This window comes from Dreissena polymorpha, chromosome 1, assembly GCF_020536995.1.
Source record: "Dreissena polymorpha isolate Duluth1 chromosome 1, UMN_Dpol_1.0, whole genome shotgun sequence".
Lineage (NCBI taxonomy): Eukaryota > Metazoa > Mollusca > Bivalvia > Myida > Dreissenidae > Dreissena > Dreissena polymorpha.
In genome coordinates, this window is record NC_068355.1 from 172,110,572 (window position 1) to 172,182,660 (window position 72,089).

At 34.1% G+C, this 72,089-nt stretch overlaps 2 protein-coding genes and 1 long non-coding RNA gene across 3 annotated transcripts in view; 2 read left to right on the forward strand and 1 right to left on the reverse strand.

Annotated features, from left to right (window-relative positions):
* LOC127861155 (uncharacterized) overlaps positions 1-4,353 on the forward strand; it is an 18,815-nt gene extending 14,462 nt beyond the window's left edge. Inside the window, exons 5-9 of the mRNA XM_052399535.1 lie at positions 206-462; positions 856-1,090; positions 1,409-1,546; positions 1,750-1,913; positions 3,122-4,353. Coding sequence (XP_052255495.1) covers positions 206-462; positions 856-1,090; positions 1,409-1,546; positions 1,750-1,913; positions 3,122-3,134 — 807 coding nt within the window. The 3' untranslated portion in view covers positions 3,135-4,353. The remainder of the gene's footprint in view (positions 1-205; positions 463-855; positions 1,091-1,408; positions 1,547-1,749; positions 1,914-3,121) is intronic.
* A 12,034-nt stretch (positions 4,354-16,387) lies between these two features.
* On the forward strand, positions 16,388-17,129 carry LOC127861222 (uncharacterized). Its single transcript, XR_008040135.1, has 2 exons — positions 16,388-16,449; positions 16,829-17,129. It is a non-coding gene; the product is annotated as an uncharacterized LOC127861222 (long non-coding RNA).
* A 12,223-nt stretch (positions 17,130-29,352) lies between these two features.
* Positions 29,353-30,606, reverse strand: LOC127861165 (uncharacterized). The gene is made up of 2 exons (XM_052399546.1): positions 29,475-30,606; positions 29,353-29,443 (listed from the first exon to the last, which is right to left on the reverse strand). The coding sequence occupies exons 1-2, from the start codon at positions 30,599-30,601 to the stop codon at positions 29,428-29,430; spliced, it is 1,143 nt and encodes a 380-aa protein (XP_052255506.1). The 5' UTR covers positions 30,602-30,606; the 3' UTR covers positions 29,353-29,427.
* Between the last annotated feature and the right edge of the window lie 41,483 nt (positions 30,607-72,089).

Consider the following 72,089-nt stretch of genomic DNA (forward strand, 5'->3'; position numbering starts at 1 on the left):
GATCTATTCTTTTAATGAAATAAAAGTGGAATCATTATAACGAGACACCATAAGTTGGATTCAATTATTGTATCGCTGAATAAAGTATTGAACAATTTATTGGTTGTGTGTAATAATCTAGGTCGAAAGCTTTTATCCGATAAGGGTCTTTTATAAACAAACTTATCATGTTAACAAAAATATGTGGTGATTTACTTATTTACAGCCCAATCTTAGCTACAACTACGCTGTGAAGCCTGTTTGTGGCCCGGATGCAGTTTTTCATCCCGGCTCGGTGGAATACTTTGACCTTGAGATCACCACTGAACGGGGCAAGGTCGCTGGTCCGATGATCATTGAAGTACCCATACCAGATAACCTGACAGAGCCCTTGCTGACGTTCGTTAATGCAAAGGTGGTCTCCAAAGGGAAAAACGTCGTCTGCACGGCTCTTGGGAATGTGTCAACAAAACTTTCAGACTGGTATGGGGCATTTTGCACGTTTAATCGTTTTTAAAATTTCATTTAACGAGATTAAACGAGATTTAAATGTACTCACCTGTTGTGCTTAAATTACTGTTACATGGTAGTGTTTATTTCTGTGCATTTAATTTCATGGCCGAGTACAACATTTCATTTGATTAATTCTTTTAACACGAATGCATATTAAAGTCTAGCATTTATTTAAACAGCCTTATCTTATACTCGACCACGAATAAAACTTGTTTTTTATTGAGCCTCACCTTCACACCAGAAAACAAAAGAAACTATCTAAATAAGACATCGTTACGTTGTTTATAAAACCATGCGTTTTGATAGTACGTTTTCTGCAGACATGTTGACACTGTAACCACGATACTTGCTTTTGGTGTTTAGGGTTTCCGGCTCAAATGAATCCGACCGGACAGTTATGAATCTTCCGATGGTGTGTAATGTACAAGAGAAAGACTCCGTCGACGAAGACAAGTTCACTGTGCGCATTGGTGTGCGTATCAAAGATCTACCGGCTGTCTTAGACGGAAACATGACTCAAGTGATTTTCAGTCTTGGTCTCACGGTCAGTGACCAGATCTGGGTGTACACAACAACGGCCAATGTCATCAATACAATGGTAAAATACACATTAATCTTGCCCCATTCACGTGTCTCTAAGGACACACACTTACAATGGGATAAAGTTTACTGTAGTTTTATATGTTATGCATTAGTTAAGCTGCGCGTTGGGCTTTTTTAATATTATTCTGTCACTGTCAGCCATAAATGAATGTACGTTTGATTTTTAATAAAACAAGTGTAAAGCACAAACAGTAGTTCAGTAAATTAAAACTGATATCACATATTTTAAACGTCAAGGTCACACAAATATTTGTGAAGAACGCTCTTAAAATGATAAAGTTGAACACGTGTTAGTTTTTTTTATTTATTAAAGCATCAGCTTACACCGGCCTCATCCGCTTTTGTGAAAGGAATTGTGATTCCAAACAACGAGGTGCCAGCTACGTGGCCGACTGGCTTTGACCTGGAATGGAGCCTAGATAATGGAAAGTTCTACCCAAGCGAGAGTTCGGTTGGTGACATACATTATTAATTCATTTAAAAATGGAACATAATTGTTCGAGTATTGTCAAACAAAGGAATGATTTGATGGATTGAATATTTCTTCAAAGAGCTCTTTTCATGATCACATAATACCAACTCATATTTTATTAATGTTCTGTTCAATGTTTACTATTCAACCACTTTGTCTGATGAAAACTTTTTACATTTCAGTGGTTTCAACAATCAGCTAGTACAAAACCCTTCACGTTTCAGTGGCTTCAACAATCAGTTCGTTCCGACTGGGAGCTTGAAGAAGGGCTCATGGGATACTGGTTTCGGCTTGTTAGCAAAGATGGAGGCTGTTTGCCTGCAAGCTATCAACTGAAGTCTGAAAGGTAAGTTGAGTCGATTGTTTATGTGTCTTCATGAAAGGTCCAGTTTTATCGAAGCAATAATTTTGCAACGAAATGTTTCTATAATGTTGCACTAGCTGTGTTTTTATACGTTGTGTTGACAAATAACTACACTTCACGTATGAATACTTTATACTACCGTGTCGAAAACAACACTCTTTGAAGTATACATATATCAACGTCATTTTAATTATTGATAATGTTAACATTTCGGATTACGGTTTAATGACAAAAACACGGTTAATATAAGATATTTAATACATATACATATTTACAAAATATTAAACTCAAAAGGTGGGTGATTTTATAAATCAAAAAGAAGTTATGTTCGCTAGATCACACTTGAGTCAAAGACAATTATGGTCAACTGTGCTTGACATTTGCATATTTAACAACGATAATCAATCAGCACTTCTTAAACGTATTTATAAGCATACACATCATATCCTGGTGCTCAATATACTTTAGCGGTTCAAATTAGACCATTATCACGTTGTTTTTACAACGGTCATTTAATATAATAATAATACCAAAGCGAAAACAGATTAAAAGAAACGAGCTTTTCCATATCATAGCATGGATATTTGGAACAGTATTCCAATTGGAATAAGAATGGCATGCTCTATCTCTGCTTTTTAAAGGCATAATAAAACACATCTATTTTTTAATCAATGATATGTCATGTTATTTTCTAATCAATGATATTTCATGTGTGTCTGTCTTAAAGGCAAATTGTGTGTTATGTATGGATGTAAGAAAATATTGTTTGAATGTTTCACTTGTTAAAGACCGATATGAGTATGTTTTTTTCAAGCAGGCCACATTGTAAAAAAGTTTTGATTCATCTGCATAATATGTATAATGTGTAGTTGTCTTTATGTGAAACCTTCTGTAAATAAAGCTTTTATTATTATTATTATTATTATTATTATTATTATTATTATTATTATTATTATTATTATTATTATTATTATTATTACTATTATTATTATATGGTGAACACGGTTAAAGTAACATAGATACTCAAAATCAACGAATATTTTGCAAAAAACGTTAGTAAAATAAAGTGAAAATCTGCGTTTCTTATAGCAATAGCCGAAATTTTAATGCTTGATGTTGAATGGTTACATAAATTTAAAGAATAGTATTTACGAAATACTTGCTAGTTTAATTTTGGTATTCTGTTGAAGGTGGCTCCCGTAAAGTCGGTAAACGCAAACATCTATGAAGGAAGGCGACCTCTGTAAGATCAGCACTCAGCAATCAGTAAGAACGCAGTACAAATGTGTCCACAAATGGGACTCGCACGACCTAATTTCTTGTAACATCTTCAGGACCATTCCCTAAGTTGAACGTCAAACGACACCACTATCGTCACAATGGAAGCGAAAATAGAACTTTATTTCAATAGCCCAATGCATTATACTGAAATATAGAACAAAAATGTGAAACAAACATATTCTACCCGTCACTATTTGAACTTTCTTACACTTAATAAACAGATGTAGCTTTATTGGTTTGCTGATATGGGATTCCGAACACAATTTCTGCACGGTGTATTTTTATATTATTCTAATGCACCCATATATGGACTTTTTTCAAATTTATTGTTTGCATTTTTACTATTTTACAAACATGACGTTATGTACAACTAACATTGCAATTCTTCTTCGACGTCTGGCTCGATTGTCTACAAACTGCTCATAACTGCCCATATATGTCATAAGTTGCCCTCACAATAATAATTTCATTTTTAAAGTTTGTATAATTGTTTTAATATAATTATTCACGATGGTGTTATAATTTGAAATCACAATGTTAAAGGCCAATATTAAACCACCAGCACAACATATGGCACCGAATTCTTAAATTATTCGAAAAATAATGATGCTGACGCAATTACAATATCTTTAACCATTAAAATATAATCTTCTTTCACAGGCTGTTCCCGAAAATTGATATTACCCAGTATTGATTTTTTTCCGAATGCTGGGCCCGTATTCACCAACCGATTCTTAGAATAAAAAATAGACTTAGAACCAAGAAAATGTGTTCAGTGTTTGAATATATACAGGCCTCCACTGGTGATTATGTCATTAACAAAATGTTCTATACGAAGAATAATATAAATAGAGATGTTTACTGCAAAGTTTGAATCAAAATTAAAGAAATTCTTGAATATACAAATTGAAAGAATTTTCTTTATTCTTAGACTTAAGTCTAAGATTTGTTTGGTGAATACGGGCCCTGATGTAAAACGTCGTCAGAAATTATGCATACCTGTTTTATAAACATCTCTTGTTAAACTATGGTCATTGTTAAATTTCACTCTGCTTTTCTTTGAATTTGAAGCTTAGATTATAATACAATTTGTGTTGCTGTAGAGTTTCAAATTACGTTTGAAATAAATTTTGTGTTGGAATATAGTGTTGTTTTGTATCATACCATGGCTATTATGATATGCTGATAAAACATTGTTAGTTTCATCATGATAAAGATGTTGCCTAAAAATGATTGACATTTGCTGATAAGTTTTATTAACAGTTTTCATAATTAAAAATGTTACCATTTATATGAAATGGATTTATTCAAAGAAGAAAAAAACACATTTAATTAAATCGACCTGGCAATATGTGCCAGTCCGTAGTAAAAACATATTTTTATAGTTACATCAATTTGGGATCTCAAGTTACTGATTTTCATCCAGAAACAATAAGTACATGAAACTGTCCAGCTAGTATTCGAACGACCATATATTATTGCAAACCCGTTGGGGGAAGTAAGTTTCAACTTGAACATACTATACACACATTAAACATACACTTTCATCAAATTAGAATAATCGATTTCTGAAATCTCACGCACAATAAACATTTCTTAAGAAACTTTAAGGAAAATTTGTAAACGAAAAGTCATAAAGTGGATAAACTGCATAATTGCAATTTTTATTTCCACAGATCTAGCGTTGTCAGAAACAGAAAGCAATAATAAAGATGTATTGCTATTCATTTAATGACAAAATATTCATGAACAATCATTTGACCAGCAATATGCCCATATCCACATTTAAACCATATATACAAGACATCAAATTCAGATTATAAGTGTGCGAGATCTAGCACGTAAACAAATTATTATTGTTAGCGCAAAAATTATACGAGACATCATCTGAGTTTTATGACGAGGCAATATGCGCATGACACCATATAAAGACAATACATGCATTTGAAATCCGATTATTAATTCATGTTATCGTTGGAATTATTATTGTCTTGGAAGTAAATGACAGAAGAAAGGACGGAGAGACATACATCAAGGCGGAGGCGAGTATCGGGTAAATTCGCTTCAAACCCTGCCAACTCAAGCCCATCAAAATTAGAATTCGAACGGTCGGACAAACCTGAACTTATTTGCTGCACCCTTTCTGGGATCCTAACAAATCTCGATAACAGTGGGCACGTAAAAAGAGTTGTTAAAGTATCCCAAATACTGAATACTTACTTAATGCACTTGTGAAAACTCCGAAATATAAACTACATATGGACAAAAAAAGAAAGCATAGCGATGACGGGACAATTCACATTTAATATATAAAAACATATATGTGTATGACTATTAAGCCGAATGTTACTACCACGTTTGTCTATCACTAACTGGATGATCGACCGCATCAATATTATTTTTTATTCGGGCCTCTTGGCAATCTATTTATTTCAATTAAACATTTTATTTTTTATAACCTAATGTTGTTTTATCGATCTTCATTATAATTATATATATTCAAACTTTACACAAATCTTCCTTTGCCAGTAACTTTAAGCTTTGTCGTTTTCTCTGTTTAAAATGACTTTGTTCAAATTTCCAAGCAGAATAAACAAGCTACTGTTACAAACGTGAAGATTTAATTATTCAAAAGATAATAATAACCATTCGAGAGGCAAAACACGTTACATCGTTCTCTTTCACTCGATGTGTGTCGTTTTCCTAATCAGCGATTTGAACAAATACACGAGCTCAAAATAAAGCGTTCAGTGATTATAAGGAATGGTTGGCTTTTTTTGTTACCTTCATCGATGTTTCCACACTATCATAACATCAAACGAAAAAGTTGGGTATCGCCCTGGTGTCATTAGTTATTCACTTTGAGAATAACGGTCAAACAGATATATCCACATACTGTGGTAGTCGCCATCATGAAGTAGTTACAAACGTTCGAAATTCACCGATGCCTCATGACAAGCATCTTTAACTACTGCATTAATAATGTTAAATCTATATTTGCAAGTATACATAAAACACAATTCCATTTTTTTAAAGGTGGGATTTGTTTCTGAATATTTCGGCATTAAACAAAGTTTCAAATATAAAAAATATGGCGGCCTCCACAATGTTCTTGTATTACTCAAATGACATTATACAATACCTATAGTAAATATGGTGAATTATAGATTAACTGAACAAAATTCAGTTCAAATATATATATATATCCTTCTATGTTTACAAATTTAATTATGATTCTGATAGTTATAGTATTGAACCATTTACGGGAATATTTAGTAGATTTTAAGAGCAAATCGTTATTATGATTGATTGATCTCAATAAAATACATAACACAAATTGGCAATATAAGCTTTTAAGCGGACAATGTTAAATAACGATCAATTTTAAATAATCATACATGATATTCAACAATCTTTTTATTGATGGATTACTCTTACATACGCAGTAAAAACCTTTTGATGTTTGTTTTTTCTCCAAGGCTCATTGAAATACTTTGACTTTGAGATAACTACTGAACGGGTCAAGGTCGCTGATCCGATGACCATCGAAGTATCCATACCAGATAACCCCGTGCTGACGTTCGTTAATGCACGCGTGGTATCCAAAGGGAAAAACGTCGTCTGCACGGCTCTTGGATTTGTGTCAACCATTCTCTCATACTGGTGTGGGGCATCCATTTTGCGCGTTTGATTTGTTAGTTTTAATTTCTAGTGACAGTATTATAATCTACTTAATGATTTCATTACTGTATCATGTAAACTGCTGTGCATTTTATTTCCTTGCCGTGTATGAAAATAAATGACAATTTTGTTTCAATACTAATAATGATCAAATCTACCATTTATATAAAGGGCCACATTTTATACTTGACCATTGGCTTGCTGAGTAAATGTTAACCGTTCAACCATTTCGATTACAACTTATTCATGTTTAAGTGGCTTCAACAATCAGCTCGTACCGACTGAAATCTGGCAGAAGGGCTTATGGGATACTGGTTTCGATTTGTGAGCCAAGAAGGATGTTGTATGCTTGCAAGCTATCAACTGCAGTATTTTACACGTGATTTGAGTCGCGGTTTGAACTGTTACCATGAAGCGTCGTAATGTTTTGATCATATTGCACTAGCTGTGTTATATACGTCGTGTTAACCAATAACTACACAGCACAAATCACAAATAGCATGTCATAGTGTCGAAAACAACACAGGTTGAAATTTACATACACCAATGCACATTGTGTCACATAACGGATAAGTTTTTATAATAAACAAACATCTGTTAATTCGTTTATAAAATCAAAACGATGTGTGAAAATGATATACTAATTTTTTCGACATATACTTATAACTCGGAAAGGAACATGCACTTTGGTCATGCAATTGGTATACAGATCGAGTCAATTGTTAACAAATTGTCAGTAAACGCATCCCTTTCTCTGATTGTTCCTTTTTCAGTCCGTCCAGTCTCAGAAACTAACACTGAAATTACTGTAAAATAACATAATGTATGATGATAATACTAGGTACACAATCTGATAAATAACACAGTTATGATATACGTTTAATATTAGAAATAACAAAAACTAATTGAAAAAACAAACTGCAGTGGAATTATTTTTGCTATGAAGGATATATAGGATCTTGCACGAGTTGTCATGTCATACCATATTTTATCAAACGAGTTCAGGAATTGTATCAGTAAGCGAGCCTATGGCGAGCTTACTAACGAATTTCCTGGACGGGTTTAATAAAATATGGTATGAAATGACAACGAGTGTCAGATCTTTTTATCACATGCTTTTAAATGAGAGAATTAAATAAATATTTACGCAAACATAATGATAAATCCCGAATGTTGTTTACTTTTCGAGACGTTATTTTACGTTGCAACAACATTTTAGCAAAATAAAAAAATGCGATTGGTCAATCGAACGAAAATAAGCCAATGAAAACGCTTAAGAAGTAAAGTACACATGTGTAAGATAAAAATATTCGTAATAGTTATATTACATGGAAAACAGGTTATGGCATGTGATAAAAAACATCTTGTGAATTCGGCTTTAATCCTTAGCTACATATATAACAGTTACACAACACACTGAATTAATATAAGTATTTAAAATTGAAACACAGTTTAAATCCATGCCATAAAGTAAAAGGACATGTATTTTATTATAAGGCGGACCGGTTTAAGAGATTCGAAAGTACATCAAGCAAACAAGCAAAATCTAAACTGTTTGATATTAGTAATACCCTGACCCGTGTTCCTTTTAGTGACATCAACTAGCTTAATTTGCACTGTGTTGAAGTTGGCATACCCAAAGTCGGTTTACAAATACATCCATGAAGGCAAGTCTGTATAAGATAACACATCAGCAGAACGCAGTACACATGTGTCCAACATAGGGACTTGTATGATCTCAGTTCCTGTTACGACTTTAACATCGTGATGCACCATTCCCCGTTTCAAAAGAATACATACATGTAGCGTATTACAACCTCTTAACCTTGGAGCAAAAAATTGAGTTAAAATAGTTTTATTTGTGAATGACCTAAAATACAATGCAAACAAATCTCTTATAAATTTATTTATACTTGTTGGTGTACTGTGTGATTGAACTTTTCAAAAAATAGTATTTAATAATTGTTCAGAAGTAACAACGTCAAATTGAGAACGTTTCGTCTTCAATAAACTTATGTAATGATAATTAACATATTAACATTGGCAGATTTACTGATTAAGATTTTAGTCTCAAATTTAATTCACCTTATTTTATTAATATTATTCTGAAGCCCCCATATATAGACGTGTTGCAAAATAATGGTTTTCTTTCTAAAACCAGTTTAAACCCCCAATGCTTTGCATTGACCGTTCCAAGGCGGTTACCCCAGCTTTATTCTTATATGTGTTTATGTTGTTTTGTATTGTGCTGTTGTGTGCTGTTTGTACTGTTTTGGCAAAAGGCCACTTGCCTGAAATAAAGGACCAACTAATTGTATATAATGAGAATTCAATACAGCTCCAGCAGCTGGAGTTTCACTTCTTTATATTGATAAAACAACGCTCTGTACAGCTAACATTGCATTTCTTATTCAACATCTGGCTCATTGTCCACTAGCTGACCACACTTAAATTTATAAATGCCCTTGCCAATAATGCTTTCATTTTTCATAAACTTGTATTATAGTATTTATATATGCATCCACAAAGGACATAGCATGTTCATACGAACTCATCGATTCTGTCTTTCTGTAATATCAGAAAAATAGAAATAGTTTAAGCAATAATGTAGAAATATCTCAATTGACGTCAGAGAATTAATGAAACTAGTCTTATTGAAGAACTGCAATTGCCTTCTCTTGTGAGGCTTTGCTAAGTAAAAGTGTTCGTTGCCGTTATATAACTTCGCGTTAACTGTTGCAAAAAATTCGTAGGAATATTGTCTTAAGACCGACATTAAGTGCTCGCCAAATGATCAAGTACTGAGTTTGGTATATTATATCAGCGACATAATCACTTATTGAATCCCCTACCTTCGAAGAAGCGGTGTATATTGCTTTGTAACTGTCCGTCGGTCGATTGGTAGGTCCGTCGGATGGTCGGATAGGCGGTCCATATATTATTTCAGTTCCTCAATGCGCTTTGATCATCATACAAAATGGTAGGCTGGTACTTTGGGAACAAAGAAAGACGCAAATAGGTTGTGATGTGATTATCTTACAGGGTAATGTTGCTTGGGTTTGTACTGGGTTTGTAAAAAGCTACAACTGCCATTTTAAGTACCGTAATTATCCATAGAAACATTCATTTTTAAGACTTCACTTGTGTAAAACCACCATCAGAACATTGGACGCTGAATTCCATCAGTATTCTATATATTATGGCAATGGCAGGAATACAATACGTTCATTCATGGAACTTTGATTCACTTGGATAGGGTGTATACAAAAAAACAAAACACTATATCCCGCTAGTCAATTTAACCATATATTTATTTTCTCTGCTAGCTGATGTATAACTTCATTACAAATTCATGAAAGTTGATGATGCATAGTTTCCGTTTAACAAACAACTATTGTTAAACTAGTTTGCTTGTAAAAATTCCTCTCCACTACTCTTTGATTTTGAAGCTTAGTTGATTACATAAGTTAAGTTGCTGTTTTTGATATAAATTATGTTCGACAGAAATTGTGTGCTGGAATGCAGTGTTGTTTTGTATCATACCATGCCAATATTTCTTACTTTGATCAAGAAACATATGTTTCAATTGTTCATGTCGCATAGTTCATTTTGCGAATATTTAAAGAATACTTTGCGCGTTGACTTATTTGAAGAACTAGCTGGCCGTTTATATTTGAAAAAAAGATATCACATAGACGTCATTATTCTACTTAGAAGCGGTGCATACGTTTAAAACAAACGAATAAATCACACAAGTAATACTTTGTCACTTGAATTCAAACAAGAGCACCGCATACTGGGTGACAACGCTTGGCTGCGGGTGCAGTTTTGAATAAATAAAAGCTTTTCAGAATATTTTTAGAGGTCACAGTGACCTTGATCTTTGACCTAATGACCCGTAAATGGGTGTGGCGTGTAGAACTCATCAAGGTGTATCTACATATGAAGTTTCAAAGTTTTAGGTGGAAGCACTTTGATTTTAGAGCAAAATGTCAAGGTTTTAGCACGACGCCTACGGCGGACGGCGGACGGCGGACGACACGACGAGCTGGCTATGACAATACCTCGGGTTTTCTCCGAAAACGACCCAGCTAACAACGCCATAGGCAGAAATGCTCCGCGATAAAACGCTTCGTTATGTATGAGTGAATTGAAAGTTTGGGATCAATACAATCAACAACAAGAGAATCTTTTTAAAATTGAAGATCAATAAATCACAACAATGTAACAATATGCCCATGACATGATGGTTGGGAAGCTGTTTGAAATGCAAATTAAAATTCGCTAATAAGTTAAAAAAAATATTGAATTATACCCGCATTGTTTACCTTATGTTTGCTAAATATTAATAATAATTTATGAATTATGCACGTATTGTGTTATACATGCTGTGTATTTATACTTATTTATGACTTATACCCGCATTGTTTACCTTATGTATGCTTAGTATTAATAATAATTTATGAATTATACCCGCAATTTTTACTTTATGCATACTTAGAATTTGTATTTAGTTATAACTTATACTCACTTTATGTATCTTATGTATGTTTCGTTTTAACTTATGTTCAACTTTTACCCGCATTGTTTACCTCATGTATGCATAGTATGCATACTAATTTATGACTGATTACCGCATTGTAACCTTATATATGCTTAATTGTTGTGTCACGTTATCTTTAAAAAAATGATTAACTTGAGAAAAATGTGTGATTATTCTGAATAGTGAGTCCATTTTTATTCTGTCTGTGAACTGAAATTTGATAAGTGTTATGTACGCTCCTACAGCCTCCAATCCATTGTGTTGAAAATGATTGTACTTATTGACATACATTAAATTGTATAAAAACTCAACACAATTGGAGTGTTTCCATAAAAACCATTTTTCTCTAAAATACATACCATGTCTTGCTGACTTATTATAATATAGTGAAACTACTGAAAAAGGTTATAGAATTATGACAAGACTTGTGATATGCAACGATTCGGAAAAAAGCATGTAATTTCTGTAAAGGCAATCACATGAGCAGCGGGTGTGATAGTTCGGACCAAAACATGCATTTAGAGTACGTGCGTCAAGTATATTGGCTTGTAAAACAAAAAAGCAAAGCATCTGTAAAAAAAATATATCTCACACTGATGTTTACATTTGCTTTAATTTCTGTCTTTGATATGCCGTTAATATATGATGAATATATAAAAACGCTATTCTTTCGTGTCCATGACCACCAAAATTAATGTACATGCATCTTGAAGTGTTGTACTATAAATAAAAGCCTTTGTGGGGAGTATTTAAATAAAAAAAAAGGTAATACATATATACAGAAAATCATAAACTCAATTTATTTCATCAAATGTGCGAAATCGGTGTTAAGATCTTGATAAAAAAGGTCAAGACGTCATCAATACATTTATAAGGAATTAAACGCTATGTTTAGGAGTTAATCTATAAAATGCGATTTAAATGAAAATATATCTCTTTAAGTGTCCGTACAAGTGGTAAGATAAATAACGATATATCTCATTATGTGAGCAATCTTTTGAGAAACAAATGAGTGACGAAACAAACAGATACTGATACCAACACTTTGTTAACCCTAACCCTGTAATTAATAAATGTCAGACTTGATTTGCTCTTGAGTTCGAGCTAAGTTCAACTAAAATATTCCAAGAATATTTCCTAATTTAAGTCACTTATTTTACTCTCTTAGAGGCCAATCGCGTGTGTATCTTGCGTTATGAGATATCGAAAGTGTGAAAGATATATCGAGTTAATTTAAAGTTGAGTTAAGACGCTCACTTCCTTATTATAAACATAAAACCAATAAAACACATAATTATTTGTAATGTTAAGTAGTTTTAATTAAATGCACAATTGCACACAGTATCAATTACAATAATTAATCCACACATGGGCCACCATCTCTGAGCTGTAATTTTTACAACGATTCATAGTTAGGTTGCTTGTGAAAATATAATTTGGACATTATTGTCGGCGTAGCTCTCGGCAAATAAATTTTATGATTCGTGTGAAGGACTTTAATAACAACGCAGAACAATATATCAAAGATATACAATGTTTATGTTCTGGCGGTCACGTGGCAAATGCTTACATTAATCACCATTATTACACAACAATTGCAGTGATAACATGTATAAAAACATGGCAATAGTGTTATATAATAAATGCAATAAATAACTCACGTTGCATTTAATTAGAAAAGAGATTATAACAATATAAAGGTTAAAGTTTATATATTGATTTACCGCTTACTTGTAATAACAACGCAGAACAATTTATCAAATATATACGATGTTTATCTTCTGGCGGCCAAGTGATAAATGCGCGGTTACTTCTGCTTGTCACTTTACAAACGCCGCGCACCAGTCATTTGTGTAATAGGTTTAGGTGATAAAAACTGGTAAGGTTGTTAACTAAACTGTAGTAACTGTATGGAAAGAATTAAAGTTAATAGTAAAATAGATAGATATTGATTTCGTATGATTAGATTGTGTAAAAAAAATAAGGATTTGTTCATTTACTCTATGACATACTTCCCCTGCTCATACAATAGGTCTTCTGACTTACACTTAAACGCAACGCTTATGTGTCAATACATCAAGCTTAAATATTATTTATTTATGTTTTTAAATAATCATACATGCATAATAACATAACGTTGTGTGCATCAAAACGGCTGCGGAATGCACGGATAAGAAAGTATCTTTCGTGCTTATATCCTAGATATTACGAACGCACGCGAGCTTTGGGCATTGATTACTGCATGACAGTTTAACTGCAACTTCTATTAGAATTCTAATATTTGAATAACCTAACGATTACAAAGGGTATGCACTATAGCTTCCAATACAGTCTTAACAATAGTAGTAACAATTATATGTTGTTTGACTATAGATGAGTAAATACTGTGAATATCTCTGTACACATGAATACATCATTATAAATGAAGTCGATGAATACAGTGCTAAACTAAATACACAGCTAATATATAGAAATAGTAATAATAAAATGATTGATTGTTATCCATACATAACAACATAAGAACCATACTGACAAGTGAATGAGTCCCAATAATGTTTAAAATGATCAAATTGCAGTAAAAACTAAAAAGTTTGTTCAAATATCATTTCGACTTCAGTTATGCCACAAAGTTACCTGTCGTCATCCATAGCGGCTTCGTCCGTTTCCGCTGTGGTCTGGCAGCCGTCTCTTCTTCGACATCAGTGTCTGAACCGGTCGCTTCTAGTGTTGACGGCGCCTGTTGTTCTTTTTGGCACGGTCTCGATGGCTGTGATATACTATCGTTTACTGTCATAAACGGTTGTAACAGATTACGGTGTAGCCTTTTAGGTTTAGTAAATCTTTCTCTTTCCCGTTTAATCTCATAGACAGGAGTGTCTAGGTTGGGCTGCGTAACAATTACGTATGATTGGTGTTCCCATCGATCTACCAACTTCTGCTTTCCTCGGAGAGCAACATTACGCACAAGAACACTATCGCTAGGTCAAAGTTGCGTAGATCAAGCTGAGTTGTCGTAGTGCTTCTTGTTCAACAGCCCCGATGACCTAGCATTCTTGCGCGCCCTATCATAAGACTCGCTAGAAGTTTTATCTAGATGATCTCTACGTTTGAACATTGGCCATGCCGGTCCAAAAAACTAGGTCACGTTTGAACATTGGCCATGCCGGTCCAAAAAACTAGGTCATGGGATCACTTAGTGCGTTTAACACATTCAGCAAGGTGTCCGCTCTCTAATTCAAGTAGTTTTCATCCGATCTTCACCACACTTGGTCAGAAGTTGTATCTAGATGACGTGTAGGTCAAGTTCGAGCATGGGCCATGCCGGGTCAAAAACTAGGTTACGGGGTCACTTAGTGCGTTTTAAACATTAAGCATGGTGTCCGCTGTTTTTTGTGAAGACAACATGCACAATATTCTGTGTCAATGCAGCATGTGGGGGTTTTCGTCACGTCTGTGACAAAGCTTTAGTTAACTTTGCAGCTCAAAATATTCTCTTTAAATTAATTATTTATATATCAAGCAATTAGATGGTTCTACAGAAGTGCGCTCAGTAAAACGCTAAGAGTGCATGTTCTTTCGGAAGTTTGAAAAGCATGTACCCAAGGGCGACTACTGGATATTTTCGTGGACGGCATTTAGATAATCACAAGTTGCCTCCCTTTTAGTCATCATTACTTGTTACTTAAGCCAATTGTGTTGAGGTTCGGCCTACGCGTTAAAATGATTTTATCTGTATGAGAACAAGCACGTTCAACAATGAATTAATGATTGCAGACACTTATTTTGAATTGTAGTGTAGCTTAACGTTTTTACCCGTTCACTAAAACACGGATGGACATTTCACATTATTTGGACTGGAAGACATCTTTTCGACACGTATGAGGAAATACACTGCTTTAAATAGCATTTACTTTTGTGAATATTATGGGGTCGCCGTGGCGTAGTGGGAATGATGTCCGCTTAGCGACCGGGTTTTCATGGGTTATCGTAGCCCCAAACTGTGGGAGCGTTCTTTATATCTCCCTTCATTCTGTCTGCTTTTTCATGTTTTATGATGGGTAATTTTGACTATTTGTATGTTGTCAACATGTTCGAAACGCTTCCACCATGCAAAACCATTTCGTATATTCTGCAAAAGACGGTAATGTCAGTTAGCATCATCTAGCTCAATTATTTTATATAAGGGACAAAAAACCAGTATTTAAATGGTCACTGTTAATTTATAAACAATAAATGTTGTTGTTAAAAAAAGATTATGAACATTATTGCTAAATTACGAGCGTCGTTAAACAAATTATCTACAGAAACGGAAAGCCACTAAAATATTGTCAGCGATGAAGGGAATTGTGTGTAATGCAACCTTAATGACATCGAGGATGAACATTACTTTTGTCTTTAATGCATCTAGTCATCATATGATTACGAAAACTATACATCTTCAGTTTCAAATGTTTAAAAAAAAAAAGTCATATTTATGAAGTATAAAATAATACAAAAAATCACAAAGAAAACGAATACATAATGAATCAGTAATTTTTGCGATTGTTAAATAATGTTTGACTTGATGCGGTCACTTTGCATTCAACTCTTCCATGCAACATTATCACAAAAGAATATGTCTATTTCCTGTCTTTATACATGTATCATTCGTCGAAATGGTGTATATTCTGTATATGTATTTCTGGTCTATATAAATTGATCATTTTTCGAAATGATGTGTATGTTCTGTATTTAATCCAAACGCATCGTGTTATTGTATATGTATGTAAATGACGATGAGCTTGATAAACACGAGTAAAGAACTATTTTGTCTTGTATATTTTGCATAATATAAGTACATTATATTATAATGCTTATCCACCAGAATTGATGAATAAACTAATGTTTTCATCTCGAGTGCATGTGCTTGTATTCACGCTGGCTACGCAATCCACTTTATTACCTGTTTCAGGTTGCATGATCACGTGACTTAGTGTGTTTCACAATTAAACGTGAATGGATGTAAACACGCCGGTATGCTTTTTCTTTCAAATCACTTTTTAAAACATTGTTTCTTAAGACTTTCAACAAGTGCATAAACGGGAGATTTTTATGCTGCTTATGGCAATGTGAAAAATATCAGAATTTCTTTATTGAATAAGCCTGTGTTCGTGTTAAAACATTCCATTTGCATAGCATTCATTGTACACGACTATGCCTCACGCAACACGAAATTTTGTCACCGATTTCAGACGTACCGGTATGCGAGGATTTATTCTTATACTTTAAGATATCGACACAAACTGCGGAAAAACTGTCTTTAATTCATTACAGATTTTTGCAAATGTATTTCAATAACTTGAGATATTTGCAAAAATAAAGTTTTTTAACGGTATGTTTACATATTTTTCAGCCCGTGTTTAAACATCTGAAAACCCCGTTGATCCTGCACCCTTGTTTAACGTGAACGATCCTGCTAAAGTAACGAACATACTCCTATCAATAGAAAAAAACACGACAGACAAGATTAACACGATCAAAGTGGCAAAAACAGAGGGGAATACATGTACATTTTTTCAGCAGCTATAGAACTATGTGTTTTAACTTAAAACAATCTACCCTAATGTTTATGACCATTATTTTGCCTAATTTTGGCAAAAATTAATTATGCATTTCTATGTCATTTAAACCCAATACACACAAGTATGAACGATCATGTTCGTCAAACTGTTCATAAAAACAAGGTTCTAGTATGAGGTTTAAATCATGTGCATTATTGTATGCTATTGACCGTGTAGCAAAAGGAAGCAATGTTCATACACTGAATCTACATTTTTGAACATTAACGTTTTAATAAATGTGAGTCAAGTGATTGCAAGGCCGTCCACTTGGTTTTCGATTGGTAATACTATTAATATTTACCCCAAAGTATTTAGCAGATTGAGTAGCACATGAGCCGAATTTGACACACCTGCTCGCTGTAAACTTCAGCTGAGTAACACATAAGACAAATTTGACACACTTGCTCGCTGTAAACTTCAGCTGAGTAGCACATGAGCCGAACTTGACACACCTGCTCGCTGTAAACTTCAGCTTGTTATTGAAAGTATCCATTGATATAAAACAAAGTCATCAGCATGGGGAACAATTTCGTTTTATACGTATGTTTAATGTAAATTCGTCATCATATCTCCATATTTTTACTTTTCAGACATAATTTACAGTTCAACAATTAATCTCCCAAATCAGAAACACAAAACTCTGTACTTGATCACAATACACCTAGATACGCTTACTACATTAGTGGTTCGCAAAACTGTTTGTTTAACTTTTCTAACTTTTTAAACTTTAACTTTTAATATTAATTAGTTAATATTCAGCGTTTGTTGTAATTGTTGTATTTCATCTTATTCCATCCTGTTAAAAAAGCCATGGTTAAAGAACATTAGGAGATAATATCATGTTATTTAATTATAGTTACCGTTTTAAGAATAATTACGATTGTGTTTTAATTTCCAAAGTGCTCAAATGAGCGATGACTTAAATCTACATGCTTTGCTTGAACCACAGGAGGGATTTAATTCCCTCGAGCGACATATGGCTAAACTCGTATGTGTAGCCTTGGCATCGCGTAAATCGACACGAAAAAGGCCCCAGCAGCGGTAATTCTATAATATATTGCAAATTTAAAAAAACGTGTTCGATACAAATATAGCTGTCGTTCTTATGTTAGTACTATTCTCAGGCAAATCTACGGAATCCGGATAGTGCCATTTATAATCTCGCCCTTCTTTCATCAAGGGCGACACACGACACACGAAGCGATACGCGACTGTCTTGCAAAATATCGTGTATCGCTTCGTGTGTCGTGTCTCGCGTTCAAAGGGCGACGCACGATATTTTGCGCGACAAGCGCAGCGACGCACGATATTTTATTATTTAAATATCGCCCATATTATCCGAATCTCGTGTATCGCGGCCTAATTTCAGACCGCGACACACGACGCTTGAAGCGATACTCGATATTTTGCTTGACAGTCGTGGCGACAAGCGACATTTGTACTGTTCAAATATCGCTGTAATAATGTCGCCTGTCGACAGTGGCCCTATTATATGCGATATCTCGCCCTTTGAATACGACCGTCGCACTTCACGAACGCGACCGTCTCTCTTTATGAACGCGACCGCCGCCCTTTTGTATGCGATGTTATCTGACATTAGACCGCGATACTCGAGATTCAGATAGTATGGGCGATATTTAAATACTTAAATATCGTGCGTCGCCGCGACTGTGTCGCAGAATATCGTGCGTCGCTTCGTGATTCGTGTGTCGCCCTATTGTGTTAAATATATCGTGCGTCGCCGCGACTGTAGCGAAAAACATCGTGCGTCGACACGACTGTCGCGCAAAATATCATCCATCGCCGCGACTGTCGCGCAAACTATTGTGTATCGGTTCGTGTGTCGTGTGTCGCCCTTGATGAAAGAAGGGCGAGATTATAGATGGCACTATCCGGATTCCGTACAAATCCTATACATTTATGCATGAGTGTTAGTCCGAAAAAAAAGTCTTTAAAAAGTTTTTGGCGAGCGATGTTTTTTTTTAAATAAATATTATTCACCTGTTACAAAATTACACGCGGTCGCAACTGGTATAGTTTAGTATCCACCGTATTCCATCAGTGGTCTGGACGATTTCGAAGAGAAAGGCGAACTAATTTCATTAGTAGCCGGATTTATATGAAGGGTATGAACCTGCGCTCTATGAAAAAGGGGTTTAATGCATGTGCGTACAGTGTCGTCCCAGCTTAGCCTGTGCAGTTCGCACATCAGGGACGACATTTTCCTCCCAAAACCTGATTTTCGTCAAGAAGAGTCTTTCTTGAAACGAACATTTTAAGAAAAGCGGAAAGTGTCGTCCTAGATTAGACTGTGCGGACATCACAGGCTAATCTGGGACGACACTTTGCGCACATGCTTCAAACCACCTTTTCATAAAGCGAGTCTCATATAAATGGGAATATGGGACGCCTACATTTCAAAACCGCAAACCAGCAAATACGATGCTTGTCGTTTTCGTACTGCATGCGAGACAAATCATTAAGTGCAAGTTGCACTGCACTCGTTCACATGAATTGCTTTCGCATGGACGTCGCCTGTACATTCAATCAACTATGACAACAGCTTGAGGCAAAATAATTCATTCTGAAGCATAAAACAAATCGAATTGATAACCGATTAGCGACGAGACTATAGGGATGGTTCTTGAATGTCATGTCATCGACTGTTGATTTGTTTTATTAAACAAAAATAATTATTAAAATTGTTAGCAAACGAAGGAAATTATGCATTTATTTAGACCTAGTAGGATATTACAGGAAACGCTGATGCATAAGTCTATTACATGCTCGTCGACGTAAAATCAAATAACTATTAGGCATTACTTGTTTTTGTTCTTTTTTCAATGAGCATCGTTTATGTTCATAATATATATAGGTTATTATTGAGAAAGGAAAACCAATAGTTATTTGAAACGCCGATTTATTTCAAAATTGTTCAATAGGAATTCCGAACTTAAGATATGTAAATCAACCTAGAGAAAATAAAGATGCGAATACAGCTTTTCCCTTGAATCCTTTCCCAGTACATACCATTTGATGTTATTGAATTAGTTAAAATATGGGCCGTGCTCTGTGAAAAAGGGGATTTGCGTAAAGTGTCGTACCAGATTAGCCTCACCAGTCCGCACAGGCTAAGCAGGGACGACACTTTCCGCTTTTATGGTATTTGCGTTTACAGAAAATCTCTTGTTAGCAAAAATCAAGTTAAGGCGAAAAGTGTCGTCCCTGATTAGCATGTGCTGACTGCACAGGCTAATCTGGGACAACGCTTTACGCACATGCATTAAACCTTTTTTTCTCAGAACGCGGCTCATATATTAACATTTAAACATAGGCAGCTTCTTCTGTAGATTAATCATTATTGTTTGCGAAGCCTATTGTATTTGGTTAATTGCATTATCAAATAATCTAAGATATGAAATGTGCATACGTAACAAGTACCATATGTATACACGCGTTCCGTCACCTGAAATGAACGTTGCCCACTGGTTTGGTGTGCGCCTACGGACATTCATGTTGACCGGTCGAGTCTCGTGAAGGGCTTGTTGTTTTTTTATGACCTGTTCCATATAAAGAAACTGTTTTATCAAATTGTACCGAAGCTTTCATTCGAAGAAACCGGAATATAAGGTTTGCGCTTACAGCCCCTTTCCATAAAAATTAAATCGGTGCATTATTAATTGACATCATCTCTTATGAAATTTAATTACGCTTAAAGCACTGAAAACTCTTGCATGAAGGAAACGAATCAAATTATTGGTATGTTGTATGTGCACAATGTTTTGTTGCGAATTATAAAACTATCTGTTCACTTGGCAAGAACGCAGTTACCCACTTAGGGCATCCTCCGCTTTCGACAGTTAAGAATCGACTCAAATATTACTTATCAGATCGGTATAATTTGACCGACTTCAATGCATTGTCAGTTTTTGATAATAAGTATTAAAAAGATTAGACACGATTTTTTAAAATTTTGTGTTAAGTTCTTGGAGATCATTGTACAGTATAACGATGTCTAGTTCAACCTGACAATGCTCGATTATCAACCTTAATATACACAGTAACATTTTTTAAATCTAGTTTTTGTTTTGTTATAATATGCAACAGGAGATTTAAACAAATATACCCGTACAAAGTGATTTACATAGCAGATAAATAGAAAGTGAAGTATAGGGACGGTATATTCAAATACACATATTTAAAGGGATCTTTTCACGTTTTGGGTCGACACAATTAAAAAACAAAGTTTCAGATTCGCAAATATTTTTGTTGCAAATATATGAACGAGGAAACAGTAATACTGAACAGTTACCATGCTATAATATATCAATTCTAGGCATCTTTTGACGATTTAAAAACCTGAAAATTATAAAGCGTTGCAAGGCGAGACGAATAATTTAGAGAGTTCTGTTTTTGTCGTTATATGTTATGACACTACGAGGATTGCCTATATAAAGTATAAAATACATCACTAATTGGATGGCCGAGTGGTCAATGCGTTAAATTTTTACTCAAGTGGTCAGTGGTTCGAGCCCAGTTGACGGTTACTTTGTTTCTTTCTTTGTTGTTTTTAACTGGAGCTTTTTAGATCCAATGTTTATATTTATCAATATGAAGCATTTAATGACAAATTTCAATAAATGCCAAAATTTGTATATAGGTCCCTTTAACTGATATATATCTTATATCAAATTCATTTGGTGACTGATTAAGTTCCTCATAACATTCGCAAAAAACAACTGGGTCCAAAAAGACAGGTACCTGTGTATCATGATCGCTTTTTTTATATATAAAGGACACATAATAAAATCACAATCTTCATGTCAAATCCGATTGTAATTTAAGATGCGTTTCTGATTAATTTGTGTTGTATGTTTGACCCATAAAACTATTAAATACAGTGTCAGGAAAAAATGTTAAACTGTACTTTTAAATGTTTGTTTTTTCAGTGAGTTTCTTTATGTTTGTATTGACATGTCTATTTCCAACAAATACAATTATTATCATTGTATTATAAACATAACAAATATATTAGTTCTATATCGCTCTTATCGGTGCGTAAACTAGACTTCCCGGCGAAGTGTTCAAAGCGCACCAGACACCTATGAAAATGGTAATGCTACATGCGATGACCAATATCGGTAAATCTGAAATCTGAAATGAAGCTTTGTGAGACAGTTGACATCAACGTCGCGATCTGTTCCTAGTATCAGCGTAGCAATCAAGAGGCGTACATTGAGATGCATACGATCATGGAGAGAGTTAACTAATGATTAATATGAGTGTCATATTTGTTTTCATTAGGATGCCGTCGTTATTTTATCAGTTTTTGATAGGAAATATATGTTTTATTTTTGTGAAATGAGTTCTGTGTTATGATCAAAACAAAGTAGACTAAATTGTATATAAATCAGACAATGCATAAGGAACTTCGGTGAAAGTGATAAAAACCGTTTTATATTTGCCCAATGATGTTAATTGATTGTGAACCATATAGACTTAATATTTTTCTCAGATATTACAGAGTTAAATATTATATCCATGAACGATATTTGATTTGATAATTTATCACAAGAATCAAACATTTACAAAAAATCAACATGCATATAAAGACAAACTTAGTACCAGTAATTTTACACTATATGTTATTGGTGCATTTCTGTGGCGCCACAAATACCACGACACCAATAAAGGTTGGGTTGGTTCTGATGACGAATAGCTCGTTTCCTGTGGATCTTCCGAGGATCGGACCTGCAGTCGATATGGGGAAGGAGGAAGTAAAACGACGATACGATATAAACCTGCAGATCGAGGTCGGCAATTACAGCGTCTGGTGCGAAAGAGCGCGCTATTACTCCTTGGGGTCTATTGCCAACATGTACTATACAAAAGGTATGTTCAATGTAGTGCATATCATTTGCACACAGTTTCTCTTGATGGCAAGTTATATTATACATCGTATTTTAAATATATGCAAATAAATTAAGCAAAAGAATATCAGAAACAGGTTCGTAAATGGTGTTTCTATTATATTTGCTTTCTTTTGAGAAAGCATTTTTCGCATTATTAATATTCTAACAATTTCCTTATTTACTCATAAATGTGTATACATGTTATCTAAAGTGATTATTAAATATGAATTATTAAAAGTGCGTATTATGTTTTATTGATATTTTGAAAAGTATAATAGTAACATGTAGAGCCATTATCGCGAGATATATAACTATGCGTGAATGCCTTGTGTGATTTGTTTTTCAGGTACAACGTTGAACTTTAAATATGTAATACTTATAACAATGCAAACAAATGTGTATGAGTGAATTTTTCAACATGCAAGTTTTCCATTGATCGTATTAAAAATGTATTATTCTGATTTACTCTTTAATTCTTAATCGTATGCTTCTCATTAGCCTTTACGAAAAGTGATTCAAACGTCGTTTGGATGCGTAATTAATTTGTTGTATCTACAATTTACATTATAAAATGAAATGAGTCAAGACAATTAAAGTGACATACAATGAATCTTGATACCGCTATTGGACAGTTTGTTTCACTAAAAGCTATTCAAACTTAGCATCGCAATCTAACCAATTAACTGGTCTGCAAATTTTACAGAATTTTCTAAATGTATAAATTTTAAGTGTTTAAGCATCAGGCATAGTAGAGCAACTGTACAAAGTAACAAATAAGACACACATGGGCATGACAGTACAGAGGCAATATATTATAGCTAAAGGGACATTTTGGGCATGTTTTCAAGTTTGTCATTAAGTGATTTAAACATATAAATGTAAATTTAGGAACTAAAGAGTTCCAGTTAGAAAAAAAAGAAATAACAAAGTAATCCAACGCTGGGCTCGAACCATTGACCTTTGGAGTAAAGGTCTAGCGTTTAAACCACTCGGCCATCCGTGCTGACATGAAACAATATGTATTTTATACTGTATATAAGCAATCCTCATAATGTCACAAAATACATGTATAACGATAATTATAGAAATTTGCAAATTATACAATCGTTTCGCGTTTGTAACGCTCTATTACTTTCAGGTTTTTATATCATCAAAAGATGCATATAATGGAAATTTTAGAGCATGGTAAATGTTCAGAAGTGTTGTTTCCTTGCAAAAACATCAATTAACGAAACTTTTCAAATATGAAAGATTTTTTTTTTAATTGAGTCAATTTATCAAAACGTCCCTTTAAAGTAGGGAAATGAGAAAGCCTGCTCTGTATTATTTTTAATAACAACATTTTGTTAAGACGTCCGTAAACATATGCATATCAGGAATTTTGTGTAGAATATCAAACATGTCTACTTACTTGCGAAATGTGAGTACTATTTAGATGACTATAAACAAACCAGTAGCATTCAACTAACCTTTACCTTTAAAAGTTATAAAATATCCGCTGAAATCTCTGTGTGATATATGTGTTATTTTATATTATTAAAAAAACGATTGGGTTTTGTTTTCCAAAGGTCCCATTAAGCGAAACGCGTTAATGTTTTCTTTATGGTATTGGCGTGGTTTATGTTCGAATCAAACCGTTTTAAAGAGTGTTCATCGAAACGAAACTCAGTCATTACGACGTAAATATGTCCGAAACGAAAACCACTGAATGCAACACTATGCTTATTAATATGATTGTTAGATATTAATAAAAATACGAAACTGTTAAAAAATATATATATCATATTAATTCGTCAAAAAAAACAGAACTGTTACTCGTATGTAAGGACTAATCGTTATTTCACATAATCGACCACTGGATTACACGAACGTCAATGAGGGAAAACATGGAGGGAGACAAAAATGTGATATTGATTTCCCTTGTTATGCAAAGTTTTTTCAACGGCGAAATTAGAATGCGAATGCACGAGATTACAATGCAACGTCGCGAAACCACATTGAGAGGTAGGGCTACAACAATATTGCGATTTTAATCTCGTAATCTCCCATCGTGTTATAAATTGTCGACATTTGAATTAACATGGACATAACGACGCGATGAAACGATATAAAGATGTCGGATCACGAAAAGAATATCGCGATAACAATAAAGTGGCTGTACAGCATCATGATAACGGGTTAGCGCATCGTGGTTCCGCTTGTTCGTATCGTGTTTTCGTGTTCTTTCCTTATAGTAATCCAGAAGTCGACGATGCGAAACAACGAGTGGAGGATCGTATTGATCCGATTGACTGTTATGAAATAGCAATCCGGTACTAACCGGTTTATCAATTGTCGACTAATAAGCTATTCCAACGTTATTTCTGCTTACGTATGATCGTTGTTAATTGCGTATTCAGTTTATACCGCTGATTTGTTTGAAAAGGCCAAATGGGAGTATGCTTCGTCGATTGTTTCAATTCCTGTAAATTAAAGGGGCCTTTTCACATATTTTGGCATATTTTGAAGTTTGTCATTAAATGCTTTATATTGATAAATGTAAACATTGGATCTTAAAAGCTCCAGTAAAAAATCAAGAATAAAATTAAAAAAAGTAAAAAAAAAGTAGCTGGTACCAGGGCTCGAACCAGTGACCCTCGGAGTCTTGGAATTAGTCTGAAGTAAAAACGCATTTGCCCTTTCGGCTATTCCGCCGGGTATAACAGTTTAAGTATTTTATACCTTATATAAGCAATCTTCGTAGTTTCGTAAATTTAAACGACAACAACAGAACTCTCCAAATTATTCAATCGTTTCGCGTTGCAACGCGTTATGATTTTTAGGTTTTCAAATCGTCAAAAGATGCATAAAATGGCTATATTGGACTATGGTAAATGTTCAGTAATACTGTTTCCTTACAAATACCATAACTAAAACGAAAATTTACGAATCTGAAACAACTTTTTTCAATTTTGTCAATTTACCAAACCGTGAAAAGATCCCTTTAAGGCTTGTAGTCATATTTCTCTGATTGCTGTTTGCGATAATTAATAATCCGAGACGACACTCTCCGCCTAGAATGAATTTTCTTTAGAAGAGTGTTCATTAAAACGAAAATTCAATTAAAGCGGAAAGTTTCGTCCCCGCTGATGTTGAAGGCTTAATACGCAATTGCCTTGTTGTTTACGATTGACATGGTTCATTGTATGTGTATTTTGGGGCCATGTATAAGGTTTTCTCAGCGTTTTTTTCATGGACAGGTTGGCTCAAGAACCATCACCGGTTACATTGCATGAGCAACAGGATGCTTCCAACAGGCAATCGCAATGTATGAATCAAAATTCGAAAATGAACCCACATTTCTCTAATTGTTGAGCACAGTAACCCCACTTTCAGTAACAGGTATTTATGAAAAAGTTACAAAGATATGGACCGGATACACAATTATGGCCGGAGATGTCAGAATATTGATCAGTATGAGATTTAAAGTAACTAATACTTGTGTGGCACAGTAAAAGTTGTTTTACCTGGCTCTGTGACTTTGTGTTTCACATGAATGCATGAATCTGTATAAAATACTACACATTAGCTGTTCCATAATCATAAGACATAATGAAATGTACGAGATTTATTGTAACGTTTATTAACAATTAATTATGATTAAAAACACATTCAAATTAATGTTACTTGACTAGAGAAATGTGAAGATACACGGCGTTACTAATGAAGAATGCACAACAATAATGAAACATAAAAGCACATTACTATTTGTAATTAGGTTTTGGGGGATATTTATCACAATACATGTAAACACAATCGGACATGTTAAACGCCTTGAAAAATATATTTTGTTTTTAACTTATTGTTCATGTCACTTTTATGAAACTTAAAGAACATCATTAGTGCCGTAAAAATAAGCTTAATCAATCAAAATCCATACTATATAAAACCATTGCATGAATTCCAACAGAATGTTTTCAAATATACCAACGAATCATTTGTAAGCCGAAATCCAAACACAATGTTTACATACTTTTTAATAACCATTGTGCCCTTGTGCTATAATCACATAAAAATAACAAAATCAAATATGATTGGCATATTCATACTTTAAAATAAAAACAAACAACTACACGTATACAATAATAAATACTCATTGCCAGAATGTCGACTCCTTGTATAGAGCATAATGTAAGATTACAAAAAAACTTTTTTTTTAATCAACCGTTACAACTAAAATATTAAAATCCATATTTCCTATTTATATTAGCATGGATGTTCAATTCTGTCAAAATTGTGACCTTAAACATGCTATACAACGAAAGCCGAAACGTTTCAGATCATTAAAGCAAAATAACTTCACAATTACTGTGTTGATTATCTGATTACCGAAATTAATGTCTATTTAACAATCAAATCATGTTTTCTTTTACTTCTGTGAAACAGGCTGTAATTGTTTCAATAATTCAATGGACATGCTGACATTTAGATTTCACGATAAAACCTTCATGTTATTAAACGTTCAAGATAGTTTGCTCCTAATTAAGGATGTTTGGTCAAATACATATTGCGTGAACGAAAAGTATACCGACATTCAACAGACATTAGAACAACGATAAAGCTCACACAAATTGAAGGAAACATCGTGATTTGTGGTTGCATAGGAATTCGTAAATTAAACAAAAACTTACACAGTACTCAACTTTAATACAAACAATTCAAACAATAAAATAATAAGAAAGTAACAACAAAGGGTGTTAAAATTATTCCTGATGTATTCCCACACCACATTCCTTAATATGATCTTTCATACAATGCTTCTATTTAAACATTTTTTTCCACAGACGTGTCAAGAAAATATCGGAGCATTGCATTTATTCATGTGCTGTTTCAACAGCCTTTTTGTCTTAAACGTTTTGGTGCATGTTGCATAGGCATGATTTCCTTCCACATTGTGAGGAAGGCTGCATTTGTGCATTTGGAGAATTGAAGGGGTTTTGTATGACTTCGATAACATTTCACAGGTGTAGAATTTTTTTCAGCAGAATGTGTAATTAACTGGAAGCGAAGTTTTACATCTTGAGGGTTTACCTTGGTTCGGGCATAACCGGAAAGAGATCCACAGAAACGCCAAAGGCCGGTTCGGGAGGATGTTTTTTCGTGTCAAACCTTTTAGTAGACGAATTTAATATAACAGTGTGTGATAATTCATGTGAAGATATCTTATTGTTAAAATTAGAACACAAGTTTAACAATTTTTCAATCATCCCATGCGTGTGTTACCTGCCACCTGAATAGTCATCTAGATATTATGACGTGAATATGTTGTATGATACTTTGGTGTCTTTGATTTACCAGTTTAAAAATGAGGATATTTTGTATTTATGTGGTGATTTAAATAGCAGATGTGGCGATAATGATGACTTTATTAGAGGTATAGACGATGTTATTGAGCGTGAAGTGATTGATTTTAACCCATTTATGCCTTGTGGACTCTGCCATCCTTCTAAATTGGATCAATTTATTTCCAAAAATAGGGATGTCTAGTATATTTATTTATATATTTAGAATATTACTTACTGAAATTCCTTTCCCTGATCACTCATTACTGCTCTGGAATATTATTTAAGTGAACTGTATTGAATCAGTTACTGTGAAGGCTCACCCTGTTTCAAGTTTTAAAAAGTTTGATGTAACTAATATGCCAAATGATTTTATGCTAGATAATGAAACTTTGTACAATGTAAATATTACTATATCTTAACTCGAGTGTAGTTTTAGAACACAGTCTGATGTTAATGATATATATACTGATTGGTGTAATTACTATGCAAACTTTTGCAATATCTCATATAGCTCAACACCATTAGCGGTTATATACATAATGTTTTAATGTGAATATTCGTTAATGTTATAAATATGTAATGTATGTATTTAAAGGAGAATAAAGAATGAGACCAATTTAGACGATTAACTCGATGCCTTACCTAGGTGAAGCTAATTTTCATGCCTGTTTAGCCAATAAGTCGTAGTGAACACCTTCCCACACTGAATACAAACGTTATCACTATCGGTGTGGGAACGGGTGTGACGCTGCAGTGAATTTTTACAATTAAATGTTTGTCCGCACCCTGGAAGATCGCACACGTAGGTGGTGGATCCACTATGAAGCTGCACGTACCGCTTTGAACAGAACAGAACAGACATTTTATTTAGACTTATACATAAGTACATCGTCTTAATACAAACAGTATAAAATAAATATGTCACGTTTTCATTTCATTTAAGTTGAAAACAATTATATATATAAAACACACACACACAAAAAATACAAATGAAGAAAAAGCATATAGTAAATTTTCTAAACATATAATGACAGAAAGATTTGTAGGTGATACCGGTTAGACTGTATATGGTATTATTGATAAATGAATTGCGAATTACAAATGCTTCTTTTATATATTTACACAACTTGACAAGTTCGTTTTTATCGGATGAAGTCAGTAATTGGTGATACTTGAACACAGATGGATTAACATATAAATACCTTTTAAGGTATTTTTGTCGTAAAACACTAAAACATGGACAAATACAAACAAAGTGAAACTCATCTTCAATATCTCTACTATTGCAACAAACACAGTATCTTTCGTTGCGAGGAATATTATTACGCCCATATCGCCCAGTTTGGATTCTCAGTGAGTGAACAGAAATTCTTAACTTAACAAATTGGGTACGCAAACTCCTTGGTAACAAATCCAAGTAAGATTCGTATACAATTGTAGGTTTAAAAACTCTGTACATGTCTAATACAGTACTGTTACTTAATGTACCAAACCATTCCTGTTTAAATGTATCTATAAGTCTATTTCTAAACTGACATATAAAAGAATTAACACACACAGAGCTAGGGTTATTAAAAACATATCCATAACCATAATCGTTTAACAACTGTTTAATATGTGAGACCCAATTGATGTTTCCTTTATGACACTCTACAACATTCATATTATACACAGTTTGGAGAATAATATTATCACTCAATCTAATTTTAAACCAATATTTTAACATTCTTATAAAACGATTTATGTAAAGTGGGTATCTACCCAACTCTCCGTAAACACATGCGTTACAACTGTTGAGTCTTACTTGTAGCATTCGTTTACAGAACTTTAAATGGATACGTTCTATTTCTTTAGACTTTGTAAAACCCCATATTTCGGAGGCATAGTTAAGAATAGAACCAACAAATGCATCAAATAACTGGCAAAGTGTTTTAGGTTTTAGATCATACATTTTACACTTGTATAGCAAAGTATTCATAGCCTTAAGGGCTTTACCTACTAAATGTTCTTGGTTGAATGTGAAACTACCTGTATAATGTATAACAGTACCTAAATAATTAAAGTTATCAACTGTTTCGATGATTTGGCCATCGTATGTCCATGCCTCATTTTGGCGTAGGCGGCCCCTCTTACGGAAAACCATAATTTTAGTTTTTGAAGTGTTTACTTTAAGGCCCCAAGTATTACAATACACAAGCAGATTATCCAAATGGTTTTGTACTTCTTCTGGATTTTTACCCAATATGGCCATATCATCGGCGAAAAGGAGTAATATAAGTAAAACATCGTCAATGGTTAATCCAGACTCTATATTATGTTGTAAAAACATCTCTAAGTCCTCTACAAACAGAAAAAATAGCAAAGGGGACATAACTTCCCCTTGACGTAAACCAACTGAGTAACGGAAGTAGTCAGAATAAGTAGAACATGACTTAACACACGATTTAACATTTTCATACATGTCTTTAACAATTTGCAATATTTTACCTCTAATGCCAGTTTTATACAATTTTAACCACAATGCATTTCTATATATACTATCAAAACATTTCATCATGTCTACATATATTACATAGAGCCTTTTATTGTCATTAATATATTTTTGTACAATAGACATTAATATGTATATAGCATCGATTGTTGAATAACCCTTACGAAATCCGAACTGTGCATCCGAAATACTATTATTATTCTCACAAAAACATTCGATGCGCTTATTAATTATTGTAGTAAATAGTTTTGAGAAACAGCTCACAAGTGTAATTCCTCTGTAATTATTAATATCGTTTACAGAGCCCTTTTTGTGTAATGGGATTATAATTCCATGTGTCCATTTTTCAGGGAAAAAACCAGATTGTAGTATACAATTAAAAATATCACATAAATGGTTACACAATATATCGCTACATTCTATAAAATATTCGTTTAATATAAAATCAACACCCGCTGACTTATTTCTCTTTAGTTTTTTAATTGCACATATAACTTCATCAACACTAATAGGCTGGTCTAACTCTGGAAACACAACATTATCTTCGCTAAAATTATAGCTGGAACAAAAATGCTCTGCCTCGGTATTATTGCAATTAAAAGTACTGTTGCTAAGGTTTTCAAAAAATAACTTAAAATCTTCCAATGAAATGTTATGGCTGGTTAGTTTATTCTTTGATTTGAAAAATTTCCAAAAATCGCGAGGTTTTTTTTTTCTTTAAGTTTTCAATATCAGACATTTTTGTACGGTATGCACATCCCTTCTTTTTCCGTATTAAATTTTTATAAAGTTTCTTATAATGACAAAGCATTGATCTACTAGCGTCTGATTTATTTAAATTAAAACACTTTAAGGCATCAATATATAAACGACGGGCAGACTCACAATCACTATCAAACCAGTCAGCATAAGTTAAACTACCGTATTCTTTGAACATGTACTTCGGTTTATTACTAAACGTATATGTATGTGAAAATAATGGGTCCGCTACACTGCGGATAGTATCAGTAAACTCGTTTATGGCATTATTTACTGACAATCTATTCAAATAATCAATATTACGTACAATATCATTAAAAACAGGTAAGTTAGCTATGATTTCTGTTCGAAATCGATCTTTGATGGAACTGTCCCATTTGTATTTTACATCAGTAAATTTCTCGTGTTTGGGTGAAAAGTTATTGCAACGAAGAGTCAAATGTAACGGGGCATGGTCGCTCCATTCATTAAATTCGCCTATTGTACAATCAACAATGCGTGAAAAATTTCGTTCACTAGCTAAGACGTAATCAATCATGGATGTCCCGTTATGACCATAAAATGTATGTTTATTACTGTCACCTATTCTACCATTAACAATACGTGAACCTGTTGACTTACACAAATCAAGCAATTTACAACCATGGCTATTATGTACATTATCAACAGAGGCCCTAACAGAGACTTGATCAGGGCAATAATCTATATCATCGTAAAAAGTATTCATACAGTCATATACAATATAATCACGTTTGTTGCCTACTCTACTGTTTAGATCCCCAGTTATAAATACTTGACCGGATTCAGAAAAGTATGATATATCATTTTCTAAAAATTCAAAAAGGTCGATATTAAACGTATTATACATAGGCGAATCTTCACCCCAAATATAGGCTGCACATAAATAAATATTTTCATCTATGTTAAAAAACTCACGATCTAATTTAAGCCAAATAACAGTATTATAGTGATTGCGTACAATAGTTATTCCATCCTTTAAATGTTCCCTAAAATAAACAACAACACCACCGCTAGATCTACGCGCATTTCTGTGTTGAGTTTTTCTATAAAAATTGTGAGATATAAAACCATCAAGAGAAATAACGCTTGACTTGTTATTCCAAGTTTCGTACAATAGACAGATATCATGAGAAGTAATTAAATTGACAAAATTAATATTACTTTTTTTACAATCTGTTAAACCATTAACGTTCCAAGACAATATAGAAATCCTACTGTCATCGTGCCCCTATGCGCGCTGCGGTACCCCATCTATATAGAGGGTGTCGTAAGCAAGGTACGCACGCTTCCCTTGCCGCCTCGCGTCTTTCATCTTGGGAACCAGTTTCCGCCCTTTGAAGAGTATGTGCATGATAAAGCAACAACCGCACTCTTCGCATTGATCTACGTTGAACGATTACATCTGTAATAAAACATGAAAGAATATGATTAAAGGCTGACTGATTGCGAAAAGGACTTTGTTAGAATGCTGCGTTGATTACACATTCAATGACTCCCACTATATTTTGCCATGGTCAACAAGAATGTCTTAATTGTGTTTAGTATTAAAGTTTATAACATTTTGCACGATGTATGTTCATTTTGTTTTATGGTCGGGGTTTTAAACCTTTTCACAACGGCATATACATCGACCTCGTATCGTTTAACGTCCTTTGATTCGTTTAAACGGATGCAAATTCATAAAACAGCGCATAATAATCATGCAGAATAATCATGAAAGAGTTATTGAACATAAAATATTAACATTATTTTACTAATTGCATAAGAAGAATGCTTATTAACATTTACAAGTAAAGCTATTCCATGTCGGAACACACTACCACTGTTTCAATTCCATTTGTGCACTGTGTCAATTGAATTTGCATAGTGTTACGTCATTGGTCGATTTTAAATAACTTGTATCTCTTTACATATGATTGGATTTTCTTGCCGTGTGCGTTTATTAACGTTAATATCTATGTAATGCTTATTTGTGTATTTTATAAAGAATTATAATGTGTAGCACTTCTTGTTAACTGCTTTCGTTCAAAGTAATTCTGCAATAAAGAGTAACCGACAAATATATTTCGTTAATGAAACTTCGCGCAAAGGAAAGCAATACGTTCGCACGTGTATTGGAAAAAAACTATTTTATTACAAATTATAGTAACGCATCACTACTTAAAAATGCAAATCATAACATGCGTATTTTATTCTATTTTCCATTTGTGTATCTTTGAACGCTGACTTGCATTAATGCCAGTCATTGTGCTAAACAGTTATGGAAAAGTGGGGTTAATTTTCGATTTTTGATGCATATATAGCGATTGGCTTCATGGATTAACCCCGTTTTCACAGAGCACGGTCCATATCGCTATTGATTTTTTCCAGAGGTTCGAGCCTTTATAGGACCAGCCTGCTCGTACGCGGTGCAGTCCTCGGGACGTTTGACGGAATATCTCCGAGTGCCCATGATAACTGGTAAGGCAGAGTTCTAATCAGACTTGCATTTAGAAGTGCTCTGTGAAAAGGTGGGTTTAATGCATGTGCGTAAAGTGTCGTCCCAGATTAGCCTTTGCAGTCCGCACAGGCTAATACGGGACGACACTTTCCGCCTTTATAAAACTTTTTCGTTAAAGAAAGTCTCTTCTTAGCAAACATCTAATTCAGGCGGAAAGTGTCGTCCCTGATTAACCTGTGCGGACTGTACAGGCTAATTTGGGATGACACTTTCCACAAATGCATTAAAACATCTGTTCACAGAGCACGGCTCATATCTAAAATATGTTTTATATAAGGACCATTTTATATTTTGTATTTTCATATTATATTCATATGATTTCCAGTGTTAAATACTAGTGAATAATTGTGTTCATGTAAAACTCTTTTCGTCTCTGAACCAAACAGTTGAAACGAGCTCTTCCGCTGCCGTAATTTAAATTAAAATGTGTTTGATTTTACAACATTTTAACAAATAAATATGTCATTTTAGCAGTTATATGTTAAGCCATTTGACAGCAGTATATATGCACAAACGATCGACAAAATATACATAAACATCATATAGTAATACACCAGCTTTGTAATTTGATTATCACGAAATAGAAACCTTTTCCGGATTGTAAAACAATATAATTATGTAGATGCGTGACACAGTTTATAATATTTTTTTTTAAGTTTATAGAATACAAATGAATGAAAAAAAACTAAAATGTATTTAACTTTAGGCTTAGCATAAGAGTCGTATAAAGAATAGACACCGACTCCGTTATTCTACTCTACAATAGGGTCATACTTACACAGCATCTAATATGATTGGTATTGTTATCTCAGAATTCTAAACTGCGAATAGTATCGTCACATATTAGCCTGCGCCGTCCGCTCAGGGACGACAAATTCCGCTTGTTAGCATTTTGCGTCAAAAGTATCCTCTAAATAAAATCCAGTTTAGGCGGAAAGTGTCGTCCCTGATTAGCCTGTGCGGTCTCTGATTAGCCTGTGCGGTCCCTGATTAGCCTGTGCGGTCTCTGATTAGCCTGTGCGGTCCCTGATTAGCCTGTGCGGTCTCTGATTAGCCTGTGCGGTCCCTGATTTGCCAGTGCGGTCTCTGATTAGCCTGTGCGGTCTCTGATTAGCCTGTGCGGTCTCTGATTAGCCAGTGCGGTCTCTGATAAGCCTGTGCGGTCTCTGATTAGCCTGTGCGGTCTCTGATTAGCCTGTGCGGTCTCTGATTAGCCTGTGCGGTCTCTGATTAGCCAGTGCGGTCTCTGATTAGCCTGTGCGGTCTCTGATTAGCCAGTGCGGTCTCTGATTAGCCTGTGCGGTCTCTGATTAGCCTGTGCGGTCTCTGATTAGCCTGTGCGGTCTCTGATTAGCCAGTGCGGTCTCTGATTAGCCTGTGCGGTCTCTGATTAGCCTCTGCGGTCTCTGATTAGCCTGTGCGGTCTCTGATTTGCCTGTGCGGTCTCTGATTAGCCTGTGCGGTCCCTGATTTGCCAGTGCGGTCTCTGATTAGCCAGTGCGGTCCCTGATTAGCCTGTGCGGTCTCTGATTAGCCTGTGCGGTCTCTGATTAGCCTGTGCGGTCCCTGATTTGCCAGTGCGGTCTCTGATTAGCCAGTGCGGTCCCTGATTAGCCTGTGCGGTCTCTGATTAGCCTGTGCGGTCCCTGATTAGCCAGTGCGGTCCCTGATTAGCCTGTGCGGTATTTGATTAGCCTGTGCGGTCTCTGATTAGCCTGTGCGGTCTCTGATTAGCCTGTGCGGTCTCTGATTAGCCTGTGCGGTCTCTGATTAGCCTGTGCGGACTGAATTTAGCCCATTTACCCAGACTCATGTACTTTATTTCAAACGTTTTTTAATGCCGTGTTATTTCCTTAGATAGATAGATAGATTTATTCGGCATATACATGTCAAATAATAACATTAACAATTAATCACATTTCGCCTACGAACAAGATAAATTTAAAACAAACACATATACTGAGCACTAAAACTATCACAGATCAAATTGAAATCATGAGGTATACATGTGTGTTACATTTATAATACCTTAATACAATTTCTCAGATGCTTAAAACAAAATTAGATTAAAACAAGCACATATATTTAGCATCACAGAATTAAAATTGACTCAATGAGGTAAACATTTGAGATACATTTACATACCGTGATAAAATTTACAATTTTCTCAAAGAAGTTTAACCAATTCAGCTTAAGACAGTCACATACATTGAACACAAAAATATCACAGATTAAATTGACTTCATATGGTATACAATTATAGGTACATTTACATTAGCTGTTTACTTATAGTTTATTTTAGTCGTATATAAGGACATGTACTGCCAGGAAAGCCCTTGAAAGTCTTGCGACTTATTTCCAAAGGGGTCCTTTACATTACTGCTTCATACAGCAAATAAACTAGATAGCAGCTAGCTATAGTCATATTATGTTAAATGGTTATTGAATTATTTTATACTTTAGTTAGCATATCTAAAATTTACAAAATGTATATATGCGTTCAACAATTTGAGGGAGCACATGATTATATAAACTCGTTACTTAACAAAGACATGGGATATCTAAATACTTAAAAGAAACAACACCGTCTGCCTTACTCAATCCCTAAAGGTACTTGTTAAGAAAATGTTTTTCGACTTCTTTTTTGAATTTGAAGTGACTATTTATACATTGAATAGATTCTGGAAGAGCATTCCAGGTTAACACACCATTATAATAAAAAGTTGAAGCTAACGCTGATTTTATGACAGGAACATAGAAATTACATTTGCTCTTTCGTGTGCAGTAGCTATGAACACCAGATTTCTTAATAAAGTTTTCTTTCATATACACTGGACATTTGTCATAAAAACAATTTATGTTGTTATCTTTTGATTTTTCTAACTTCTTGATGTACTTCTTTATGACTTGTTATTGTATCTTGTGCTCATTTCATATAATTAATCAGGTTTTCTTTCCTATTTCGTGACTGGTTTAGATACATTACGATTTTTTTTAGTTTGTTCTAGGAAAAGGAACTATTATATTCAGTGGTCGAGTTAAGGTTTGAAATTTGATACACCATATCGTATATCCACACTTGATTACATTTGCGTGTTTCTCTGAAATTCTAAGTCTACGTCCAGAATGTATTGCATATATATTATACAATGTCAAAGCACAATAAATAATATTGACATGAGGGTGTAACTTTAATGTTTGTATAATTAAAATGTATGAGTCATCATCAAGAAATCGTGGATGATGATATATGAATCGGAAAGGCGATTCTAGAAGAGTCAGTAAACATGAAAACGACGCAAATTGTATGAAAGCATTATATATTAATTTCAGTTAACATAAGACTAGTTTTTAAAGAAATGAAACCTGAACTCGTTTGTCGTTCAGTTAGAGTTATGTTTCAATTTAATTGTAAGCAAATGTCTTCAGTATGCAACGATGGTTTAACAATAGAAAAAATTGTTGTACGAGTTATTTTCAAAGAAAAAAGCTGTGAAGATGATTTAGAGGAAACGGTCGAGGGAAAAGAATTCATTTTTAAAATAGTATGTCATTGCCAGCATAACTCCAGACCAGCCCTCGCATATCTCTTAAAGGGGCCTTTTCACAGATTTTGGCATGTTTTGATGTTTGTCATTAAATGCTTTATATTGATAAATGTTAATATTGAATATAAAAAGCTCCAGTAAAAAATCAAGAATAAAATTAAAAAAAGAAAAAAAAGGTAACCCTCAGCAGGGCTCGAACCACTGACCCTGGAGTCCTGGAGTAAAAAAGTCTCCCACTTAGACCACTCGGCCATCCTTCCGTATACAATGACAGGTGTATTTTATACATCATATAACCAACCCTCGTAGTTTCACAAAATATAACGACAACAACAGAACATTCCAAATTATTAATGCGTTTCGCGTTACAACGCTTTATAATTTTCGGATTTTTTAAATCGTCAAAAGATGCAAAACGAAAATGTGCGAATCTGAAACAACTTTTTTCAATTTTGTCAATTTACCCAAACGTGAAAAGGTCCCTTTAAGGTCCGTTTTCGCATGACGTGGGTCATGAGGTTTGTGTTTTTGAAAGTAATCTAAATGTATCATCCTGGTCTTTATCTTCTGATAAGTGTTTTTGAGTGAATATATTGTTAAATCGAGCAACAAATTGAGAGCGTTTCAAGCACAAGTCTTTACAATAAATTGAATCTAAAATTGTAGTATTAAAAAAAACGTTTTTATAATTTGTTATCGGGAATGAGCCTTTGTTCACATATTACTGTGTGCCAATGACTGTGTGGGATAACGACCTAGCGATAAAACCAACTGCCAAACCATCTCAAAATTGTTCACCTGAGAAAAGCGTGCACATTCATACAACGGTCTCATTGGGATTTCAATTGACTGACCACTGCTCACAGGTTTGACTGTATATCATTTACCTCTCTTCAGGACTAGGTGATCTGGTGTACAGGGAAGAAAAGGACATGTTTGAGACCACCGTCATCATGTCATACAATACGCGGAAACTCTCGGGTAAGTTGACAGTTATAAATGAATATACATAGACATTTCCCATATGTCTAGAACTTGTTATGTTAGGCATTATATGTATTAAGTTATAAAATAACGAGTGTTACTCGGGATTGTCACATACTTCCATACACTTGCGTTGCGTCAGTGCCAGTTCTATGAACGGAATTATCTTGTTTTTATGTGCCATGTGTGAAGCCCCTAGCATCCCGCACTACTTAATGTCTTTATGACAGGCTACTCACGAGTTGAAGTTAAGGGTTGACTGGTGGATCGAAGTTGCGACCCCTTTGTGGTGGCTCTAGAGAGTTCCCATTAGACCAAGGACTAGCTCACGACATGCTGTAGTGCTGTTATATTACAAACTACTGTCGCAATACACAACCAGATCTAATAAATGTAAAAATGTTTTTAGATGATTCATTTGTTTCATAAGCCAAGATTAGTGATATTTGATTTAACCCATTTATGCCTAGCGTCTAGAAAAAAGGCCTTGGCAAACAGCGTAGACCCAGATGAGACGCCGCATGATGATGCGGCGTCTCATCTGGGTCTACGCTGTTTGCTAAAGAGAATTTCTGTAAGAAGTATTCTAAATATAGAAATAAATATACTAGACATCCCTAATTTTGGAAATAAATTGATCCAATTTAGAAGGATGGGAGAGGCCACTAGGCATAAATGAGTTATGGGTGTGGACACTTGTGAGTAGAATGTCTATGATTGTTTCAGTGTCTGTTCGAGCGCTGCTCAAGGAGTACGGATGGCGCCACGTGGCAGTCATATACGACGAGCAGGAGGTTTTCTACAAGAATGCCGGACCCAGCATGATAGAGGACTTCAAACACGACCCGGACTTCCCGGATCCGTACGAGTTGAAATTCAACAGGACAGACAACTGGTTACCAGAAGAAACCATGGAAGACGCGTCTGCGCATGCTCGAGGTATTCGGAAGTAGCCATTATTTAAGAACGGTTTGGTGAATTTGATCTGTAAAAAAGCAAAATCTGACTTTCATTAGCTTTGTCGTTTTTATGAGAATTATCTTAAACAATTGGGAGAAACACAATAGTTGTGCAATAATAAATCATTTGAGAACAAACAAGCCGAAAGAAGCATACCCTGTAATTTTTTTCACGAAATGCATACTTACTGTCAGCTAATGATGATTTTGGCATCAAAACAACCAAAGCTAAATAGCTAAATGAAACTTAAATTTGGCTTGGAAAACGAAAAAGCATAAAATACAGATAAATACTCGGTAATAATGCCGCCACCTGAGTTAACCGTTCGCAAATGGTAGGAACCTCGACTCAATGACGATCATGTGAATCCCAGACGCAATACAGCTAAATGCAGATGTGACCGTAGTCATAAAAAAACGATGTAATAATTCAATTGCAGTTAAATTATATATCTGTAACGTCGATAAAATTTCGTCTCACATAGAATTTCTATACTTTACAAAAATTACAAATAAGAGCACAGTCTCTTTTACTTATGCAATTACGCCTTAATAGAAATATTTACTTCGGTATAATCACAAGTTCAAGATGATTATAAAATAATTGTTATTCAAACTTACCAAAAAATACACAAACAACTAAAGCTACAATAATTATTTTTATAAAATATAGTATAATTAATGTGTTTAACATTTGGAATTAAATCTAAAAAAAAACACTCTTAACCGTGTTTAAGTACTAAAATGTCCAGGCTTATTTTGTCATGCAATAAATGATTGATTAATTACTAACCCACGGAAATAAAATTGTAAATGTAACCGCGCTAATGATATTATAACTGCGGTTACGTTGTTTAAAATAGTATGTTGTTGCGCTGTTGTGTGTTTTCAATTATGTACTTAGGGCCCCAACAGAACGACACGCACGTGGCTACGCTATGCACTGATGCAACATTGACTTAATTAGTACATAGAAATCAACTGATGCAACATTGACTTAATTCGTACAAAGAAATCAGCTGATGCAACATTAACTTAATTCGTACAAAGAAATCAACTGATGCAACATTCACTTAATTCTTACATATAAATCAATTAGACATCTGGGTGGAGAGGAGCAAAATAGTGCAGAAAAAGTATTGCACACTCTGCATTCGTTAATCAAGATATGCAACAACGCTGACCTTATTACATTTCTCTAAACGTGAATGGGCTTACATGTTATACATTAAATTAGCACTTGAGCTATTTAAAGCTGTTCACAATTGGCATGCAAATCGCCACTTCTAAAGCATGACTGAGCTATAACATAGCATTTATATGAACATTTTGCTTATCAAATGACACAGACACACAATAACTTCGCCCATTCGTTTTGCATTTGTGAAGTTCGTTTAAAATCTAGGTTATTACGAGAAAATAATGTTTCCTATATTGGACCACATGGTCACGAAAAAAAGCTAATTTATTAATGGGAGTAATACATTACATTTCAAAGTATAATTGCAAATAATGCCCACATCAGTTATAGGATCCAGTAGTTCATTGAAACATAAATCACGTATATTGTCTACCATTAAGTATCAGACCCTAATATAGCTATGGTTACTTCAAGCGACAACATTAGATTTCAATATTGATACACAGACATGGTTGGATCTTTTACAGAAAAAAGGATTTTGCTTTTCGAAAGAATGACCAACCTGGTCATGGTAGTGACATGTTGTCGGTGTAACGTGACCCTTAACTACTATGACATTGAGATGTAGTTTGATTGACATTAAAACATTGAGATGTAGTTTGATTGACATTATGACATTGATATGTAGTTTGATTGACTTTATGACATTGAAATATAGTTTGATTGACATTAAGACATTTAGATGTAGTTTGATTGACATTATGCCATTAAGATGTAGTTTGATTGACATTATGACATTGAGATGCAGTTTGATTGACATTATGATAATGAGATTTAGTTTGATATAAAGTATGGCATTGAGATGTAGTTTGATTGACATTATGACATTGAGATGTAGTTTGATTGACATTATGACATTGTAATAAAGATTGATTGACATTAAGATATTTAGATGTAGTTTAATCGACAACATGAGATTTAGATGTAGTTTGATTTACATTATGACATTGAGATGCAGTTTGATTGACATTATGATGATAGTATGTAGTTTGATATACATTATGGCATTGGGATGTAGTTTCATTGCCATTATGACATTGAGATGAAGTTTGATTGACATTATCATGATGATATGTAGTTTGATATACATTATGGCATTGGGATGTAGTTTCATTGACATTATGACATTGAGATGAAGTTTGATTGACATTATGCCTTTGAGATGTAGTTTGATTGGCATTATGACATTGATATGTAGATTATTGACATTATGACATTGAGATGTAGTTTGATTCGAAATTATGACATTGAGATGTAGTTTGATTGACATTATGACATTGAGATGTAGTGTGATTGACATTGTGACATTGAGATGTAGATTGATATGCATTATGACATTGAGATGTAGTTTAATTGACATTATGACATTGAGATGTAGTTAAATTGACATTATGACATTGAAATGCAGTTTTATTGGCAATATGACATGGAGGTGTAGCTTGATTGACATTATGACATTAAGATGTAGTTTGATTGACATTTAGATATTGAGATGTAGTTTGATTGACATTTTGACAATGAGATATAGTTTGATTGACATTATGACATTGCGATGAAGTTTGATTGGCATTATGCCATTGTTATGTAGTTTGATTGACATTATGACATTGAGATGCAGTTTTATTGGCATTATGACATTGAGATGTAGTTTGATTGACATTATGGCATTGATATGTAGTTTGATTGACATTATGACATTGAGAGGTAGTTTGATTGACATTATGGCATTGAGATGAAGATTAATTGGCATCATTATGACATTGAGATGCAGTTTTATTGGCGTTATGACATTTTGATGTAGTTTGATTGACATTATGATATTGATATGTAGTTTGATTGGCATTATGACATTGAAATGCAGTTTTATTGGCATTATGACAGTGAGATGCAGTTTGATTGGCATTGTGACATTGAGATGTAGTTTGATTACCATTATGACACTGAGATGTAGTTTAATTGGCATTATGACATTGAGATGAAGTTTGATTGGAATTATGACATTGAGATGCAGTTTTATTGGCATTATGACATTTTGATGTAGTTTGATTGACATTATGATATTGAGATGTAGTTTGGTTGGCATTATGACATTGAAATGCAGTTTGATTGGCTTTATGACAGTGAGATGCAGTTTGATTGGCATTGTGACATTGAGATGTAGTTTGATTACCATTATGACACTGAGATGTAGTTTAATTGGCATTATGACATTGAGATGAAGTTTGATTGGACTTATGACATTGAGATGCAGTCGTATTGACATTATGACATTGAGCTGTAGATTGATCGACATTTTAACATTGAGATGTAGTTTGATTTACATTATGGCATTGAGATGTAGTTTGATTGGCATTATTACATTGAAATGAAGTTTGATTTGCGTTATGACATTGAGATGTAGTTTGATTGACATTATTACATTGAGATGTAGTTTGATTGACATAATGACATTGAGATGTAGTTTGATTGACATAATTACATTGTGATGAAGTTTTTTATGTCGAATACATGCTATGTGAAGCATAATGTATTTACGAAAAAGTATTATAGTGCGAGGAGACCCTCAGTGTTTTGTTCTTGTTTTTACTTATTGGCCTTATACAAATAACATTTGTTATCGGTGCTTCGATGATTATATAAGCGAAATAGAAGTGTGATTACATAAGGAATGAAATAAATGTTTAAAAAAAAACGTTAAATCAAACAAAACGTTATCTGATAGGGCATACACAAATAAGCACATCACATCGATTATTAATGAGTCATTTACATATACAGGCACATATCATTTAGCGGAGAATTACTTCTTACAGAATGGGTGCCAACATAACTAAATGCTACATGAATACATATTCACAACATTTTAATAATCATATTACAGCAATATTCTCATCATTTTACGAAACGCTATTTGTTTCTAAACATAATCGTTTTAATAACAAGCATACCATTTATTTCAAACACATCTTGAGAAAAACACTATGGCTAATGATTCACTTTAAGCTTCACTTGACACAAGTTTTTCAGCATGATCAGCACGTTGTATGATTTCAGTGTTTGTCGTGCTTGTCAACGCCCCAGAGTTCCGCACGCTCATGTACCGGGCCGTTCTACTTGATATGGCGGATGGCGACTACGTGTTCATAGCCATCCAGCTGGCAGAGATAGATTGGTGGGGAACGTACAGGAAATACCATCTAGGTTTGTACCAGTCGTTTGTAAAATTTTATAAGACGTCTGTCAATAAAGTTAATATCACAATCTCTATAGAAAAAAATCGAATAATTCATTACACATGTTCGATGATTGCACCATTTGACCGGATGTCTCATTAATGATTCTCATGCATATGTTTACGGTATTACAATTGTTGAAAATGTACCTGATCATCTAGCTATTGGCCCCAAGTGATCCACATTCAAACTCGGCCTGAATATTTTCAAGATAAATTTTCATGAACATTTTGCCTCATGATTGAGTCATTAATATTGCTTCTATAGTGGTAGCAAGATTGGAAAAAAAATTGGTCCAAATTATATAGTTTTTTAATGTTCTTAAAATCAAATGACCAGTTCTACCTACAGGGGACGCACTCGATCCGATCCTCGACAAAGTCTACGAGTCTGTGATGATTCTGACCCTGGTGAACACCGTGGCGGAAAATATAGAATTCCAGCAGGAGCTGAAAAAGAGGGCCCAGACTAACTATGGATACACGTTTTCACAAAATGACACGGTCAGTGCTTTGATTGTCGGCAATGTTTATTATTTGATTGTTTCAGATTGCACATTTGATGGTACAGCTTCATTGTACTCAGTTTTTGGCGTCTTGCTGCATACAACTATATACAATAAACCCAAGCTGTGTCTTAATTCTTATGATCACTTCAATATCCTTGATTCATAGCATATTGCTGACATATAATTAGACTCAGGAAAAAATACACATGAAAAGCACATACAAACCAGTATATACATAGAACAATACACACAGATAAATTTACACCGTGACAGAAAACATAGGCTTTAATTTTGATTGAGAACTACTTCAAAAAATATCGTAACCGACTAAAAAAGATAAATTGGCTATTGTCTTATTGACTTAGCGAATGTGATTTATTCGTCATTAAAAAAATTCATTGGTCCAACGCGAAGGTGTGTCTTTACTCCTAAAGTTTTCCTGAAAATTTCATACTTGAATCGGGTCTGATCGATGACGAGTAGGTCTCGCGAGTTGTGTATCGTGTTATTTCTTAAAATTTGACCCAGCATTTGTGACGAAAATAAACACAAAATGGTATAATGCGGGATGTGAACGAAAACGTATTTTTTAGAATGCTTTATCCAAATATAACAACATTATACGAGATAAATCGCCGATATATGAAAAAATCAATCATACAAATAATGTCGTAAATACAAGTCATATTTTAATCGTACGCTAGGACGCAAGATGGACAGCATGAAATCAAAATGAACTTAAGAAATATGGAATATGTTTAAACAAGATCCCCGAGTCCGACCGGGGAAACAATTGATTTAAAAGGGTTTGTTGAACTCTTTAAAAATCTGGCTTAAATGAAGGTAATATAAATAATGAGTATAGTAAACTTTTTGTTCGCAATTTTGACAGTAATCATAACTTTGACAGTTCTTACACGGAACTCGATAGATACATCTCACTGGACGAAATTATCATGGCTATGAAACGATTACCCGGTAAGTAATAATAAGGCGTAATCTCGGACAATATTATTTACGAATATTTTACAGAAAGTGTCCATGTAATAGGCGAGGCATCGGGACTGTTATTTAATAATATTCTCAAGTCTGGGAAATTCCTACACAGCTAGTCAACGGGTATGACCATTCCGCTTTATAAAAAGGCGATCCGTCAATACCCAATAATTATCGAGATGTAACCCTTGTGAGTTGTTTTGATAACTTTTTCACTAATATACTGTCTTATACTAAACCAGGTTGCAGGATCACGTGGTTTAATGGGGTTCATATTTAAGCTTTAATTGATGTAAACACAGCGGTAAGTGAAGCTTTATTTCAAATTGTTCTTTCAAATTTAAAATAGTGCATAAAATACAATTTTTATGCTCCTTATGACAATGTAAAATACATCATAATCACTTTATCTAATGAGTCTGTGTTTTGGGCATAATTCTATGTATACAGCATTGATGTACACAGTTTATATGCAGCACGAAACGTAATATTCTGGCACCGAATTCAGACGTATTCAAGGATTTATTCTTAAATCTTTTTAAAAGATATCGGCACGAACTTTTATGCACTAAATGTATTTCAATAACTTGAAACGCAATATCGACGCAATATGCGTTCTTCAGCCATTGATTGAAAGTCTTATAAATACTTAACAAACATTATTTTGTTGTTGTGTCGATTATTAAAAGGCATTTGACTTAACGGATCGTAATCATCACTGTTTTAGCTCATCCGGTATCGAAAATGGATGAACTTATGTCTGTTTTTTTATCTTTTATGATCAGATTAAATTAAGTGTTAAACATATAAATAGTATTTCACGATTTTTTAAATCCGTCATCGGTTTATTACAAGGTGAGATATGTTCGCCGATAATGTTTTCATGTTTCTTTGATGATATTCAGTTGCAGTTACAAGCTGATATAAATGGGGGCATTACTTTTGATCAATTATCAATCTTCTATTATTCGCCGACGACGCAGTATTAATCTCTGAATCCGCTGGTGAAATACAATCTTCCCTGAACAATTTGCTTCAGTAGTGCACGAAGTTGAATATAAAGGTCAATGTCGACAGATTAAAAGGGATATAATTGTGTTTATAACAAAATTTCTATTGTAATCGCGAACATTTTAATTAACTAGGACTATTTATTTCAAGCGGCGGAGCATTTATACAAGCCACAAATACTTTGTCAGCCTAATCGCTAAGGGCGATGAACTAATTATTTACGGTTACACAATCTGTGAAGGGGGGTTTCAGGGGTTTCAAAGTTTATTGTCTAATCCATGACATGTACAATAAAATACATAAAATAACACAATTTACTAACATGCATGGCCAATCTTATAGATTTGTAATAGACATTTTAAGTGTGTAATTTTACGATTAAAACTATTGCCTTTTTTACAAGAACGTGTTTTTTTATTGACATATATCATAAAAACCAGATTGCCCCTGTTAACCTTTTGTTAAACACCTGTAATAAAATATTGAAGTTGATAAAACACTGGTGATTGTAAAACAGGGCACTAATGCGCAAATGGAAAAATGATGTAAAAGAGCGTCTAACAGCTAGGATCAGATCCTAAGTGGACTGGTTAACAGTGGCCTTCTGTATTTTAATGAAACAGTTATTTCAGATGGTAAAATAATAGAAGACATTTATATGCCGGTAATAAACAACTTATTTCATTAAAACCTAAAGAACAATAGTTGAGCGTTACAGAAAATTTATCATCTTTAATCCTATATAATAGATTCAATACACAAAGACGCTCAACATACTATCAACTTATGACTATAATTTCTTACTGTACACAAGTACATTATCAAAGATAATAAATATACTATCGTTGCTATTTACATACAACATGCAACACTACTATTTATTTACATATGTAAAACTGTCTTCTTTGTAAAATTAAAAAGCAGGTTTTGGCTAAGATTCTTGTTAATCCTTCATTGATAAAAGGGATTTCAGCATATCTCTATTTGACATGTTCATAAAATTTGGAGTAGAATCAACAGCTTTTTCAACAAAATTTTATCTGGTATCATTATACATGCTACATTCTAATAATACATGACATTCATTTTCAATTGTATTATCTCTACAAAATGGACAGACGCGTTTGTCAGCAGGCAGACCTTCATACCTTCCTTTCTTGAGGCGAATCGGAGCAACGCCACACCTAAATGTACACAGGGCCGAACTATGACTCTTATGGATTATTAACTTGCAATATTTTTCAACACCAAAGTTCTGCTTAAATATACAGTAGCTTCTAAGCTTATTTCCACCTCTACCTGATACACCATTACTATAGTTAATTCTATGTAGCAAATTTACTTTATATTCATTTAACATAAACTGTTCAATGTCCTTAACAATAACACCTTTGGATATAGGTCTAGAAACATCGTAATAATGTCTAAGATTGCATTGAGATAGATGCTTTCGCACAAAGAAAACCCAATTTTTACATCTTTCTGATTTGGTGCTTGTCTAGAGTGCTATGCGCTTGTTTAATCTAGAGGAATTGGTAGTGGAAAGACGGGTCAAGTAATTTGCAACCACTTTCCATTGGCGGATAGGGACTGGAGTCCAACCCATTTCTCCAGAAACACCAAGATTTGGGGTGTATTTACCCACTCCTAGATATAACCGCATTGCCCTGTTCTGGACAGCTGTTACACATGGACAGGATTTATGCCCTCATATAGCCGCCCCGTAAGCAATGACTGGCCAAACAACTGAGTCGTAAAGCTTCGTGAAGACATCGTATGGTACACAACCAATTGTTTTAACTTTGGCAATAAGTACACCTAAAGCTTTACTAGCAATCAGAGCTACCATCTAAGCAGTAACATCAAGATCCAAAAACTCATTCAAAACTAAGCCCAGATATTTATTTTGATTTGCATATTCTATCACTTGGTCGCCACATGTGAACACAACATTAGATCTCGGCATAGATTTTGTACGAAAGTGAACAATATTGCGTTTACCTACATTAATATCTATGCTATTTCTATTACACCATTCATTAAATACATTTAATAGTGTTTGAAGGTTTTGCTCATTATCGGCCAGAAGAACAATATTATCAGCATATAAAAAACACATACAATCTCATCATCAATTGAAACACCAAAATCCAACGATTTCAAATGCAATGCTAAATCATTTATAAATATATTAAACAGAATAGGGGATAAAATACACCCCTGTCTTAAACCACATTTTACTTCTAACCAATCGGTTCTAAGCGAATTAACTCTAACACAGAAAGATATAGAATTATATATAGATTTGATTGCCTGTAACATTTTTTCCTGACACTCCATTACTAAATAATCTATTCCAAAGATTTGTTCTTTCTATTGAAGCATACGCCTTTCTAAAGTCAATACAGGCAGTAAATGTTGCTAATGTATGCTGTTTACGGGTTTCTATAATACTTTTTAGAGAAGATAAGCGATCAACAGTAGGGTAACTCGCCCTTGAGTCGGACGGGTTAGCGGTATAAGTCTATAATAAAAAGCTTTGTGATCAAAGCCGGGACTCAACTTGTGTAGGCTTTAACTATCATATTAATGCATCCATTTTACAAATAATTATTTTATTCCCAGCTTATGTTCATGGAAAAATAGTTGAATAACATTACCCACTGAATTTGCCCATGAGTCGGACACATTCGCCCTTAACACGGACACAGATTTGTATTTAGTATTTATTTGGTTATCCGTTCCCTATATTTATAAAAATGCAAATTGCACAGTTACAACCATGTGTTGATTTTATAAGTGTATTCTTTTGTCAACATGTTGACGAAAATAAGTTATAAAAAGAGAGAAATTACATGGTCACTTGTAATGTCTATCCGACCTTTTCAACAGCGGAAACATTTGTAGCCTTCGGGGTGACAAAGAAAATTACAGACATACAAAGATAAAACATTGTGTGATTCTTGTTGTTTGTGAGGTATTGGATTCTTTATAGATTGAGTCATGTTAATTGGAATGAATATGTTAATTCTCATCCGTATGCCTCTGTCATTACATAAACTCATGTTCGCCATAAGGGCGAATTGCGTTCGCCTCAAGGGCTAATTGAGCTGTAATTCATTTTTTACTGTAATACCTATACAATAGAGCAAACCACTGAAATTAATTATTTGATTATTATAGAATAAGGTTATTTTTTTCAATATAAAGTCATTTGTGAATGGTATAAAGATAATCGATAATTGAACATTCTTAATTTTCCCTCACCAGAAGTAATTAAAACCTAAACGAATTCAAATTCATCGTAAGATAATATTTGATAAAATGTCATGTTAAAATTTTATTTATTTTGAGTATGAAGGGTAAATTGTTCGTTAAAACGTCGCAAATCATGCAAAACAAAACTGATCTTTGAAAACTACAAAGATAAAAATGTCCGACTCAAGGGCAAAATCGACTAAAGGGCGAGTTACCCTATTACGTTTTTCCTGAAGCCATTCCGTTCATCTACTAAAATACTATTTCTTTCAATATAAGTGCTCAACCTATCATCAAGTATCCTACAGTTGATTGCAGACGCAATGGCAATTCCTCGATATGACACCGGGTCTCTATAGACGAATCAAATTAAAGAAAGGGGTTCAACTATGAGCAACATAAATTATCTTAACACAGTACGAAACTATACTCCCCAACTAACAAATAATAAAAAATCGAGCTTTCAACTCTTGGGGCGCATGAAGATATTGACACTTAAAAAACCCAATATTGGCATATACTTGTGATGGCATTTCACGCACACCATACCGAGTACTCTTCAGATTGGAGGTACTGTGAAAAGTTCTCACGCGCGTTTTATTTAAAGTCTGAAATGAAAACAACGAAGAAATCGACGGATTTTTTGTGTGATTGGCGATGGTTTGCTGCCGATTACACAACTCATGTGGTCAAAACTTGTCTGCGTGATGATTACTATGTAAGTTAATACTGAATTTGTTCATATTTGCCGTTTATCATAGATTATGCCATCGTGTTTTGTGTTCGACCATGACAACCTATACGGCATGCATCGATCGTATTCTCTGTCGTAATACCTGTTAAAAAGTATATGCATTTGATTTGAATATGTCGACAAGTTATGAAATAGCTATAAAGCATGCAGTTTAGCGATTTTTTGTTGTAAAATATGTGTATTTTCGAAGCCGGGTTTTGTTGATTTTTTCCTACGGAAGCGCATTAGTGTCAAAATTCACCTGTTCGGAACACTTTAATTTTCTTAAAGTTTTTGGCCCTTTTCTCTGAAACTGCATTAGAAAAGCGGTATATTGGTGTGTTATTGTAAAGACAAGAACGTTTGCTCAAATAAATATTTCCCTTTTCTATAAAGTGTTGTTTTATATGCTTATTATTGCAAATTGAATCGCTGTTGATTCCTAAACAATGAATCTATGAGTTTGAAAGTAGAAAGTAAGCTTACTGTATTCCAAACATATCCATTACTCATACTTTTTAAAACCTATACAGTATACTTTCATTTGCATTTTTTTCTTTGCAGTTTCGTTACATTTGTTCAGATTTTATAATGGTATAATTGAAATGGGTACTTCTATAGTTGTCAAAAAACACGCATGAAGTACAGCACTTAGTAGTAGGAGAAAAGGATAACTTTAGCCTGATGAAATTATAATATGGAAGTATTAAAAAATTATTATGCATGCTCATGTTTGAAATAGTGTGATGTATATTAAAGCAGAATGTCTATTTAAATCCATTAATATTATGATTATAATACATACATATGTAATATCAATGGTAACATAAAGTTTGCCTTTTTCTTGGATTTCAGGGACTGGCAGAGTGACTGTCCTCGATATGTTGTGTAGAACGGTAAACCGATGCGTTTCCGTATGAAGATTAGTTTTGATTGTGCAAGGTACAACTTTACATTTTACTGTTCATATTCAATTAACTTTACAAAAGCAATAAAAAAGAATAAAGTATGTGATGTGTATTTAAAAATAAATTAGACACAATTCATATAATTATGTTTCAAACTGAAATAACTGTTTCAAACTTTGCATACAATATCACACATGATATAAGACTTATCAAGTGTTTTTATTGTGTTATTGTAGATGGAGGAGTGCCTCTTTTGTAAAAAGGAAGCCGTACCTGGTGATTTAACTGCTAAACTTCGACTCAAAGAATGCGAGACTATCAATTCAATTAGTAAGAAAATAGAGAATAATAGGTTAGTGTTGATTATAGATCAGGTTTATCATGCGAGGCTTAGAAAACAAAAAGCACGAGCCTTGGCGAGTGTTTTTTCGTTTTCGATCAGAGCATGATAAACCTGATCTAAAATCAACACTAATCTATTATTCTATTTATCCCACATTTTATTTTGTAAACCTTTTTATTTAAACAAAATTAGTTTGACTGGATAATTTCGCTGGATGTATGACGTCATTTTGTCGAAATATTGACGTCATTTCCTGCAGTTGATTATAGATGATATTTAATCAATGGGGCTTTAATCAACCGAATTCGCTGTAAAAGTGGGATAAAAGAACTTACAACTGAGTGTTATACCCAGACAATTATTGAAAAAAAACTGAAGAGACTTTACTCACCCAAGAGAACTACAATCATTAGCTATTGAATCGGACATAAATAAATGTGAAGCTAACTTTTCTACAAGGTCAACTAATTCCTTTGATTTCAAAACAAATTGTCTATTTTGTGGTAAACCTGCCAAACTGAACGGAAAGAAGCGCAGTCTTTATGTTTTTCCTGTTTTAGAATTAGTTTTTCAGGTGACAATTAGAAAAGTATGTAAGCAAAGGAATGATCATTTGTCTAAAGATGTATTGGGAAGGCTTTCAAAGGTCATTAATTTACCAGCTGCTGATGCAATTTAATATCAGGTGTGTAGCTCCAATTTCAGAACCGGAAATATCCCTTTACGTTTCTCTGAGAATAAAGTCAGTCCGTGCAAGAAAATTAAGATAAGCCCGAACCGATGTTCAGTTTGGAGGCGGAAAAAAACAACGGGCGAGGCATGGTATGGTATTGCGCAAGGGGAGGTTAGAGGGTTAGGGTTAGGGCTTGGGTTAGTGTTAGGGGTCGGGTTAGGGTTTGGGTTAGCCTAAACCCAACCCTAACCCGACCCCTAACCCTTACCCTAACCCTTTTTTGGGGTTATCACCCCTTACCATGCCTCGCCCGTTGTAGTTTTCCGCCCCCCCTGTTCAGTTGATGTAATTGAAGCATTTAACAGTGTTACATCGTTTATTGAAGAAAATGAAGGTATGATACTAACAGTTAATGAGCTAAGACAGATGATGGAAGAAATATGTGGAGATCGTGCCTATACTAACACCCATATAAAAAATAAATTACTGCATCATTTTGGCGATTGCATCTCTGTAATTTCACAAGAAGGAAAATGCGATAAAGTCGTGATGAAGAAAACTGTTTCTGCAATTTTACACAAGTTCTCTGAGGAACAGTGTAAAGAAACTGAAGAAGAAAAGAAAAAGAATATCATTTCAACAGCTGATAAATTAATCAAGGCTGATATCGCCATATCGTCACCAAAGAATTATTATGCATCTGCATTAAGCGTTTCATCTGTGGAAGAAAATGAGAAAACTGTTCCTGAAAGTGTGTTGCATTTTTTAGGAAAAATCTCTCCAAAGGAAGAGTTGAAGATTGTTTAGATCGCTCAAGCAATAGTTCAAGCTTCAAGGCCTTGAGCTATACTCGCACCATTACAAGTTTGACTTGGTGTCCAGATTCATCACTATTTCGGCTCCCGATTTCTGGTTGATACTTTGTACAGCTTAGGATTTTCCTGTTCATACTCAGAGGTACAGAAGTTTGAGTCTAGTGCTGCATCTACTATGAACACAACACTTCCAGGATTCTTACTCGGCAAGTTTATGCAATTCGTCGCGGATAACGTAGACCACAATATTGGGACATTGGATGGAAACAATACCTTCCACGGGATGGGAATCATAGCTTTAATGACCCCTGGAAGTAGTGCTCGAATACCAATTTCCAGAAAGGAGGTATTCACTGAAGAAATCTCTGAAATTGGCAAAATAAGAGTCAAATATTATCAGTATCCAGAACATGATGTACATAACATACATTACAGTGACAGTGTCAGGTGCGAGAACACACCAGTAGGTAACAGTGCTATAGATATCTTTTCAAAAGTGATATGGCCCCTACATCCAACACGACCTACCTGGTCAGGGTTTATGCAGAGTTACAACAATGCAATGACATATACTGGAACTGCCAGCATAACATTTATGCCAATGATCGACATGAGTCCGAGCGATCTGACCTGTATTAAATCGACACTTCACTTCGTCTGTGACCAATCTAGAAGATACAATGTTACGCCTGTATTGACGTTTGATCAACCATTATTTCAAAAGGCAATGAATATCATTCACTGTTCTGACAACTCCAGTCCATTGAAAAAAGTAGTTCTCAGGCTCGGAGCGTTTCATACAGAGGTGAGTTTTTTTGGGAAGCATCGGACATCTTATTTCAGGCTCTGGTTTGCAAGCAGCTTTGGAAACTGTATATGCCCCAAATGCTGTAACACATGATGTTGGGTAAAGCAGTGGCGAGAGCGGTCAGGGGACACTTTCTACTGGACACAGAACTTCATGCTATGCTAAGGACTGAAACATTTCACACAGATATGCTGGTTGTTCCAAGACAAGCTAATTCAGACGAACAAGTTGATGTGACCACTGAACCATCTGACCAAGTCAATGCGAGCACTAATGAAGACAACGAGCTACTTGGTAAACTGTCATCTTTGTACAAGCGGCTAGAAGAGAAACAATTATCCGCCGAAGACATTAGTCATAGTGAAACGCTACAGACCCTCAAAAATCGAATCAAGGAGACTGAAGCCAAACTTGCAAAGAATCGCACAGCACTATTATGGATCCAGTACATGCAAATGATTGCAATACTACAGAACTTCATTAGAGCAGAACACACAGGGGATTGGATTAGTCACCTAAAAGCTTTGAGAAAATTGTTGCCGTATTTTGCAGCATCTGGCCACCATCTTTATTTGAAATCGGCTTACATGTACCTACAGAAAATGCTCAAATTGCAGGAAGAGCATCCAAAGGTCTATCAACAATTCTTTAGTGGAAACCACTGTATGAGGAGAAGTGATAGACATTGGGCTGGATTGTCTACAGACCTCGCTATTGAGCAAGTGTTGATGCGGTCTTTGAAAGCAACAGGCGGACTAACGAGAGGAAAAGACATGTCCGAATCTCAGCGAAATTCATGGCTATTGGCAATGCCAGCAAACGCAGAGATGAACAACGCCATGAAAGAACTTACAGTGTGTAACGTTATTACAAGTGAACAACATAAAGACGTAGGAAAAGCAAGTTGTAACAAAGACGAACAAGACACTAAAGTCATTTTAATGTTTCTGGACGAACACTCCCCATTTGATGTTTCTGGTGACTCTTTAAGAAATATTGAAACTGGTGTTGCTGCTACTGCAAAAGTTAATGTTGAAAGAGCACATGAGATAGGTGAAAATATATTGACAAGGATGATCGGTAAACCCTGTGACGAACCGTTCAAGAGGTCTAACAAGGTCGTAACATTACGTGAAAGCAATTCTGTGAATGTAGCAGGCGAAGCAGTTGAAATAAATCCACAGTTGTTGTTCCAAAGACTCACAACAGTGGCAGACAGATATGTCGAAGACATCTCAGATGTATTCAAATACGAGCTTAGTACCGTTCTATCGTCATTGTTTGACAATGCTGGTTTGCCGAGAGCTGCACACAAATCGAACCTTTCTGATGCCATTTGGAAGTTGGAGCTAAAAGAAATTGGTAAACGAATGATGGCGACAGATTCCAATGATGAAGTTATAAAGCTTGGTGAAAGAGCGATGCGGGTCAAGACTGTAATAAAAATCTGGATCCTCTGAGGTATCATAAGTTTACCTCAAAGGTTATGACAAGTAGTGTGTGGTTTGTACACTTCCACCAACGTCGGCAGCTGCATCTTTTCATAGTCAGCGAGTGTATCTACAAAGTCAGATATGGGTAGGAAATAATACACTTGAGCCTACAGATTGGGGATGGGATCTGTCTACTAAGGGAACGTTGACGCCTACTAAAACTTACCTGCCGGCAGCACCCGAAACATTGCTGAACGTTATCCGCTGTAATTGTCGAGTTAATTGTGACAGCAAAAGATGTACCTGTAGAAAGCACGTGTTAGAGTGTACGACTGGGTGAGGAGCTTGTCGAGGTGTCTGCTGTTCTAATTCCCCCAAATTGACCGCGATTGATACCGAGGATGAAGTTAAAGTGACAATCTTTTACTTCCAAGTAAACATATTGGTTAAAAGATGTGTTTGTCTAACGTGTGATCAGTCTGTGAAATAGTATTAGACGCTTTTGACTGAAGTTATGCATACTATACTTTGACTAAATAATTGTTACAACACATTGTCATTTTATGATCATGGTACTAAATCAGTTACTATACTTATGTCCTATTTTCTGAGACACATCACATAGTGTTTTTTTTACAAATTCGTATGTTTGACCTCAAATATTGCGTACTGAAACTCGTGTATTCAGATTTGGTTATCTTTGTTGAAAATGTAAGGGCTCAACAATCTGACATTTTAGAAAACGCTTTGAAATGATGGCTATTAGTATGTTTGTTCCTTTGTATGCATATAAATGGAAATAGTATAATATATATTGCGATAAATTCATGCTACAGCTGTACACAGTATAAGAAAAAGAGCTAGTAAATGCACCATTTTTTATCCAAGTGTATACTTTAATATGCTTTTGTACTGTGTGAATACGAATCAGTGATTCAGTATTTGATTCGACGTTAACTTCTATCAGTTTACAGACTTATGGTAGCTTTCATTATGTTTGTACTGTAATTTATGCAAAAATGTTACCATGGTAACATTCATTTATATGTTTTTTACAATATAAGTGTTAATTGTTTATCACATCATAGATTTATGGTAACAATATATATATATTATAAATATATGATATTTATTTATATAATATGTAAGTTATTTAATTTTTAATATCAAAATAACAGGAAATTTTCATTTAAAGGGACTGTCAATCACGACGACGAAGAAAAGAAAAGTTGTAAAATACAGTATTTTTTTTACAATTATTAGTTTATATTGATTAAAATATCACGACTTGTATATTACATTACTTTAAAAAAGTTGTAAAATTTTCATATTTTCAGTATATTCAGTAATCAATAAATATTAGTACATTTATCTTAGTGATTGTTCTTGTTGGCCCTGTTCTTATCTAATACTGAAATTGTCCCAAAACAATATTATAGCACATAAGCTATGTTTATTGTTAAATATGTTGAAAATTGTATGCACATCCTTCAATTTTAAAATTAAAACAACGTTATGGCTAAATTGATTAATTTACTGCTGAAATACGAATGATGCATGTTGCATTTTTATTTTTATTTCAAAAAGTAAACGGTAAATCTGTCTTTTTTTTTGGTATTTTTGCTGTATATAGTGTTTCTATAAAAACTAAGTTTAAATTTTAACTTAAATGATACTATTTTGAATTTTATGACACTTTGTTTTTAACCGACCCAATTTTTACTTGTCTGAAATCACTTACATTTCATGGCGCTATTCCATAGATTAAAATTTGTAAAAAATAAATGTCCGTAAAATAATACTTATTTCATCTTGTTTAAACTTTAAACACCTTTACTGCATTTGTACACACCAACTGCATGCCCATATTTGGAAATTCAAATGAATTATGGAACTTGTATATACCCTAGGGGTGAAAATAAACTGGACAAAAGCCGAGCGTGAGGGTGGTTTTGAAAAAATCGGTATATTTTTTTAAAAAGCACGGAAAGCCTACCTACAAATTTGCATGTAGTTCAGTGAAATGATGCTGATAAGAAAATAATTAATTTAATTATATTTGGATATGTGCCTATTAGAAGTGCGCTACCTTAAACAGCATACGAGACTTGCTCAACTTCACTGAGTAAAATAAGGGAAACTCGCATCTATTAGAGATTTCCCAAACAAAATCAACGATGGTCATGTTTCAAAGCTAAAATATCAAATTTCCTCTCGTGCGATTTTTACTAGGCGTAAATTCATATATCAGAGGTACATATTTGATGGAAATCGTTTCTGTTGCTGATAGTTGAACTTTTGATGGGGAATACTTGTAATTTGATTAGTCTACTAGGATGTGAATGTATATGTTAAAATCATTTTTAAACTGTTTGATGCCTAAATTGCCTCGATTCTTAATTATAAAAGCGAGGTGGGGGAATTAACTGAATCTGATAATATTTAGCGAGTCCAACGCACATTCTGGAAATGGCTATTAAATGTGAAAGCTTCTACAAATTAAAATGCTTTGTATGCCGAAGTTGGTAGATACCCGATGTATATGTCGATATTTACGTTTGGTGAAATATTTTTTAAATTGTTCAACGAAAAATTGTCCAACTGCAGTTTAAGTAATATTGTTCGAAGAAAATGTAAAGAATCATGTGATTATCCTCACTCCAAGTCATTAGCATCAAACGTCAAGATTTAATGACGTGCGGTTACTAGTGTATCAAGAATCTGTTAATGTTAGCAGCTGTATTGTAATGCTTCGCAATCAATTAAAAGATTTGTTTATTTCAAAATGGCGGACTGATATTTATGGCACTTCATCACTATTTTTTACATGGAATTGAAACTTATTTTTAAAGTCCATTTACTTAGGCAAAACGGAAAATTCTATATTAAGAAACAAAATAGCAAACTTAAGATTATCTTCTCATGTTCTATTTATAGAAACCGGTAGGCACCGAAACATACGGTGGCATAGAGGTGACATTCACTCCTCTTTTTTAAATTGCACTCCTCTTTTTTCTATCTCGTGGCCACGACTTACTATTTCGTGGCCACAAGTTAGCTATGTCGTGGCCTCGAGTTACAAAATCGAGGCCACGAGATACACAAAAGAGGAGTGCAAAACTAAATAAAAGAGGAGTGCAATAAAAAAAAGAGCGGTGCAGTAAATAAAAGAATGGTGCATTAAACAATAGAGGAGAGAATTTTAGCTAACTCGTGGCCACGAGTTTGTCAGCCAATCACATTTTGCGTAACATGTGCCAATATTCTGTATATAGCTGGCCAAAGCGGGCATTTACTGTGATGATTACTTCTCTTTGCATAAAGATCACCTTGAACGACCATATGGAACAATTTTCTTGGATGTCTAACTCGTGGCCACGAGTAAGCTTAGTTGGGATCTCGAGTTAGCTAACCTTCTTTCCTTTTTTGTTGACGATTACTTCCCTTTGTATAAAGATCACCATTATTTACCACGTAAAACAATTTGATTGGCTGGCTAACCCGTGGCCACGAGTAACCTAAGTCGGTACTTCGAGATAGCTAAAATTCTCTCCTCTTTTGTTAATTGCAACCTTCCTTTATTTACTGCATCGCTTTTTTAAAATTGCACTCCTCTTTAATTTAGTTTTGCACTCCTATTTTTTCCAGCTCGTGGCCACGACATAGGTAACTCGTGGTCACCAGTTGGTAAGTCGTGGCCACGAGATAGAAAAAAGAGGAGTGCAATTTAAAAAAGAGGAGTGAATGTCACCTCTATGCCATGTTAGAAACATTCCTAGAAAAGAAAGAAAATTGTCAATTGTGTACACTTAATGAAAAGGAAGATGAATACAATTTATTATATGATAATGATATTTTTAAAAATACACTAATTTCTACTGTTTACAGAAGAAGACCAAGTATGCTGAAATTTTTACAAATATTTAATGATACCAGAAAATCTATACTGATACGTTTAGCTTATTTCTGTATTAAAGCATTTAATAGGACATTAAATATATAGAGAATAGTTTGCCAGAATTGAAAGTGTGTATATGATATATAACTGCACATTTTGTCTCAATACATTACGGATTTTTAACTTTTTTATTCTTACGTATTGTATTCTCACAAAAATCACATATCTGTTCAAATGCGTAAAACACAGAAAAACGTGTTGTTATTTTGACACATGTGTATTTATTATTGCGTTATTGTTAATTTTACGATGAGCTGTATATGCCTAAGTCGGAAATAAACTATCTATGCTGTTCTGTTATGTTTAATTAGCGCAAAAAGATTTATCAGTTTCAAATGATTTTGTGAGTACCAATATAAATTTATAATTATATGGTGAATAGGCGATTCCTCTATAATTACAACCGGTATCCTTTTTCAACAAATATATGCAAATAACAGCAACACTTTGATTAAAATCAATCTTACAAATCTATCTATATATATCAGTGCATCGATTTTCTTTTTGAATGTATGACTTAGAATAAAATAGAGAAGGCTAATGACGAATTAAAATTGTCAAAACGATTCACGCAAAAAATTGACGAATGTGTGCAAAATGTTAATGAGAAATAAGTACGATTTTGAATATTGACGTTGAAATGTGCGTACATCGAGAAGATAAAAGGGTCCCGAGATATGATTATCAAATATGAGATCGAAGTGTTTCGACTCTGATCTGCAATATTATTCACCTGATACGTTATTGTCACATTAAATATCTCCGTTCACACCTCTTTGGTGGAGGATTTGCTTTTGTTCACAATAGCTGAGCTAATCTGTCGCAATTTGCACGACCATGTACATCAAGTAATGAAAGATGCAAAAGAATGGTTTGCTTTAAAATTGATGCAATTAAATATATTCTGCTTTACAATCAAACACCATAATGAAGTACCGGTAGCATATATTAATTAAGCTATGTTAGTCATAAGTTTTTTGTTTAAAACAGTTCATACAAGGAGCGGTTTTGACCAATAAACAAAACGTTTTGATTTGTCAGTTGATCACAACAGGAATGTTTATCATCACTTTATGAATTCGTACAATCTCTGGGGAGCAATTTTAATTATCAATGAAACATCATGAGTTATTGGTTAGCCTAAACCCGCAATTAGTTCTAGATTTTTAATTCATTTGTTAATGATCACAGATAGTGGAAATGACTATTTATCAACTGTTTGTCACTAAAACATGACAAAGCACTATACATCGAAATAGCATTAATGAATTGGACTCGTACTGAAAATATTACTTCTTTTATGAATTGTAATCGTTTGACATAAAAATATATTTGCCGTGCCCTGCGAAAATGGGGTTTAATGATTGTGTGTAAACTGTCGTCCAATATAAGCCTGTGCAGTCCGCACAGGCTAATCAGGGACGACCCTCTCCGCATAAACTGGATTTTGGCTAAGAAGAGACTCTCTGTAAACAAAAAATATCATAAAAGCGGAAAGTGTCGTCAAAGATAAGCATTTGCGGATTTCACATGCTAATCTGGGACAACACTTTACGCACATTCATTAATTCACAGAGCATGGCGCATATATAATACTACAAGCGTGAAACGATTGCATGATTCAATTGTTTCCGTTAAATATTGTTACAACACTTCAATCAGTTATATAAAGTATAAAATACCGACCTATAGAGATAACGGTCAGTAAGACCGAGAGATTAAAAATGCTAGCCTTTAAATCCAAGGGACACGCCCAACGATAATGTGGTTAAAAAAGGCCACAGGCTGTAAACAAGCGCGACGAAATAGACGAAACTGTTAGCACAAACTATTATTTATTTGCCAATATGCATTGTACAGTTAAATACAAACATCGCTGTAATAGTAATAAATTCAATTTAAGTACAATCAGTCATGGTACAATAATGTAAGCCAATTCTATAAAAATACAACACAAAAATACTAATAATTATGAGGTAAATTAGTATTACAAAACGATTCGACCAATTCCCACGAACTATTGGCTAAATGCGTGTTTTGTATTACTGCAGAGGCTATTTTGCAGCTACTTCGGAGACCATGAATTGTAGGGGTTACCATTCTACGTCTACAGTTATAAATAAAGCGTTTTATTTCGAGACATAAAACGTTATACTTTTCAGATTGGTTACCAACTGATCCCAGTATAAATGTTTTACAATCAAAACAAAAATTGTTATCAATGTTTTTAATAGCAGATGTGATGTGATGTAGAAACATTTGTATGACATTACAACTCCAAAATAAATGGACGAGAGTCTCTGTTTCTGTTTTACAGAAAGTACATTTGTCTGAGTCACTTATTTTTATTTTTTTAAACAAATTATTTGTGGCTAGTATGTTGTGAGTCAGTCTCACTTGGAACCATTGGTTGTATGAATCTTTTGTGGTTTTAAATACCCATGCATAAAGGCTTTTCCATTCTGAGCTTTCAATACTGAAAAGGCTGTTCCATTTTACTTGGCCTGTTGGAATTTCATTGTTGTGTATTAATATGTTATATATAAGTGAGTTATTTTTGTTGTGCAATAATATAGGCTTAATATATCCCGGGATGATTGGGAAACAATAATCATTATTCATTGTTGAGATTTTATCAAGTTTAAGCAATCCTAAGTATTTTTTAATTGCTTGTAGTATTCCTTCAAATTGTAAAAAGTTCACACTAGCGCCTAGTTTTTGTTCAAATTCCATTCTAGTTAAAAATGTTCCATCGTATTTCATGATATCTTGAACAAATCGTATTCCTTTATTATACCAACTAGGAACATAAAAATGTCCGTGTCCAATTGAAAACTTATGGTTAAAGTATAATGGAAGTTCTTGAAATTTGGTGATATTGTATTTTGGAAAATGGTCGATAAAATCTGCAAAAGATTCTAATACGTCTTTCCAAAAAGGATTAAACATCTGTCTTACACATAACTCAATATAACTTTTTTCGAAGTTAACTATTTTTTCTTATACAAGTATATTTTTAAGTGCAAATCCATAGCATGTACTACTATAACATGTAATAAGTCTGTTTAACCATAGAATTTTTAACTTTTTTACATACGAAAAGACACTAACCATTAAACCCCCATTGTCATAATCTTTAATAAGTACTTTACTTTTTATTCTTGGCTGACCTTGCCAAACAAATTCGTAAAACATGCTATTTATTTTATTTAATATTTGTTGATTTGGGGTTGGTAATGTAGAAAATAAATTTGTTAGCAGCGGTAATAAAAGAGATTTGACAAATGTTATTCTACCAATTGGCGTTAGCGCTCTTCTGCTCCATAATTTGATGCAATTTGCAATGCTTTGTATTTTATCATTAAAATTTAGCGACACCATTTTCTCCAAGCCAATATGAAACTGTATGCCCAGTAGTTTAAAATTATTGTTTCCCCAATCCAACTTCCATTTCGTTTTTATCAAACGGGTGCTATATTTTAAGGAACCTATCCAAATAACATGGGTTTTCTCGAAATTAATTTTTAAACCTGAAAATTGAGAGCAGTGATAAAGGATATCGAGGGTTTTATTAACTGTGTCCTCACTTCCATCTAGCAGTAGTGTTGTATCATCTGCGAATTGTGAAATTTTATATTCTATGCCATTGATACAGATAACTTTGATATTCCTGTTATTTCTTATTTTAAATGATAAAATTTCAGCACATAAAATAAATAGGTATGGACTTATTGGATCCCCCTGTTTACAGCCACGACCTATGTTAAAGAATTCGGAAAAAAACATTCAACTGCACAGCAGTAGAAGTATTATGATAAAAAAGTGATATCCGTTTAATGAAACTGGGACCAAACTTAAAAAAGGTTAGCGTTTTATAAATAAAATCAAAAGATAGAGAGTCAAATGCTTTTTAAAAGTCTATCATCATTAATAGTCCAGGTATAATATGTTTTTCAGTAAAATTCATAATATCATATACGAGACGAATGTTTTCTCCTATAAATCTACCCTTAACAAACCCTGTTTGATCTTTGTTTATCAGATGATCTAAAACTGTCTTAAGTCTTGCAGCAATAGTACCAGATGCTAATTTATAAACAATATTTAACAAAGTGATTGGTCTCCAATTTTTTTAAAAACTGTTTTGGTCTGTTTTCTTTCGGAATACACGTGATAATTCCTTGTTTTTGTGTAATAGACAGTTCTCCTTTTGTAAACGAAAAGTTCAAGGCTCTTACTACAAAATGACCCAGTTTCCCCAAAAATACCTTGAAAAAATTAGAAGTAAAACCATCAGAACCGAGACTTTTGTCTTTTTTCATATTTTTTAATGTGTAAGAAACCTCTGGAAATAAAAGAAGACCTTCCAAAGATAAAGATTGTTCAGGACTTAACGTATTAGTATTAGCATTCTCTAAACAGCTTTCAATGTCAATATCTTTTATTTCTGTTGCATCAGTGTATAAGTTCTTATAAAATAATTCTGCTTCTTTTAGAATTTTTGATTGTTCATTTATAATATTGCCATCAGGCGTTTCTAAGAATGTTATTGGTTTGTAAGTATAATTGTACTTTTCTAAATTGCAAAAAAAAATTGTTGGTTTTTCTCCATTTTCTATCCAATCAGCTCTGGAACGAATAACATTTCCTTTAATTTTTTCTTCTCTTATTAATTGTAGTTCATTTTGGAGATTTATTAATGACATTTCATTATCCTGATTCAAATTATTCTCGATAGCTTCAATTTGTTTAATTAACTCCTGTTCTCTATTAATTTGGCATTTCTTTTTATGAGATTAATATAAATTGGAGAGCTTCTAATTTCCATCAAAAGTGTTTCTAAGAAAAGCTGATCGTTAATTTGAAATTCTATATTATAATTACAGACTGATGAAATATTTTCGAAATTATACATTGGTAAAGCATATTGTATTTTAATTTGTTCTATTTTATCGTTTATGTAAGTAAGATAGTCTTTGTCTAAAAGAAGAGAGTTGTTAAATTTCCAAAGCCCTTTACCATGTGGAATATTTTCAAAGTCCAAAGCTAACTTGATAACTGAATGGTCAGAACGATAACTAATTCCAATTTTACAATCTCTGATATGGGGTAATAAATCATGTGTAACCAAAACAAATCAAGCCTTGCCTGTTGCAAAGGATTCGCTCTACGCCAGGAGAATTGCTTGCGTTCCCCATGTATTTCTCTAAACGGATCATGTAATTTTTTATCAGTGATAAAGTTTATTAACGTGTTTCTTGCTTTGACATTATTATTATTTGATTTGTAATTACAATAATCAAGATTTGTATTTAACACTAAATTAAAATCTCCACACCATATAAATGATTCGTTCCCAATATTTTCAATAAGAGAAAATATGTTTTGATAGAAAGCGGGGCTATTATTATTTGGTCCATACACATTACCCTTGTCCAAAAAGTGAGCAAAATCCGGTTATAACCCAGTTTTAAACTGGGTTTAACCCTGCGGTATTGGCACCGAGCTAAAAGCGAGTCTTTTAAACACACTTTTTGCTTACCAACTTGGTTTTATCTGAGTTGAATCTTGGTTTAACTCGCTTAAAGCCAACAACGTGGGTTTTTTAACCGTCTTAAGTGGGTTTAAAGTGAGTTTTCTTCAGGCAGCTGTGTTTAACTCTGCGGTATTTGCACTCTGCTAAAAGCGGTATTTTCAGACACGCTTTTAGCTTACCGACTGGGTTTTTTAGCTTACCGACTTGGTTTTTCTGAGTTAAATCTTGGTTTAACTCGCTTTAAACCAACATAGTGGGTTTTTTAATCATCTTAAGTGGGTTTAAAGTGAGTATGATTTTCTACAAGTTGGTTAAGGTTTTTTTAAACATGCTTAGACCAACTCTTCTGTCTGTGGAGTTGGTTTTAAGTGGGTAAAAAGTGTGTTTTTTATGTGAGCTATAAGCAGGCTAAACACGGTTTTTAAGTGAGCGAAAAAGGAGCTGAAAGCACGCCTTTCTTAGTTTTTTTCACAGTGAAAACATGCTTTTAACTCGCTTTAAACCTAGTTATTAACAGTATTTTATCTGTGAAGAAAACACAAGCAATTTGTGGGTTTGGGTAAGTTTATTTTTGTGGGTTTTAACAGTGCTTTAGTGAGTTTTTTTTAAGAAAGTAGGTTTTTTGTGAGCCTTAGGTGGGATTTTGCAGTGTGAAAAAAAATAATTTTGGACTGATATGTTCTAGAAAAAATGGTTTTTGTGAAGCAATTACAACAGTTCATTATAAGCCCCATGTGGTTATAAGGGAAAAAAACACAATGTGTACGAAAATTATGTTTATATGACAAAAATAGTACACCGCAAATGAATACAAACAGATTATTTTTACAATACATTATACAATAATAGACATTTATGGAAGATTTTAAAGCAAAAGGTTGACCGCAGTGGACCACTGCGGGTGGAGTATTTAGACCGCAGCTGCTGCAGAGACCTGGATCTCAGCTGTTGGGGGTACCTGAACCGCAGTGGAATGAGGAACCTGGATTTCAGCGTATGGAGGGACCTTGAAGGCATACGATGTTGGGACCTGCACAGCAGCCACTGGAGAGACCTCGACTGCTAGGGGACCTGGACAGCAGCCAGTGCAGGGACCTAGACCTGATCTTGGCGGGTGGAGGGACCTGGAAAGCAGCTGGTAGAGAGACATGGAAAGCAGGCGCTGGAGCGACATGTACCATTGATGCTGCTTGTGTCCTTCTCCTCTTGAGCATCTCTTACGCCAATTGATCTGCAAAGGATTAATACCATATCACTTTCAAAAGGGCAAGGCATTCTTCAAACATGTTGATTGGTTATGTTTTCGTTCCACTAAACTATGAAATATTGCTGTTATGGTAATCTTGTTGCTTTAATAATAATAAATTTAAGTTATTGCTTGTTGTTTTTGTTTGTTTATTTTTGAAATTTTAATCCCGTGATCACAATCACATGTGACTTAGCACTTTTCATCAATTATTAAAGAAATTTCGTTTGGTAGAAAATGCAGTTTGAAAATGTACCAAGATGCGTGGTCTCATTTGGCTGTGTGGTCTGGTGGCATTGTAAATGCAATAACCTGTATAGTTTACCTCTCAACAAATCGAGCTTTCTTGGTCAAGGACAGGGCGAGGTTTTCCCACTCTTGTTCCCCTCAAGTTTGCCAGCTCGTCCAGGGTAAAAACCAGGTATAAAAGTCCATACATCAGGCAGGCGATGATGCACATTCTTTCCAAAGGATCTTCCCATCAATGTCAATTTGCCTTGTGGCGAGAGTTTAACCTTCAAAATTAAAATATATAAGTTCTAATTAAGTATCAGGGAAAGAAATCCGTTCAGTAATAACCAGAAATTTCTATAAATAAAATTTAAGATGACAATTACCATGAAACACAACCATAATTATTCACTGTACACATTATTTACACTTTTTCATGTGTAATTTTATCTATTTTTGCTTCAAATTGTGTTGTTTTTCCTTTAAATTGCAATACAAGTACTTATCCATTTACATTTCCTAGTGACAATACATAAATATGATAATGATCATAATTAATTCAATAAACTAAATAAAAAAGGGATGAAGAAATGACAATACAAACCTGTTAAAACTGTTCTTCAGTATTCCAAAAAAACAACAACAGGCAGTTCAACCTCCTTTCCAACCAACTTATTGTTGATTTCCACATTGCAGTAAAAAACACATTGTTTTCATCACACAATACTTCATGCTGACATAATTTCACCATTATAAGTCTTTCACTTCTTTATATTAATGTTGTTGAATTAAATTTAGCTCAATATTAAATAGCTGACACCAGCTTGTTTTTCAAAAGTTGTTGTTTTCTTCCTAGCCAATCAAAAGCCTCATATCTCATTCCACACAGCCTTATCTCTAGGCAAACCCCATCAGTAGCCTTATCTACCCCTGATAATCAGTACCCTGTTTAGCTCTGAATGCCTGACAGATTGTTATCTGTTTATTGTTATTTGTGTGAAATAAGGGTGTTTTTAGGTATTGTCTTGTTATTTTGTTGACAGTTTATGTAACACAGGTCATGTTTGGCATTTTATTATTTTATTTCAAATTAAGAAAATGGATATGATGGTATCATATGAAAATATCAAAATCTTGCATAACTTATGTACAAAAATAAATAGATTATTTCCAAAATAATGTTTTCAATTACCATAATTATTTAAATATGCAGATTTAACAAGTAAATACTGTTTTAAACAAATATAAACAATCATATAAGATTGTTGAAAAAAAAATTAAGACATAAAACACTCATAAGATATTGTTTATAATAAAAACAAACATAAAGAAAAAAATCAAAGTGAAACACAAACTCTTTCATTTTCATGCATTAAACTAAGCTTGACCATTATTATAGTTTTTGTCAGTGATACTTGTTGTCCATCTGTGAACCTGTGATGTTCTGAAAGAGCCATTTTCATCCAATATTCCCTAAAAATTATGGGGAGCACACAAATGTACAATAGGGACAATGGCAAACAAGCTGTAAAAAAGCCCCTTTACAATTAACTTGTATTATTTATGGCTATAAACATCAAACAAAGACCCAGTTGAAGAATTATTGTTTCATTGATGAGTTATATTAATAAACAAAAGACCAACTTGTTGAAAAGTGTGTTAAAGTGAGTCTTTAAGCCTCGTTGCAGCTCTCAACTTATTAACAAAAAGACCAATTTAAACTCGCTTAAACCCACTTCTGTTTAAAAAAAAGACCAACTTCTGTTGTAAAAGACTCGCTTATAAAACAAAAAGACACACTTAAACACACATAAACCAACTCATAAATAAAAAGGCTCACTTTTGACACACAAAAAACCGACTTCTTACAGAAAAAAACTCGCTTAAACACACATCTTCTTAAAATAACCAACTTTAAACTCAGTTATGTTTTATATTCCATTACATTTTCTGACAAACATAAATTATTTATCATCTAACCATTTAGAATAAAAACAAACACATTTGTTTAGGTGTCATGACAAGCAGGTGTCATGACAAGCAGGGTATTTTATTTCTTGAAACACACGCACGGATTGGGTGTTTGTATCTGACAGGGCTTTCTACACATAAATGCAAGAAACAAATCTTCTGGCGATCGTATGTGTTCAATGAGCAACAGATATCGACCCCAATGGCACCGCTCAGTTGAGTCTCGAAACGTCAGTAAACGTTGCGACATCCTTCTCATATATTTAAGAACTGAAACGATACTAAATCCATTCTGTAGAACACGTCGTTATACGTATCATTAAACATGCTCATGCGTTACATGTGAATAATTGAATATTATTAATACCCATCACACGTCAAGCCTAAACTCAAAATCATACAATTGCACAATTTAACTACACAATTAAAATCACAAGCCCAACCAAGGACGCCACGGCCCTAACAACCGCCCGTCCGCCGCCGATGCCCAAAGCCCACCGAGGACGCCCCCCATGCCCATCCACAACGCCTATTTGCGAAAAGTACATAAAGTGAAGCATTAGTTTTGATAAAAGCAGCTGCGATAATTACAAGATTTATTCATTACCATCAATTAAGAGAAGTGCACATGACTTCACGTACACCCCAAACAATAATCGGTGGTAACGAACGATTCAGGTGTAACCGCGAGCGGGATACGCAACCCTACTGCTCATTTTTCATTTTTCTTTTAATGGCAGGGGGGCGTATGAGGACCCATGGCTCAAGACCGGTGTCTAGGTGCCTTCATCACCTCCTGAACCCTCTAATTTTAGAGAAATCTACAAATAATCAGCTGTTACTATATCGTAAACGTTAAGTATTCTTTTTAAAAAACCATGTAAATCTAATGGTAAAATGTCCGGAACCAATGCCCCTTTCTATCTCAAGTCAGTCATCCGTCTGCTCTCATAAAACTCACTGAAACAGATGAAACATAATATTAACATCAACACACAAACAGAGCATAACTAAATAAAACGATTTAAATCAAGTCTTCGCTCTACCCTGCTTGCCTGTCGAATGACTAAACCTACAAATCTGTGCACGAGGAAATCATGATTTCCGCACCATTGGACATATATCACCTTCAAACACCTGTATAACCAGTTTATTCATTCACACAACGATAATAAATACATTTATGTTTTATATTCCATTACATTTTCTGACAAACATAAATTATTTATCATCTAACCATTTAGAATAAAAACAAACACATTTGTTTAGGTGTCATGACAAGCAGGGTATTTTATCGACAGAAAAAGAACGGGGCAAAGAACAACGCACAACTAACAACATACAACATCAAGTACCATATATATTTACAAATCCAAACGAGAAGAAACAATTGTTTGTGTTTCATCCGAATCTCTCACGTAGCCATCCTAAGCGCCAACAGTCTTCCACTGCCCATGCTTTTTTAACACTATCAAATACACCGCTATTTGCAACAGCAGTTGCTTCCCCTGACAGAAATGAATGCAACCCGTGAACTTTAGGTTTAAGTCAAATTTCACGAAAGATGTGGTGCAAAATATCTTATTGTCGACTGTAACTCATCTGCTTTGAGCCAACTAAAATGTATTTAGTCATTTTCTTACATTTGTTATGTTTCTAAACAAAACATATATTGCAATATCTAGAATAGATGCTGCCAAGATACATTTTTTTCAAGTAGAAGACCGGGCATACAACTGCATTTGTTTTACAAAATGTCAATACCTGCACAATTGAACCGTTTTACTATTGAAAATAATAATTATAGCACAATCCTCAAAAATTCTTGTATCGCATCCTTTCAATTCAAAATCCCCAAACCGCCAAACCCCCCCAAAAAACGCACCAAACACACCGTTACAAATCTCAAATCAAAGAATCAAAGCCTCTACACATCCGCTTTAGTCACTTAGCACCTCCGAACCAGCAGCCCAGAATTGGCCCTTTTCAATCCATCATCAGAAAACACAACCAGACCAGAATTACAACGACCACACGATCCCACAATCCCATGAGCCCACGAAATGCCACACACAATCGCGTCTACCCCAGAGACAGACAGACACGAAACACACACACCAACATTTTTAATTGACTTTCTGTAACAAAACCGTTTCCCTTGCTCTCTTTTTTTTTTGCAAGTATTTTCCAATTTGAAATAAATATTACCCTTGCTATCTTTTTTGCAAGTATTATACTTTTAAAACTATTATTGTTAACCCTTGCTTTCTTTTTTGCAAGTACTGTTTTTGCTTTCTTTTTTGCAAATATTCCATTCCTCGTGTACTGTACACGACTTCGTAAGCACCAGATGCAAACGGACATACACCAACATGGTTTATATACATACTTAATGGCCATACAAAAACAATATCCATTGAATCATTTCTACACATATAAACACGTGAAAAATCCCAACTATACCATAAGTATAGCAAAACTGTCAAAACATTCATATCACCAATACACATATAAAAGACATATAGTATAGTTAAACTCGAATAGCAAGAACATTGGTCTTGAACTGAAACAGAGTGGTTATTACTCATAAAAATAGTTTGCCCTTTGTCAAACACAATAATATCATTCTCAAAGTGCATTTGTACATTACCAGCCTCAAATAAGAATGGCCAAAATGCTGCACTAGGCCATCTGTGTACCACTAAAACGCCATATGCGTTGCAATCTAGAAAGTGCAAAATTGTTTTTCCTACGAGATAAATAGGAACATCAACCAATTCAAATCGGCACCCCAAAACTGTGTAAAGCAATCTGCTTCTGTTTCAAAATCAAAGAATTTTGAATTATATCTTTGAGTATTTCCATTTTTAAAAGTAGCCAAGCGATCAATCAAAATCGGACCCGAGCTACCATTTAAATACTCAAAGAAATCTCGTGAGATTTACCATTCATCTGTATTGCTCATTTTACTTATACTGTCGGCAATGGAGTTTAATTCTCTTGGAACCCATTGTATTTCTAGTCCTATATTCATCTTCAAACACATACTAAAAATGCTTAGTGCTAGATCATGTTACTCAAGTTTAGAACTTCCTACCTTTACCAACTTTACACGTGATTCAGAGTCAGAACACCTCTTAACAGCCCCCCCCCCCCCACCCCCCTTTAAGAATTCCCATAGGCACGTAAAACTAGAACTACTCCATTAATTATTCTATAAGTAGAACCTGTATTGCAATCGTCATTTGACCATATATCGTGAAAAATGAAACCTGACATATCAACAATATAAGCCCCACCAGCAAACCCACTTGCATCACTGTAAACTTTTAAAACTTCGACACATGTAGTTTTACTAAAATGTCTTGATTGTATGTCATCTATGCGACCTAACCAAAATCTAAATTCGGAAATAAATAAGCTATCTGGTTCAAGGGCTATAACTATATGCAATGGCGGTCTATAAACGATTTCAGAATAAAGATATCTAGTCTTTACCTAGACAAACTACCTATAACAGTCATGATTGAAACAAATTTCCCCCCTACATCTAGCTAAATCCCTTGCCGAAACCATTGGCATGGAAGAAAATACCTTTAAAAGTGTATTTTTAAAATCAGTTATTCTTCTATCGGGAATTAAAAAAAAACAAACATTTGGCTATCCCAGATTAATCCTACCCATTCTAGCCTC

What these genes read in the sequence shown, in the direction of transcription:
- LOC127861165 (XM_052399546.1), bottom strand. Translation starts at nt 30,601, where the DNA reads ATGTTTTTACAACATAATATAGAGTCTGGATTAACCATTGACGATGTT.